This window comes from Arvicanthis niloticus, chromosome 1 (assembly GCF_011762505.2).
Source record: "Arvicanthis niloticus isolate mArvNil1 chromosome 1, mArvNil1.pat.X, whole genome shotgun sequence".
NCBI lineage: Eukaryota > Metazoa > Chordata > Mammalia > Rodentia > Muridae > Arvicanthis > Arvicanthis niloticus.
In genome coordinates, this window is record NC_047658.1 from 9453768 (window position 1) to 9522834 (window position 69067).

At 50.9% G+C, this 69067-nt stretch overlaps 3 protein-coding genes across 12 annotated transcripts in view; all 3 read right to left on the reverse strand.

Moving 5' to 3' along the window:
• Window positions 1–26039: 26039 nt before the first annotated feature.
• Window positions 26040–41581, reverse strand: Hpn (hepsin). 6 transcript variants are annotated; one of them, XM_076932065.1, is made up of 14 exons: window positions 41419–41581; window positions 40957–41023; window positions 37020–37079; window positions 35368–35469; window positions 35227–35268; window positions 30818–30947; window positions 30619–30741; window positions 30472–30512; window positions 30020–30185; window positions 29737–29927; window positions 27172–27267; window positions 26872–27014; window positions 26581–26745; window positions 26040–26404 (listed from the first exon to the last, which is right to left on the reverse strand). In XM_076932065.1, the coding sequence occupies exons 2-14, from the start codon at window positions 40967–40969 to the stop codon at window positions 26267–26269; spliced, it is 1410 nt and encodes a 469-aa protein (XP_076788180.1). In that variant the 5' UTR covers window positions 40970–41023; window positions 41419–41581; the 3' UTR covers window positions 26040–26266. The 6 variants fall into 6 exon arrangements, with proteins under 6 accessions (XP_076788180.1, XP_034369057.1, XP_076788179.1 ...); XM_034513166.2 differs by having other exon boundaries at window positions 26040–26385; window positions 41419–41580; XM_076932064.1 differs by having other exon boundaries at window positions 35368–35545; window positions 41419–41578.
• Window positions 41582–42779: 1198 nt separating this feature from the next.
• Scn1b (sodium voltage-gated channel beta subunit 1) lies at window positions 42780–52461 on the reverse strand. Of its 2 annotated transcripts, none has more exons than XM_034485958.2 (6): window positions 52130–52461; window positions 50584–50750; window positions 48886–49126; window positions 43959–44100; window positions 43481–43552; window positions 42780–43392 (listed from the first exon to the last, which is right to left on the reverse strand). In XM_034485958.2, exons 1-5 carry the CDS (start codon window positions 52167–52169, stop codon window positions 43486–43488), a joined length of 657 nt encoding a protein of 218 aa, XP_034341849.1. In that variant the 5' UTR covers window positions 52170–52461; the 3' UTR covers window positions 42780–43392; window positions 43481–43485. The 2 variants fall into 2 exon arrangements, with proteins under 2 accessions (XP_034341849.1, XP_076788184.1); XM_076932069.1 differs by lacking the exon at window positions 52130–52461 and adding an exon at window positions 51751–51803.
• A 3285-nt stretch (window positions 52462–55746) lies between these two features.
• Window positions 55747–69067, reverse strand: part of Gramd1a (GRAM domain containing 1A) — a 23699-nt gene continuing 10378 nt past the window's right edge. For all 4 annotated transcript variants that reach the window (XM_076932071.1, XM_034507485.2, XM_076932074.1 and 1 more), the window contains exons 2-19: window positions 68673–68889; window positions 68562–68582; window positions 67802–67886; window positions 67563–67666; window positions 67378–67473; window positions 66038–66118; window positions 64697–64809; window positions 64340–64490; window positions 63690–63891; window positions 62995–63138; window positions 61634–61752; window positions 61405–61547; window positions 60186–60289; window positions 59930–60103; window positions 59764–59851; window positions 58517–58624; window positions 58308–58428; window positions 55747–56209 (exon numbers count right to left, since the gene is read on the reverse strand). In XM_076932071.1, the coding sequence (XP_076788186.1) occupies window positions 56117–56209; window positions 58308–58428; window positions 58517–58624; window positions 59764–59851; window positions 59930–60103; window positions 60186–60289; window positions 61405–61547; window positions 61634–61752; window positions 62995–63138; window positions 63690–63891; window positions 64340–64490; window positions 64697–64809; window positions 66038–66118; window positions 67378–67473; window positions 67563–67666; window positions 67802–67886; window positions 68562–68582; window positions 68673–68889 (2164 nt within the window). In that variant the 3' untranslated portion in view covers window positions 55747–56116. The remainder of the gene's footprint in view (window positions 56210–58307; window positions 58429–58516; window positions 58625–59763; window positions 59852–59929; window positions 60104–60185; window positions 60290–61404; window positions 61548–61633; window positions 61753–62994; window positions 63139–63689; window positions 63892–64339; window positions 64491–64696; window positions 64810–66037; window positions 66119–67377; window positions 67474–67562; window positions 67667–67801; window positions 67887–68561; window positions 68583–68672; window positions 68890–69067) is intronic.

A 69067-nucleotide genomic window follows, 5' to 3' on the forward strand; every position in this document is an offset into this window, starting at 1 on the left:
AGGAAGGGCTCCTAGCTACTAAGTCATCTGCCCGGCAGCCTCCTGTTGCCTTTTTGAGGTCATTTGGCCCAGAGCAACCTGTGTAACCTGGAACAGGCTCTGATTTTTCAATATTGTAGGAAGTCTAACTTAACGGGGAAAAAAATCAACTACCCATGTGGCCTTAGCATTGCAACTTTTAGGAATGCAATGAAAGTAGAGTCAAAGCCACAGGTATCAATGAGCTGACCTCAGAGGTCACGAAGGATAGATCACAGGCTCTTTCCAAGCCTATCAAGGAACAGCTGTGTCCTCCTGGTCAAAAAAATGGAATCTATCTCTGGCCTTGTGTGAAGACATGACATTCTGATCTGCTCCAAAGATTAGAACATTACATACCATTATCTCCTTCTACCCTGGCTTCCATTTCTCTCTCTCTCTCTCTCTCTCTCTCTCTCTCTCTCTCTCTCTCTCTCTCTCTCCCCCAACCCCCTACCCAACCCCTACAACCCTCCCACCTCCCACCCACCCCATAGCTCTGGTTGTCCTGGAACTCACTCTGTAGACCAGGCTGGCCTCGAACTCAGAGATCCTCTTGCCTCTGCTTCCCAAGTGCTGGGATTAAAGGCGTGTGCCACCACTGCCTGACTCTAGCTTGTTTTTGCTGCTGTTACTCCGTTACTCTGACCAAAAGCTACTTAGGGGAGGAAACAGGTTATTTCAGCTTACAGTCCAGCATTGAGGGATATCAAAGCAGGAGCTTGAAGCAGAAACCATGGCGGAATGCTGCTTGCTTGGCTCGCCCACAGTCTCAGGCTTTGCTAGCTATCCTATACAACCAAGAATCACCTGCCTAGAGAATGGTGTCCCCCACAGAGGCCCTAGTCCTCCTCCATTAATAAACAAACATGCCCCCACAGACATGCCCATAAGCCAGTCTGATCTAGGCAATTCCTCAATTGGTCAATTCCTCAATTGGGACTCTACTTTCCAGTGACTTTAGGTTGCAGTTGAGTTGACAGTTAAAATTAACTAGGGCACCTCCCTTAAGAGTTAATCCAGCTGGGTCTGTCAATCACCTGGTGGATCATCCCTCAAAAGCCGATTCACTAAAGCTCTGCTAAGGAGATGGGAGGAATACTTATCCCCTTAATGCGATATATAATACTTATCCTTTTCAGAAGCCCCTCCTCAGTGGGGATCCTTGAGAGGCTTCATTGTATAATACTGGGGCCTGACAGTTTACAACCAACAAACAGACAAACAAAGCATGCCTTTTTCTTTACTTACACTCTTTCTTTCATGTACCTGCCAAAAATCCTAAGCCTGCTTTCTTTCCCTGGCACTTTGGTTTCTTTACCTTTCTCTGAAGCACCCCTACCTTTCTGCCATGCAGCTGTCTGCAGACCCTCATTGAGGAGTGGCTTTCTCTCCTGTCCCTCTTCTTCCTCCTCTTCCTCTTCATCCTCTTCTTCCTCCTCCTCCTCTTCCTCCTCTTCCTTCTCTTCATCATCTTCCTCTTCCTCTTCTTCCTCTTCCTCTTCCTCCTCTTCCTCCTTCTCCCCATCTCCTTCCTCAGACAGCTGCTGAGATTAGCAGCTTCCCTGTCCTGATGTTTGTTGCTTAACCCCTAATAACATTGCCCTCAAACTTTTTTGTGTGTGTCCCTGTAGGAAGCCGTGGTTAGCAGTGATATATTCGCCATTCCAAGATGGCGCGGACATCGTGTCCTCTCCACTAGTAAACAATTAACTGCGCAGCTGCAAAGGCAGAAAGCCCTCCAAAGTCACTGGCCAATCCCGAGATGTAATATTGGGTGATGAGTGAACAGCCAATCAGAAGTGAACACGTCACTCTAGGGTGTATTTAAGCTGTGCCTCTTCCTGTGTTTGGCCCTTCCGCGTTTTCCACTTCTGCTGTTACAAGTAAAGCCTCGCTGTGGTGATACCCGAATTCTGCCTCTCGTGTTTCTCTTCCACGGGCGAGGGGGGACACGGGAGGTGCGCGGAACAACTGGTGCCGAAACCCGGGAGTTTCAAGGCAACGTGGAGGCCCCCAAGTTTTGGGGCGGGTTAAAAGACTACAGGATTCGAGGTACACCTTTGGAAGATATGCCTGGGGTGGAAGCGTTTGTGGCAAGCGGATTTAAACTCACCGCTGCCGCTCCACTAGCTAGCCTCTTGCTTGCATTGCATTTGTTTTTAACTTATTTGTGTTGTGAGAAAGAGAGCCACTCTAGCATACCAGAACCAGGGCGTGTTAGGCATCAGGCCAGAGAGCCTGGGGGTCAGGCCAAAGAGCCTGGGGAGAAAGAGTACTCAAAAGGAACAAGGGCTACTGCAGAGCTCATTAAGCTTATGGAACCTTCACTGGTGGGTGGAGAGAGAGCGGAGGACAAAAGGATCCTCCTTTATGACAGAATCTTTGGGGAACCAGAGCAAGCAATGCCAGTGATAGAACAGATGATCTTTGAAAAGGCCACAGCTGAATGCGGTTTGGGAAACACCCTTACTAACACAGGACTAGCGGCAGCTAATTTACAGAGGGCTGTTGTCCTTCTTGAAGGTCAGGGACTAGATAGGCCAGAACCATGGCCAGGAAGGGGGGCTGTTTGTGCTTATTCCACAGGTGAAAACAATTCAATTTGGGTCCCTACGAGGCTGGTACAGATTGTGAAGAAGGAAGCCAGATTGCAAGATTACGACCCTGATTCTCCTGACACTGATGTTCGATTTGGCGATAAGTATACCACTGTGGGCCATAGTCAGATCTTGGCCTGTTCCCTTGCCAGTACATTCAAATGCTGAAACACCTCCATTGTTTACAGCTATTGAGTGTTACTTGGTTGCCCCAGCCTCAGGCACACCCTCCAGCAGCCTGAGTTATACAATGCTACAAGTTTTCCATTAAATTTTACACTTTGTTTTGTGGCAGCAAAACTTTACAGCATAAAGGTAATCTACTTGGTGTTGATTTTAGATAGAGAAAAGATACAACACGTGTCTTTTAAGGTTTACAGTTTAAATTTAAGGTTTAAAGTTAAGCTCAAAATCACACAGCTCAGGACTAGCCAAGCCTCAGAGAACAGGCCTGAGGGAGGTTACATTTACATTTGAATTAAGACAATACAGACTGAGCTACAGAAGCCCAGGTGCTAAGCATTCCCTTTTGTCCTGGGTCTTTACAACCTGGTCCTAGAAATGTGCTTACCGGAATTCGTCTTTTGTCCTCATTGTTTCTTGTGAGAGGAGAGATAAATCTAAAAACCAAAACTTTACAACAGTCTGTGGGCTAAAAGTTATGATTATGCTAGAGAAATTAAAATTATGTCTACTTCCCTCCATGAGTATAGCTGTGCCTGCTGATAGAGTATGGTTCAAATTGTTCTAATTCCTTTATATTTAAAGTTGTTAAAAATGAGATGCCTTGGATTCCTCTAATATATGTAACAATTATTAGAGAATAAGGTTGGCTTTTATCTGATATATTCATTGGACTAAAAAAGATTGGTTATTAAATTAATCCAAAATAAAGTTCAAATTTAAGATTTATACAGCCTAACTTGCCTACTCCAGCTGCCATTTCAGTAAATGCTTATATAAAAGATGTTTTATACCTTCCCTTTACGTTTCTGGTAAAGGTGAGAGATTTACAGTTAGTAAATTTATTCATAATTTTTAAGAGCCCATGAAGCGATATTTGTTAAAAATAATTGCTTCAGAAAATGGTTAATTGTTTTACATTTTATATATATAAATATTGTTGTTGCTTTAATACAAAAAATTAAGAGGTTAAATCTTTTGGTGTGTATTATTCATTGTGTGATACTTTATTAGTGGATTTCTCTAAAGAAGTTTTTTTCTACAAGCCATTGCTCCAATATAACGAGCTTTAAAAATTTTTAGAGTACTTGTTACTCCAAAAAAGTATTCAAAGACAGTGTCTTTCAATATTTGAGACCTCAGTTATATCCTAATCAGATGGGGCTAGAGAGATGGCTCAGCCATTAAAGGCTGGACTTAATTTAAATTATAAAGGCTGAACTCCCAGCAACCACATGGTGGCTCACAACCATTTGTAGTGGGAATCTAACACCATCTTCTGGCTTGAGTGTACATACAAAAAGAAAATGGTTTACTTTTAATCTTGATTTGCTCTTAGTGATTTTTAAAAGTTGTTAAGAGATATTATTTGGCTAAAACCTCATCTTAAGCTTACCATAGGAGGATTTAAACCTCTGTTTGATATTTTCAAAGGGATGCAAGTCCTAAAGTAAATCATATGTGTATTTTCTTGAGTTTATCCTGCTTCAACACAATTAGATTGTATGTTGTAGCCACTGTTTAGAATGTTTAAAAAGGGTGTATCTGCCTTGTCTTGTTGAATGGTATATTTCATGAAGTACAAAATGTTTCAGCTAGAGATCTAATATCTCTAGCCATTTGAATAACATTAAAATTAATAAGGTGTTTAAGAATGCATCTACACAACCGGTGTTGGTGTGTGTGGACCCTCCATTTTTTTTTTATGTTATCCAACTTTCAGAATAATTCTGATATCTTGGATTGTAAGAATGTTACATGCCTTTTGGCACAATGCTGGAATGGATCACTAGACCTAGCCTTGGTTAATAAAGTTACAGCAGCTACTGTTGTTAATCAAGTTTCAGAAAAGACCTCTAAGGCTTTGACCATTTTACAGAAAGTGGATGCATATCAGGCACCCTGTTGGTCAATCAGAGAGTTAATTTGCTCCAAGCCCATGTGGAGCAGCTCACGGATGTGGTTCAAATAAGCTGCGTGTCAGCAACCCCACATCTAGGTATTACACCTCTGAGATTTGTGAATGATACATTTATTCAAAGCCATAATCTTTCTGCTTATTTAAAAGAGAATTGGACTGGGGAACTGGACCAGATGCAGCAACAATTGCAGATCTGGATTTCGAGCCTTGATGGAGCACAGATGGACCCTGTTTCCCTTGGCGATTTTACTTCTTGAATTTCTTCTGCCTTTTCCTTCTTTCTTAAATGGTGGGGATAGGCCTGTTTGGTACAGCTCTATGTTGTGGATTGGTGTTCATGATGGTTGGTCTGTAAGCTCAGAGCCCAGCAAAAAAGTGACAAGGCCGCTATTGCCCAAGCACTCGCAGCCTTGGAGCAAGGATCTCCCCCCTGAAATTTGACTATCTAGGCTGAGAAAGTAGCCGATGACTGAGACCCTCAGTCGATGCACCCCAAGGGTTCAGCCCATTACACTGGGTCGATGAGAGGTCTAAGTCCAGCCAGCCCTTGCCTAAATAGCTGTGGTACCTAAATAGTAGGTTGACAGCCCTTGCACTCCTGGGAGCTATACTCCATTGCACAGGGACAGGTGTCAATTCCTCTTTACATCCCCTTAGCCCTTGCACCCAGAGGACTTGTTTCCATTGCACCTGGTAGGGTAAGGGAGAATCTTCGGGCTGTAAGCTCTTGATTGCTTATTCCCCCAAGATGGAGTTTACTTGATCGGGCTTGAGTTCGAATCTTGATTGGTGCTGCACTTAATAGGCAAAAGGCTGTTCCATATTAATAATTTAAACAGGGAGAGATGTAGGAAGCCGTAGTTAGCGGTGATATATTCGCCATTCCAAGATGGCGCGGACATCGTGTCCTCTCCACTAGTAAACAATTAACTGCGCAGCTGCAAAGGCAGAAGGCCCGCCAAAGTCACTGGCCAATCCTGAGGCATAATATTGGGTGATGAGTGAACAGCCAATCAGAAGTGAACACGTCACTCTAGGGTGTATTTAAGCTGTGCCTCTTCCTGTGTTTGGCCCTTCCGCGTTTTCCACTTCTGCTGTTACAAGTAAAGCCTCGCTGTGGTGATACCCGAATTCTGCCTCTCATGTTTCTCTTCCACGGGCGAGGGGGGACACGGGAGGTGCGCGGAACAAGTCCGTCTTAAAATTCCTTTATTAATGAGTCTAAGAACACAAGGAAAGGAGACTTCAGGTCCTCATGTTTCTGTGAGCGCCCTTCCCATCTGAGCCACTTTGCCAGCTTCTAAAAGTATATCTTTTATGATGACCTCTCCAGATTTCCCAAGAAGCTGTTACAAAAACAAACAAACAAACAAACAAACAAATAAATAAATAACTAGCAGTTGCTGCTGTGGCTGGTCATGTTTGCCTGTTGGAAATTTGCTTGCCAGTGTAAGATGTTGAGGGGCAGGCAGGGCCTCAGAGCCTGAGGGATGAGTTACTGTGTGGCTGTGGGCTACAGTTCTCTCTATCTCACAGGTCTGACAAATAGGCTGGCTCTTGTTTTTGTTTGTTTTATTTTTGTGTTTTTTTGAGACAGGGTTTCATTGTGTAGCCTTGGCTGTCCTGGAACTCTGTAAACCAGATGGGTCTTGAATTCAGAGATCTGCCTCTGCTTCCTGGGTGCATCTCTTAATGCCCTTCCATCTTCTGCCATGGGGCAATGAGACTAGAAAGGTCTCATCAGAGGCTGACACACGTTCTTGAACTCCCCAGCATTTAGTTTCAGGTAGTCTGTTAGGACAGCAGAAAATGGAGAAAGACATTTGGTAATGTTCTAGGCTATTTCAACACATCAAGCTGTTTTTCCTGCTTCTCCTGGAAAGCCTGGGCTAGACCCAAGCTTGGCCTGGAAGCAACGGTTGGAATGAGGTTTGTCTCCCCAGGGTGGCCAGGTCCCATCTGTCCTTGGTTTTCATTGTTCTAGCTCCAGGCTGGCTCCTGACCCCAAGTGTTTCTTCAGGGATGTCTGTGCAGCCAATACCCCCACAGGATGTCACTGGAGCCCTGGAAAACAGGACATGTCTTCCCACAGTGCAAAGAAAGAAGGAAATAATACAGGTTTCCTCCCTGCCCCCAGAGGCTTTGGGAAGTTAACTGACAAAAATGCCTGACATCGGACATGGTCTGCACAAGCTATTGTCTCAGCCCTGGGGAGGTTGACACAGAAAGATGTAGAGTTCAAGACCAGCCTGTGCTACATAGTGAGACTATGCCCAGCCCCACCTCTCAAAATCAAATAGGTCAGGCAAGATGGTTCTGTGAGTAGAGGTGCTTGCTGCCAAGCCTGATGACCTGAGCTTGAATCCCAGTCCTCACATGGGAAAGATGAGAACAGATTTCAAGGTATCAAGGTGCACTGTAGCACACCCACACAAATATATAAACACACACATACATAAACACACACACACACAATCAAATCTTCCTGTAAAGGCAACAAACAGGATAGACCAAGGGAGGAGAGATGACTACAGCAGACTTTACAGAAGCACATGGGGGGGGGGGGCGGGAATCTCTGGTATAAAAAACAAAGCCTGCCACCTACTTATAGGCTAGGGATAATTAGAGAGCCAGGAGGGGAAGGGAACCAGAAATTTCTCTCTGTAGCCTTCAGTTGGCCATTTTTAGATGTCAGCAGAGAAAAGCGGTCTGTGGTGAATTATAGAATTCCAGGTGTCTGATGAACACCTCTCACGCCAGCCATTACCCAAAACCACAGTTCAGAAAGGCAAACACTTAGGAAACCTGAGGATACCATGCCAGCACTTGGGAGGCAGAGGCCTGTGAATCTCTGTGAGTTTGAGATTAGCCTGGTCTACACAGCAAACTCCAGGGTAACCTGTCTTCCAAGGGAGTGGGGGTATAAACACAAGTTTCTTTAGTTTGGGAGGGGATTATCACTGTTTAAGCAACAAGGGGGGCCTTTTAAAGTGGTGTGGCCTGGATGTCTTAACTCCTTCCTATTAGGTAGGCACAGGGTCATGCAGCTGCTGCCCCAACAGGCAGTGTCCTCATTAGGAGAGTCTTTGAGAAGAGGAGGAAGAAGAGGAGGAGGAGGAGAAAGAAAAAGAGGAGGAGGAAGAAGAGGGGAAAGAGGAGGAGGAGGGAGAGGAGAAAGAAGAGGCCCATCCTTAACACAAAACAATCACAATACTATGTGGAATTATAACACACTATGTGGAAACATAGGACATTTAGGCTGGAGTAACCTGGGCTAGTGAGATGGTTCCCTGGGGAAAAGGTGATTGCTGCCAAGCCTGGAGATCAGAGTTCAATCCCCACATGGTGAAAAGAAAGAAGTAACTACTACAAGTTGCCCTCTGATTTCCACAGGACACACACACACACACACACACACACACACACACAGAGAGAGAGAGAGAGATGCTAAATAATGTAAATACATTTTAAAAGAAGACTAGAATAACCTAAAAGTTAAACAGAGTTTAATTGAGAATAAGAAATCATATTTATGTGTGATCTATATATTAAGTATATGTCTCTATATTAAATATCTTATGTATTGATTTCCCCCTAGGTAAAAGCCTTTGTTCTCTCCTGCTCTCCTGCTGAGTCTCATACTCTGCTCAGGGATCAGTTTCCAGCCAGTGACCCATGGCTATAAACTCTCCCTGTCCTGACTTAACCTCTTACATATGTGGCCAGGGAGCTTGCAGCTCATGGGGCTTGGCTGGTGCTGCCTCTTGGCAGCCTGGGCTCCCCCTCAGCACCTTCAGTCACTAAGCCTCCTGTACTGACCTCAGAGGCTAATCCTGAGCTCTGATCGAGGCAGAGTGAGGCACACCCTGTTGTTGCTGACTATCTTGGCATTTTCAAAGGATTGTCCCAGTGACTATGTCTCTGGGGCTAGCTGTGACTGGCTTAGTGACTTGTCAGTTAAGGCCAGGAAGGGTAAGAAGGAAGGGTAAGACCCAGGTCTTCCGTATAAGCAGTGAGATGACAGAGGTCAACAGGGTACCATTTAGCCCTGAGCGACATCCCTCAGACAGCTAAGTCAGAGAAGGGGCCATGCCCAGGAGAGTGCTCTAGAAGCAGTCTCCTGCCTTCAGCACCAAAAATGGGATGTCACCCAGATCCAGCGTCTTACCTCACCCCTAACCCCAGTGGTACAACAGCCTTTGCCTGGTACCCAGCTCCTGTCTGTAGCCCAAGTGCTCTTCTCAACTACAGCCAGAACTGTACTGCTGAGCCAGGTCCCATGGGCCTGCCCCAAACGCACCTTCTTCCTGCTAAAAGCCGAGACTTTAGTGTGACCACGTACAAGTCCTGCATTAAACCCTTTGTCACCTCTGGATCCATGATTTCTACTAACCAACTCAACTCAGGTACATCGGGCTGTTCTGGTGTTCTGCGCTGTTCCTTATGTATGTATGGCCAGCCACCCAGCCAGGTCCCCTGGCCTTTGCACGTGGGTCAGGGAAGCGTGTTTCCCAACAATCCACTCATTCTATCCCTCCTTCATTTTCATCTCCTGGACTCCACTCTGGTGCCACCTTCCCAGCGAGGCCACTCAGTCACAGTGTGTGGGTGTGTGGGAGGAGGGGGAAGGGGGCGGGCCAGATGTCAGCACTGGCTGTCTTCATCAGAAACTTAACTTTGTATCTTAAGCTCACAGATTCGGCTAGACTGGCTGGCCAGTGACCTCCAAGGGGTGTTCTTGTCTCTTCTTCCCCGGCTCAGATCGCAGGTGCTCACTGAGACTCCCTGGGAGGCAGATAAGGAGAGGGGCCAGGTAAGGAAGATGATGAACTTCCAAGAGATTTCCTCGACTTCCTTCAGACCCGAGACAAAAGCTGGCCGCTAAAACAAAGGTCTGGCAGGGGCTTTTTCCTTTCAGTAGGTTGGACTGGCTCAACAAGTTCAAGGCCAGATCAGGACAATTTACACACAGCTGAGCCAAATCAGCCAGCCTGGCTTTCTTCAAACCCATTAGCCTTAAGGGAGGAAGATTCTTCAGACATAAAAAGCCCCAGGCCTCAAAGAGAGGCTTTGCAGAGGACCCTTTTCTCTGTGTTCCTGCTGCGTTGGTGTTTCCTCACGCACAATAAACGCCTTTCTTCAACTGCTGATTCTGCTACCCTGCAGCTGTAAAGCCCAAACGGAGGGGACCTCACGACTCCGTGGAGAACTGCAGACGCACCCCAAATCACTCACGAGAAACACGGCTTGATGCAACAGCAAGAGGTTTACTCAAAAACTAGCCTGCTAGGGCGTCTTTCCTACCCAACACAGGTGTTGAGGAAATCAGCCCCCAGCAACAAATTCTTACAGCTTATAAGAGAAGAGTCCACAACCCAGGTAGAGTTAGGGAATGGGGGTATTGGTGTGTTTGATCTCCAACTCCTAAGATGGATGGCGAGTCACTTTATAATTGGTGATTTCTATATCTATCATGAGCTCCGGTTCAAAGCAGGTCAGGCGTATCTCAAGCTTATAGCATCATAGCACCATTGCCTCAGGGTTGTTAGTTAGGGCCATCTGTTCGAGTGGTCAGTTAATTTTTTGGAACTGAGGCGCCACAGTGTTTGACTTACTGATTTTTTTATGTCTCTGCTTTAAGGGTAGGGTGTAGGGGATCAACTTAAATTTTTCTATCTTTCACAGCACTCGAGATCTCTCCACCGCTGACTCTGGAGCATGAGATTTTTCGTGTATTTTAACTCTTTAACTGGCAGAGAAAACAAAGATGCCTAGACTGTAACACCTTGTCTAGCTTTTTTTTTTTTTTTTTTTTTTTTTTTTTTTTTTTTTTTTTTTAGATCCATTTTATTTTGTTGCTAGTGTTGTTTGAAGTTTTCCTTGAAATTTTTTCTTCGTGTATGTGTGTGTATATTTTGCTTGCATATATGCATGTGCACCATGTGTGTATACACTGCCCATGGAGACCATAAGAAGGCATGAGATTCTCTAGAGCTAGAGTCAGAGATGACTGTGAGCCACCGTGTGGGTGCTGAGAATTGAACCTGGGTCCTCTGGAAGAGAAGTCAGTGCTTTTAATCATTGAGCGATTTCTCCAGCCCCTTTTATTGTTTTTCTTTTTCTTTTCTCTTCTTTCTTCCTTCTTTCTTTCCTTCCTTCCTTCCTTCCTTTTTTTTTTTTTTTTTTTTTTTTTTTTTTTTTTTTTTTGACAGAGTCTCACTATGCCGACCTTGCTGGCCTGGATTCACAGACACCCTCCTGCCTCTGCCTCCAAGTGCTAAAGACATGTGCCATCATGTTGGATTCTATTGTTTTAATTATGGGCACGTGTGTGTGTGTGTGTGTGTGTGTGTGTGTGTGTGTGTGTGAATGCAAGTGCCCATGGGGGCAGGGGGGTTCAGATCATCAGGCCCTGGAATTACAGCTATTTTGAGTCACTTGACACAGGCACCAGGTCCTCTGGAAGAGCAGTATGTGTTCGTAACCACTAAGCCATCTCTCCAGCTCCATGCCTTCGTTTTGTTTTGTTATTGTTAGTTTTTAAATTAATTAATTTATTTTATGTATATGAGTACACGGTCACTCTCTTCAGACACACCAAAAGAGGGCATCAGATCCCATCACAGATGGTTGTGAGCCACCATGTGGTTGCTGGGAATTGAACTCGGGACCTTTGGAAGAGCAGTCAGTGCTCTTAACCACTGAGCCATCTCTCCAGTCCTTGTTAGTTTGTTTATCTAAATATGAGTGCTGAAGACAGAACTCGGTCCCCCATAATGGAGCCATATTCTCCAGCCCTTTAAAACCACGTTTCTGCCTAAGACATCACTTCCTGGCACACAGTTTAGTACCTGGCTCTTAATTGTGTCTCTCTCCCTTCTGGAAGAGGCTGAGGAAGGGTTTGGCTATCTCATGAGCTGCCACCTGCCCCATAGGAGCATAGGTGCTTGACAAAGCTCAGAAATTATTTCTTGGGCAGCTGAGAACCTGGCTTGTGAATTACTGTGCCCCAGACCCCACAGCACATAACTCAAATCTCCATCTTCCTGAAGCCAGGCACCTCGGAGAGAACACAGGAAGTCTGGTTAAGTAAGGTGGAGAGGGAAGGAACTCACAGCCAGGCAGCTTTGACACTTTCTCATCTTGTAGGTACAGCTGCTCACTCTGGTCCTCAGTTTCCCCTTCTGTGCATCTGGGATAATAATAGCCAGCTCCCTGCAGGGCTGCCCTTTGGCTTCAATGGGGTTGTTGTGTGGGATACAGACAGCGTGACTAATTCTGGAAGCTGGTTCCCTTCCTGGAAGGGGGTGGAGTGGGAGGGGTGGGGCTGTAGGGGTTTTCAACAGTCAACAAAGAAACCCTTGTGGGCAGGGCCCTGCGGGGAGGAAAGCAGCCAGCGCTGTGGGTCCTGGACAAAAGTCCCAGGTCTCAACGAGGATTACTGGGGTGTTTACATTCTTTGAAGATTGTAACAAGAAATTCTGGTTTGGGGGAGAGGAAGACACGGTCTCCCAACCTGAGAGCAAATCTAACATTACAGAAGGCCGCAGACCAAGAGAAAAGCTGAGAAACCAAGTTAGTACCTTGATCAAACCATACCTGGTTCCTGATATGGAATTTTCAGCTACATAATCTAAAAGTTTGACTCATTTGACTTTGTTTCAATGGTGTTTACAGTTACTTGTACCCCTGAACATGGTTCTGTGGACCTGCAATCTTTGCACTTCCCTAGAAGGCTTCTTACTCGGAGGTATTATGTATGGTTTTTCAGGAGTCTGAACCATTGCATGATTTGGGCTTAAGTCAGCAGGTGAGTCTCTGGGCACCCTGAGTGCTTGCTTCAGTGAGGCCAGGGTTCCTTCTCGCTACAGACAGAAGGAGTTCCACCAACACTGGACACCGTGGAGCATCTGGCCTGCTCTTCCCTAAAGCGCAGCAAGCAAGAGGAGCCAAAGACAAAGACAGCTCTGCAGGGGCCTGAGATTCAAGTGTCCTCCCACCAATGTGGTGAGGTGGGAGCGCCTGGTTGTATGACAGGTTGCAGGAGAGGGTGCGTGGCACTGGGAGGGGCCCCTTGGGAGCTCCACACCTCAGCCCAGGTCTGCTAGAGGACGGAGCCATGGTAAATACAGAGGTACAGAAGGCCCACAGCAGCAGAGTGGCTCACACTCTGCCAGAAAGTGTCCGTGGGCATGTGGACTTCTTCTCATACGGCAGCCATGCTGGACCAATCCTCTTAGACAAAACACAAGTCACGCTGATGGCATTCCTGATATGGTGCCAGGCACCTATCAAAAGATGTGTTCACAGAAACTGGAACATGAGTCCAAGAGCTCACGATGGCTGTGGTAAGAACAGGTTGGCTCTAAAGGCAGACAGCTGTGACTCTGAGCAGGCTCTGCTGGAGGCAGCTCCGACCACAAGGGGACCACAGGAGCAGAGAGGGCTTGAAAGGGCTGAGGGCAGCAGAGGGACGGACTGGTGTAAAGATGTGGTGGCCATGGAGACGGTGATAATGATAGTGGAGGCATTGGAGGAGGTGATGGCAGAGGTGATGGTGATGGTGATGATAGTGGTGGCAGTGATGGCAGTGATAGGAATGAGGGCTGTTTTTGGTGGTGGTGATGGTTGTAATCGTGATAATAGGTACAGTGGTGCTGACGGCCCCAGGGTTCTTGTGCCAGGGGCTCTGACAAAGGGTCCAAAGCTATTTTCTAGAACTCTTCAGGGCTGCAGGCACGGCTCAGCAGTAGCTCTCCCACCTAACATGCACGAGTTCAGGAGTCAGTCCTCAGAACTACAAAAGTAAATGAGCAAAGCTGCACCTATTAAAGGAATTAATAGGTCACAATTAAAGGAAACAGACAGACAGACAGACAGACAGAGACAGGAACTCTGTGGGGCTGCATCATGTGGGGTCTGTCCCTGGAAGACTCCACGAGTCCTGCCAGCAGCTGGGCGATCACAAGGTCTCCTCAGCAGGGCCACCTCCCGGCCTGCTTGCCTGCCTCTGTTCTGGCCAGCTGTCACTGCAAGACTCTGTGCCCTGTTGGAAACAGTTAAGAATGGTAGGCCAAAGTCCCAAACAGCGTGAGTACCCATCCGTTAGACTGGAGGTTCTGCAGTCTGCCTGTTTGGCTTCAAGTCTCAGCTCAGCCACCTGGACAGGTCTCCCAGGGTGTGGCATGAGACACTTGTGGCCACTGGACCCCAGTAGCCAGGGCAGCCCAATGGCCGCAGGGGCCTAGAAACCACATGCTTCCTGCAACCATTTCACACTCAAGTTTTGCTTGTTCCCTCGAGGGTGTGTAGCCAAGACTTGACTCAACACGTCTCCACCTTCCAAAAGCTAGGCTGATGGACCTTCCCCCACTCCCCCCAAACCCCGGGCTTCCACTTCAGTTTAAAGAGTGCCACACTGGGGCAAGATCCAGTTGTGGGCAGTGGTATATTTCCTGTGCCCCTTCCCATGGTGACAGAGGGGAACATTTCAGACAGGCTTCCAGGGGTCCTTTGTTTTAGCATCTTCTTGTCATCTGAGAGTGTCATTCACACCAACAATGAGCCCTTGTCCCACACCCACTATGGTGCCTGGAGCCTTCACAACTTCACAGGTGGGAGTGACATCCTCTTCCTCCTTGTCTTTCTCTTTAAAGGGAAACCAGGGCCTGGAGGTATTAAGCAACCTTCCCAAGTGCACACAGAAAGTGGCTGGGTTCTCTCCAAGTTTTTCTCAGTGTTTATATGGTCAAATAGAGGCAGTCTTTACATGAGAGAGAATAGAACGAACTACAGTCCCAGGATTCGGGATACACTGAGGCAGGAGGATATAAGTTCAAGGTAAGCTTGGGCTGCATAGTTTGGGACCTAAGAGACAATAACAGCAAAGCCAGTCCTGGCAGTGCAGACCTGCAGTCTCAGCTACACCAGAGGCTGAGGAAAGAACGTAAGAAGTTCACACCCAGCAGGAACAAATCAGTGAAACTGGTCTCAAAATAGAGAACACAAAAAGTGTTAGAGAAGTAGCTTAGTAGAAAGCCTAGAATCCCCCAGTGAGGGGCTGGGGGCATGGCTCAGTGGTAGAGCCCCTGCCTAGAATTCCCCAGTGAGGGGCTGGGGGCGTGGCTCAGTGTTAGAGCCCCTGCCTAGAATCCCCCAGTGAGGGGCTGGGGGCATGGCTCAGTGGTAGAGCCCCTGCCTAGAATCCCCCAGTGAGGGGCTGGGGGTGTGGCTCACTGGTAGAGCCTCTGCCTAGAATCCCCCAGTGAGGGGCTGGGGGCGTGGCTCAGTGGTAGAGCCCCTGCCTAGAATCCCCTAGGGAGGGGCTGGGAGTGTGGCTCAGTGGTAGAGCCCCTGCCTAGAATCCCCCAGGAAGGGGCTGGGGTATAGCTCAGTTGTAGAGGTCTTGTCTTTCATACACAAAGCCCTGGCTTTAATCCTTGGAACTGGAAATCATGGTCACAATGACTGCTGAGACTGCTAATGCTCTTACAAAGATGGCCTGGCAGCAAGACAAGAACACGGGAAGTAGACATTTGTCCTTTGGGTACTGGCCAGTACCTATTGCCACCACTAACCTCATCCCAAACTTCGCCAGGCCATCTCCCCAGAGGACAAGCCTGGTGCAGGCAGATACCAATTGGAGACTCCTGCTCCCAGGCTACAGGGCAGATTCAAGAAGGGACCAATCAGAACAGCCAGGCACTGTGAACTGACATTTGGGCCTCTTCAGGACTTTTTCTCTTGCTAGGCAGAACTGAGGGCCTGCCAAGCACATTCTGGAAGATTTTGTTCGAAGGAGGAGCCAACAGCTGATGCCACAGGCTGCCAGGGGTCTCCTAGGCTGCACACAGAGGCCGTGTCCCTGACCCTATTGGGCCACACCCAGAATCTCTACCAGCAAAGCTCCCCCAACAGAGAGATGGACACAGATACAGGTTGCTATGTGGATCGATGCACCAGGCAGCTCAATGGCAAGCCTGGGTAGGCAGGCAATGATACACATACTCCCCATATTGGAGCTCAGAGGATTAGACTGTGAGAGCAACTGACTTATGAAGCTGGGGTGTTGGAGCCTATGTGAGACAGCCAGTATGGGAGCAGAGGGCCTCTCCCATGTCCCTACCCAGGAAAAACTGGACATGAACATAGGTGTCATATAGCATGGCAGATATGGAGTGACAATAGTCACAGAAGACTAGAAAGCCACGTCAGTCTGCAACACTCTCCTCAAGGCACTGAGGTGGACACGCCAAGGCCACTGTCTTAGTTACAGTTTTATTGCTGTGAAGACACCAGGACCAAGACACATTTTATAAAGGAAAACATTTAATTGGGGCTGGCTTATGACGGAAATGGAGGTTTAGTCCATTATCGTCATGGCGGGAAGCATGACAACACGCGGAAGACTTGGTGCTGAGAGTTCTACCTCATGATCTGTAGGCAGCAGAAGACTGTGTTCCACACTGAGATCAACTTGAGCATAGGAGACTTCTAAACTGGCCCCCACAGTGACACACTTCCTCCAATAGGTCACACCTCCTCCAACAAGGCCACACCCCCAATAGTACCACTCCCTGTGGTCAAGCATTCAAATACATGAATCTATGGGGGGCCAAACCTATTCATCCTACCACAGCCACCAATCAAATGTAGAGGCTAGGGTTGTACCCTAATCAGACTGCTGGGCCTGGGCTCAGACTCCCCATCTTAGTTACCCTTCTAAGCTGTGACGAAGCATGATGCCCGAGGCAATTTATATAAGACAGGGTTAATTTGGGCCTCAGGTTAGGGCCCATAAGGTTGGGGACAGCATGACAGCAGGGGTCAGAATGTCGGCTAGAGCAATAGCTGGGGTCTCATGCCTCATACTGCAAGTGGGAAACAGAGGCCAAATACAGGAAATTGGGCATGGGTTTTGAAACCTCAAAGCCTGCCCCACAGTGACATACTTCCTCCGGCAAGGCACACCTCCTAAACCTACCCAAACTGTCAACTGGGGACCAAGCATCCCATGCCCAAGAATTGGGGATTTTTCATTCAAACCACCACTCTCCCTAGAACCTTTGGGATGTGACCCTGCCTTCTTCAGATGGATGCCGTACCCCAGACTGGCTTTACTTATGTGTATCAGGCAGGAGGAGCATAGAAATGGGAACCTTGTCCAGAAAGCTTTTGTTGGGGAGCGTAGATCAGTGGTAAAGCACTTGCTTGCCTAATTATACACGAGAGCTCAGATCCCATCCCTAGTAACCTGATCCCCCCAAATTGTGATGGCACACCCCAGGCTGTCACACAGTGAGCCTCAAAGGAAAAGCAAGGGGCTGGAAAGATGACTCAGCGGTTAAAAGCATGAATTGCTTTTGCAAAGATCCAGAGCTGGTTCCCTACACTCACATTGGGCGGCAAATGACTGCCTGCAACTTCAACTGCAACGCCCTCTTCTGGCCTCTTCAGGCACTGCATCCATATGCACAAACATACACATACAAAAAAATAAAAAAAACCTCTCAAACAAGAAAAGAAAAACACACCATGCTTTCCCCAGTTAGTGCTCTCTGCCTCCTACTTTTGGATCAGGATGTAAGCTCTCATCTTCCTCTCCAGTGCCATGCCTGCCTGTCTGCTGCCATGTGTAGGAAGCCGTGGTCAGCGGTTGCCATTCCAAGATGGCGCTGGCCTCGTGTTTTCCCACTAGTAAACAAGTAACTGCGCAGCTGCAAAGGCAGAAAGCCCGCCAAGTCACTGGCCAATCCCAAGGCGTAATATTGGGTGATGAGTGAACAGCCAATCAGAAGTGAATACGTCACTCTAGGGTGTTTTTAAGCTAGGCCCCTTCCGAATCTCAGCCCTTCCGCGTCCTTCCGCGTTTTCCACGTTTGCTGATTCAGAGTAAAGCCTCGTTTTGCAGTAACTACCCGAATTGCGTCTCTCGTGTTTCTCTCCCACGGGTGAGGGAGGACACGGGAGGTGCGCAGAACAGCCATGCTCCCCGCCATGATGTTCAAGAACTCTAACTTTTTGGAACTGTGGGCCATGAGTTAAAAGTTTTCTTTTATAAATTGCTTTGGTTCTGATGTTTTACCACAAGATAGACAAATAACTAAGTTCTGTGGCTGTCAGGCTTTCTAGGGCTGGCTAACGGTGACCCAGAAGGACAGCAGGGCAGCCCCACAGCTGTGCATTTCCATCTCTTCTCTTACATCATCATCAGCAGGGCAGAAGGGGGTGGTGACTGACAGCTTAGGGGAGGGTCTTGAGAGCTCAATGACCCTCCCCAACTGTTGCTACATATCCACTATGATGCTTAATCTTTTAAAATTATTTTAAATTTTATTACATTGTGTGTGTGTGTGTGTGTGTGTGTGTGTGTTGTGGTGCACATGTGGAGGTCAGAGACCATCTTGCAGAAGGGAGTTGGCTCTCTCCTTCCATCATGTGAGTCCTGGGATAAAACCCAGGTCATCGGGCTTGGCAGCAAGCCCCACTACCTGCTGAGCCATCTCATGGGTCCTTGTTTTGTTTTGTTCCAGTACTGGGAATTGAATCCAGAGCCTTGCATTTGACAGTGGTAGTTCACCTGCACTGTCAATGTGAATGGATTGAGACAACCATGGAAACACTCCTCTGGATCTGCTGAGTGTGCTTGAACCTGAGGGCAGGATCCCCATGACCTCAGTTTTTCCATCTGTAACAATAGCTGGACTCCTGAACTGTCCAGTGTGTAGGGGCCAGACCTTCTTTCTGGGTCCTGGGTGTCTGTGATAGTGCTGCCTATTGAGCAAGTCCCAGACATACTGTCTCCTTCCTTGCTTCTTCCATCTTTCCTGTACACATCTAGTCGAGCAGCAGTCAGACTGGGTGGGAATAGCAGTTCACGAGAGCTTCCCAGGTCTCTGTGTACACGGGTCCACCTCTGTCCCATTGTGACCCTCCCAGGGCCCACCTCTCAGGTTGTAAGGTAGAGTGGTCACCCAGCACCTGAGACCCCTGTGAAGATCTTTCAGCTACAACTCGGGAGAGCCGAAAGTCCAGCACTCCAGCGTGTCCAAGTTGTCAGTCCTTCAGCTGGCTGTTGTTTGAGCTCCTTTGAGTTGACTCAGATCAGAGCTGTCTGGGATACCTTGTTCCCTCTAAATTCCCCAATAACAGCCTTCTGGCTTCCCCATCAGTCTGGGGTGCTTAGGTGCCTCCAGAGGTACCTGAGATCCAAATCATCCAGGACCCCGAAACAGGTCTGACGCCTATGCATAGGACAGTGCAGGGGCAGGCACTGAGCACCTGCAGAGGATGATGGGAACAGGACGCTGTAACAGAGACTTGCACTCCAGCATTTCCAGTGGTTACAGGGGGACCAAGAGGCACAGGAGAGATTCACCTGGAGGTACAGGTGAGATGGCTCAGCAGGTAAAGGCTTCTGCCACCAAACCCGACAGCCCAGTTCAGTCCCAAGGACCCACGTGACTGAAGGAGAGAGCTGATACTGAAAGCTGTCCTCTGATCTCCATGTACATACTTTGGGCACAGGCACCTCCTTCCACACAACATTTACAATTAAGTAGATGTAAATTAGAAGTTACTATGGCCACAATTTACAACTTTAAGAGCCAGATCTTCACATTAGCATGTGTGCACTTGCACACGCACAGTCACACACACACACACACACACACACACACACACACAGAGAGAGAGAGAGAGAGAGAGACAGAGACAGAGACAGAGACAGAGACAGAGACAGAGACTAAGGGTTGGCATCATATGTCTTCCTGTGTCAAATTCCACCATACTTTTTGAGACAGGATCTCTTGCTGAACCAGGAACACATTGATTGGGTTAGACTGTCTGGCAGTGATCCCCAAAGATTCTCCTCTTGGCTTCCTCGGCACTGAGGTTATAGCTGTACACTGCTGTGGCCAGCTTGCCAGATGTGTTCTGGGGCTCAAACTAAGGACCTCACACTTGTGTGACAACCATTTCTCCTGCCACAGTAGGCAGTTCTCTCAGACTGGACCTTTAAAGAGACTATCTCTCGGCTCTGTCGGATCCAACGGCTGTTCTAAAACAATGGTCCCCAACTTTTTGATGTCTTTCCCTCTGAAAGGCGGGATCTTTGTCCCTACCCTTAGAGTTCAGGTAGATTGGCAAGTGCACTGGCTGACAGAAAAGCAAAAGCAGGGCTGGAAAGTCAAAGGCAGATTACTCGGGAGCACTGGGCTATCTTTTAAGAAGTGCAAGTGTCCTAAGGCAGCCATGATGGGAGAGAGCGCAAGCTACCCAGACAGAAGAAGAGTCAGTCCTCCTAGTGGAACCAGCCTTCCAGCCTAGACACAGATCATGGGTCAAGAAGCTTCTACAATCCCTACTTATCAAGTCCCTTTTGTTGCTGACTGAGGGCAGAGCATCGTTGAGCAGACACAACTCTCCCTGTCCAGCCTTCTGTGTCACACATCCAGTGAGCCTGACAGGAGGGTTATTATCCCCTGCTCGGTTTGGGCGGTTTGTTTGGCAGCCATTGGGCAGCACAGCAGTTCCTTGACTAACTCACATTATTGTAATAACATCGCGTTTTATGCAGAAACCAAAAACCCGTCTCCCTACCTACGCACACCACTGTTTGAACCTTCCCAGCAATTACTTCTGAATGTAAAATTAATGGCCGTCACAGCCCTCCCTAATCATGGCAGCCTTTGCACTTAAGAAAGAGCTAGTGTGAGAAGGAAACCCCACATTACTCTCTGCTTGACTGTGTAGATGCTAACAATCTCAGTGCTCCAAGCCTGCTGTTCCAGCTGTGTGTGGAGGCACAGGTCTGTAATCCCAGGAACCCAGGCAGGAGGATAGTAAATTCTAGGCTAGCCTGGGTTATAGTCACAGTTTGAATCTCAACTATCCCCCGAAATCTCCTGTATCTGGATATGTGGTTGGTGGCACTGTTCCCAGAGACTGTAAGACATTGGATTTGGGGGGGGGGGGGCGCTGGAGAGATGGCTCAGTGGTTAAGACCTCTTCCAGAGGTCCTGAGTTCAATTCCCAGCAACCACATGGTGGCTCATAACTATCTGTAATGGGATCTGATGCACTATTCTGGTGTGTCTGAAGACAGCAATAGTGTACTAACATACATTAAATAAATAAATCTTTTTTTATTATTATTTTAAAAAGGCCTTGGGTTGGGCAGCACAGCTGGATGAGAGTTCATTGGGTTGGGATGAGTTGGGAAGGGTTGGTGATGGTCGTTGCCGGGTTCTGTTTCTGGTTTGTTTGTCTGTGCTCATCCTGATCCTGCGAGATATGAAGAGCTTTGAGGTCAGGTTCCCAGCACTGTGACTGGCTGTCGCGGCCAACTCTGCCGTCCCCTCAGCAATGGTCTGTATTCTCCACGGCCAAACCATAAGCCAGAATAAACCTTCCCATGAATTATAGCAGGAATTTTGTCACAGTAGTGACATGAAACTCACAAAAGCAGAGGGATTGTCTCTAATGGAAAGGGCAGGGGTGGGTTTATGTCTGTCACCCCAGCCCTCAGGAGACTGAGAAGGGCAGAAAAAGAGCTAAGGCCAGCCTCAGCTACATAGAAAGTTTAAATAGCCTCTGCTACATGGAACCTTGGATTGTCTGTTTTCTGAATAATGGGAACAAAGGAGTAAAGAGGAAAAATAAGTTTTCTGGAGACCTAGAGGCTAAGACAGGGAACCCCTGTCCTGTCAGTTGAGCTCATTAGGCTCTTTTGTGGCAATGGAGAATAAAAGTGCTGGGGGGACCCAGAGTGGAGACCCTGGCTTACAGTCTCCTGCCACACAGTGCTGGACTGGTGTTCCTCTGTCATTTACACCTGGTGTGCCCCTTTATGGCCCCTTGGAAATTTGGTCACCAGGGATTAAGAGGTAGAATCTTTAAGATGCCAGGCCACCTTCATCGTCAACTTCTTCAGCCTTTTCACCTGGCTGTGTGTAGCCCTGACTGTCATTGGCATGATGCAGCTTCACTTTAAGAAGTCTGAGCTGAAAGGCCGGTCAAGGTGAGTGTTGGATGGTGTCCCTGCTCAGTCCCTAGGTGTCATTCTCAGAGGCAGGGGCTACATCTAAGAAGCCTCTGGTCTTGCCCTGTCAGCTACCCTCTATCTTTCCCTGCAAAGCAGGGAGCCTGCCTGCTTCTTTGTGAGTACCAGATGAAAGGTACATTGAAGGCTGAGCTGTTGGGGACACAGCAAGTGTCATAGCTGTGGCAGGACAGCTGACTTATGGTGACTGGTGGCCAGCAGCTTCTTACCCAGCTGGTGGCATATGCTTTTAATCCTAGCATTCAGGGCTGGCGAGATGGCTCAATGGCTAAGAGCAACGACTGCTCTTCCAGTGGTTCTGAAATTGATGCCTACCAACCACATGGTAGCTCACAACATCTGTAATGGGATCTGATGCCGTCTTCTGGTGTGTCTGAAGACAGTGACAGTGTACTCACATATATAAAATAAATATATCTTAAAAAAAAAAAATTAATCCCAGCCCTTGGGAGGCAGAGGCAGGTGGAGCTCTGTGAGTTTGAGGCCAGCCTGATCTAAAGAGTGAGTTCCGGGAGAGCAAAGCCTACACAGTGAGATCCTGTCTCAAAGAAACAAAAACAAACAGAAAGGCAGGGCCTAGAGCAAGGGTTTGGGGACTCTGGTGCTTAGAAGAAAGGTGTATTAGTCAGGGTTCCTATTGCTGTGGCAGAGCACCGTGACCAAAAGCAGCTTGGGGAGGAAAGGGTTTATTTCAGCTTACAAGGCTCGGCTTATACTCCATCCTTGAGGGAGGCAGGGCAGGAACCTGGAGGCAGGGACTGAAGCAGAGCCACTGGAGCAGAGCAGTGTTGCTTACTGGCTTGCTCTTTGTGGCTTGCCCAGCCTTTGTTCTCACACCATCCAGGACGACCGACCTGTAGCAATGGTAGGGCCCACAGTGGGTCAGGTCTTCCCACATCAATTATCAGTCGAGAAGACTGCCCACAGGTCAGCCTGATAAAGGCATTTTCTGAGTTGAGGTTCCACATTCCAAATGACCCTTACTTGTGTGAAGTTGATACAGCACTAGCCAGCAGAAGGGGGATCAATACATTCTGATGGGGCCCAAGAGAGTGCTTATTTCAGGAAGGGCAAGGCTAGCCCCTGCCTGCTGTCCACTGAGTGCAGTCTACTCCCATGATCTTTTTCCCTTCCGCAGCGTTACTGGTCACCATGGATGTTCATGGGCTTTATTACTTCTGACTTCCAGCCTCTCAAACCATGTGCTGCAGAAAGACAGTTCTCTCTTCCCCTCTGTTTTGGGATTGGTTTTATGTATCCCAGGCTGGCCTCAAACTCATGATTCTACTTCAATACCCAGAGTGCTTGGAGTATAGGTGTGCACCACCCTATCCAGTTTACACCTCTTAAAATTTGTTTTCTGCAGGCAAGTGTATACATGAGTGTACGTGTTCTTGGAACCAGAAGGAGGCACTGCATCCCCTGGAGCTGGAGTTTCGGATGTGTTGCGGCCGGAGCTCCCCGACAGTGGGGGCCAAAATGTCGGGGACCGCTCTATCAATGTTGGAACCCGCACTGCCAAAAGCCTTGGGGGCTAAACTGTTAGAGCCGGCACTGCCCCAGGCTGCTCCAGTCCGAGGGCCAGGGTTCAGCAAGAGAGAGAAAGTGAAGAATGGAGACCAGAGTGTGATTCAATCCTGTTTATTCTTCAGTCTCTCTTCCTAGTCCAAGTCCCAAGTCTTGAGTTCCTAGTCCCTAGTTCCTAGTCCCTAGTGCCAAGTTACTTCTTCCAAGTGCTAAGTGCCTAATGTCTAATGCCTAATTCTCTGTTCTTCCTCCAAGTGCCAAGTGCCTAATAACTAATAATTCTTCTTCTGAGTTCTCTAGTCCAAGTGTCTTCTTCCTCAATGCCTAATTCCTACTGATTTCTTCTGTCTGCCTCTCACCTTTTATTTGTCTCACTTCTAAGCCATGCCTTTAACTAACGCCTTTAAGTCATGCCCTTAGGTCTTGTCTCTAAATCTGGTCTCTAAGTCACGCCCTTAAGTTACACACCTTTAAGTCTCACACACCCAAGGGAAGATCCTGAGTATCTAAAGCAAGATGTTATCAGAGTGTGCTCAGCTGTTGTAGGCTAATGTAATCAAGTCTCTTGTCAGGGTATATGGCTCAAGATGGCTGCAAGGATGATAGCCGCCTTCTGTCGGCTCCCCACACGGGTGTTCCTGAGCAGTCTGGATACTGGGAACTGAACTCCTCTGGAAGAGCACCAAGGACTCTTGCCACTGAGCCATCTCTCTGAGCCCTTAAACCTTACTTTAGAAGTATTCACCCTTGAGTGTCTCCCTATAGCAATGAAAAAGAAACAAATACATGCCTAAATCTCTACCACATCCCTTCTGCTGCAATCCCTTCCTACTTCTTAGGGCGAGGCCATGTCCTCTCCACTTGTCCTCTTGGCAAAAACATTCCCCTTCCTCCAAAACACATCTGTTCAAACCCTTCACTGGGCATCATGCTCCTGGAGAGACCTCACACTTCTAAAACACAGGAACGGGGCCTTTTTTCAGCAGACAATTACAAAGGGCACATCCATGATCACCTCCCTCCAACTCTGCATACAGTGTGTGTCGTTGCTGGGATTCAAGCCCAGGGCTTTTAGAGCATGCTAGGCAAGCCTTGTGCATTTCTGGCAAGCTAACATTTGACTGACCCACCAAAATCCCACAGACAAGACAATTTATGGAAAACCCTGAGGGACAGTGGTGAATCGGTATTCTGTAAGTGACATGTGGGTCTGGGAGGCTCTTTGCAGGCAGCACAGCCCTGGAGATTGACCTAACTAAGGCTGTGTGGAATCAGGTACTGATGGCTACAGCATTTGCCAGACAAATAGACTGTGAGTCCCTCCAGGGTGTTTTTGAAGAAATTTCAAAGCTTGAGGCTAACAAGCTGTGTGGTGTTGTAATGTTGATCAGTTAAGATCTTAAGCTGGCAGTGGCAAAGCTGAGGCCAGATTGTCACACACTGAAGGCCAGCCCGGGTGATACAGAACTCTGGATCAGTTATGGTTCCTACCCACCAAATTCCCACAAAAGGCTGGATGGAGTGGCAAAGTCCTTAATCCCAGCACTTGGGAGACAGAGTCAAATGGAAGTCTGTGAGTTCAAAGGAAGCTTGATCTTCACAGAGAGTCCCAGGAAAGCCAGGGCTACATAGTGAGACTGGGTCTCAGAAAAAGAAAAACACACCCCCATCACCCAAGCAAGAAAAAAAAGCCAGCAAAAATAAATTCAGAAGTTTTTAAAATCTTGAGAAGCAGCATAGGTTGAGCATTTTCTCCTCCTGCTGGGGTGTGGGGGTGGGGGAGTGCTGGCTTTCAGCCTGTGGGGGAAGAGCCTTAAGGTCTCAAGCGCCAGGGCTGCAGCTCCCCCTGGTGGCCATCTAGGCTTCCACAGAGATCTGCAAATGCAAGCAGGGGGAGAGGTGGACCCAGTCCCAAAGCAGAAAGGGGTGGATCTCTGAGCGGCCACCCTTCAAGCTGCACTTACAAGGCTTGTCACTCACCCCTCTCTGCCCCACAAAGTTTTGTTTTCTGTCGCCCATAAGCAGACATATTTATTGTTCCTCGGACATTGACGTCCACTTTCTCTGGAAGCAGCTCCTCATTTTCTTATGAAGAGTCTCCCTCACAAAGCACATGTGATTCCTGAAGACCCAGCCCCCAGCCCTCAGCCCCAGGCACCACTTCGGGTACAGAGAAATCCAACAAGTTCACATGACCCAATTCTGACCCAGAACTGGGCGTTTCTTTCTGGTGTTCTCATTAAAGGAGTGCGCGCGCTCTCGTCCGCGCCCCACCCCCACTGGCCTTATGAATTTGGTCCACTGTACATAGCCTCGCTTATGGAGAAAAGGCGTGCGTTTCTTCTGGTCGTGGGAAGGCCCGCAGAAAGCAGGCAGAGTGAAGGAGATTTGAGTTGTTGGATTGAGCAATTCCTTAAATCAGACTGTCTCCGGCGTTTTAGCCCCGCCCCCTACCTCTCTCCTTTTTATTTTTGAGATAGGGTCTCACTCTGTAGCCAAGGCTGGCCTGAAACTCACTATGTAGCCCAGGATAGCTTGTAACCCGTGAAGATCCTCCCGAGTCTTGGAATTACAGGAGTCAGCCACCGGGATCGGCTTAAATGGTTCTTCAAATGGTTAGGAATTCGGCCGATCACAATCCCTTCTTGTTTTGTGCTAGACCCTCAGTTCTCTCTGCTACTCTCAAAATGTCCACACTGCCGCTTAAGTTTGTAAACGCAGAGACCTATTAATCAAAACCATCTTTATTATTTAAAGAGCATCCGCACAAGGGGTGCCTAGAAAGCAGCCCCCAGAGGACAGAGTAATATTTACATGGGGTGGGAGGGTGAGACCAATGGCCCTGGAATTGAGTGGGCCGGCCACTGTGGAAGAGAAGTCCTTGGACTTAGCCTTCTTGGACCAGTGGACTGGATCCGAGCAGAAAACCGTTCCATCTGAGGCCCAGGGTGGAGCCTACCACGTGGGGCTGGAGCTACCAGACCAACTCTGACTCTGGATGCGTGTGCAGCGCGGAGCAGCGAGATGAGGCAGGGTCAGGGCTGAGTCACCATGCCACTGGCTTCGGAGTGAGTCTAGGGAAAGAGCCATGGGCTTCCAAGGTTTCAGACATTTCTCCCAACACTCTGTACCTAGTGTCTCATCCCCAGAAGCCTATGGGAATCCACCTGTTCTCCAGAGTGCCCTCTGGTAGTTCCAAACACAGGTTTCCCCCAAACTTCTACTTTCCTTATTAGGGTCCCAGACAGTCCCCCACTATAGCACCTCACCTTTATGGCCTTGAAGATCCACTCCCGGAAGTCAATGACTTTGGTGTACACTCCCGGCTTCCGGGCCAAAGCACAGCCCGTACCCCAGCTTACAATGCCGCATAGCCGCCATCTTGATGTCCCAGAGATGTTGTCCTCACACACAAAGGGGCCGCCGCTGTCACCCTGGTGGTGGGGGGATGGGACACCTGACTAGAAACCACCATGACTCCAGTGGGGAGCCCCAGTTAACATTACCCTGGCTCCTCCTCTGTCGCTTTAGGCCTGGGGGCTGTCCACTGTGTCCCTCACCTGGCATGCATCAATGCCACCCTCAGGATAGCCAGCACAGAACATCTTGGGTTTGATCTGATTCCCGTAGAAGTCGGGGCTGTTGCAAACTTCGTTGCTTATGATGGGAACCCGGGCCTCTTGGAGCACCATAGCCTGTTGGCCTAAGGGAAGATTGGTAAGGTGACCAGAATTAGGAAACAAGCCCTCTCTCAACATTCCCACTCCATGGCCTGGGGGTCTCTTTGAGGTTCACTGAGCCTCCCCCAGAGCAGATTCAGCCCCTCCTAGTGGTGTTGGCTGGTATTGCGTGGAACTCACCATAGAACTGTGTGTTACCCCAGCCGGTCACAGTACAGACCTTGCCATCCACCAGGGCCTGTCCCGCAGCAGGGAGACACACCGGCTGGATGTATTCTGTGTGAGAGAGCATACGGTTCGGCCCCCACTAGCCAGTCTATTCTTCATGGGACACAGCTATCCAGCCACCTCACCCTCCACACAACGCCAGCATGCCCTATCACTACAGGACGGAACCTTCATCTTCCTGTGTATATACACTACTTTCTCAAATCTTTTTCTTTCATCCCCAGTCATCCCAGAGAGCTGGGATTGACCTTGTTGCATCAAGAGGGACAAGAGGCCAAGTCACCTGTCCAAAGTTTCATAGACGCAATGGCACAATCAGAACTGGAACTTAAGTTAGCTTATTTCCCCATGTTTGGGCTCTTAACCATGGCCATTGGGCTATCTCTAGCCCAGAGGCAGGAAACAGGAAAGCACAACCTGCTCTTGAGACCTTGGGTTTCCACCTGTCAGAAATCTGCAATGATAAACACACAGGGGGCTAGAGAGATGGCTCAGCCCATTAAGAGCACTGGCTGTTCTTCCAGAGGACGCAGGTTCAATTCCCAGCACCCACATGACAGCTCATAGTTATCTGTAACTCCAGGATCAGACTCATCCCCCCGCCCCCACACACATACATGCAACCAAAACACCAATGCAATAAACTAAATTAATTATATTAAATATAAAATAATTATATTATATTAATAATAATCACACAGGCCTCCACTGAGACAGAGTGTCCTTGAGCAGTGCATAGCTCATGCAAACAGTCCTGAAAGCCCCTCACTGCTGCCTTTCTGAGCCTCAGCACTGCAATGCAAAATGTCACCTCACCCTCCATTCGGCCCCAGTACAAAACAATAATCATGCCGCAAGCTGAGGATGGAGTGCTTGTCCAAGTACACAAGGTCCCAGAGATGGTCCCCAGCATCGAAAGGAAACAAAGTACACACACAAAGAGACTGTGGTAAGAAACGGATGTGGTGTTGAAAGCAGGAAGCACTTGAGGGAGTAATAAGAATGATCATTGAGGGAGAGGCCGCCCTGAAGACTGTGGGAGAACGAGCTGAGTGCAGACACGGGACACACCAAGGCTGACTAAAGCGCACGGTCACTTGGCTATAAGCAGACGCTCTGAGAAATGTGTCCTCGATGAATCACCGCTGCATGCAGATCCTAAGAGTGTCCTTCATGCAAACTAAGACTCTGACGTCACCAGGCCACCGTGTCTCATTGGGACCACGGTCATACGGATTCTCTTTGACCAAAATGGTTTCATGAAACACATACGCAAGCGTAGTATGCCACTATTCTTGTGTATTTACCATTGTTTATGTGGTTATTTATTTCGGGTGTTTTGAGAAAGGGTCTCTCAGCACAGCCCAGGCTGGCCTCATAGTCTTCCTGCCTCAACTTCCCTCAGCGCTTAGATGACAGGCATGTGCCACACCTGGCTCTCCATACCTTTTTAAAAATGATTTAATTATTTTTATTTCATGCACATTAATTGATGTTTTACCTACATGCATGTCTGTGTGAGGGAGTTGGATCCCCTGGAACTGAGTTACAGACAGTTGTGAACTGCCACATGTGTGCCAGGAATTGAACCTGGGTCTTCTGGAAGAGCAGCTAATACTCTTACCCACTGAGTCATCTCTCCAGCCCCTCCATATTTAACATTTATTTTTATTCACATATGTGTGTGTGTGTGTACGTGTGCCTGTCTGTGAAATCCAGAAGGGAGGCTTGGATTCCCTGGAGCTGGAAGTAGAGACAGTTGTGAGTGGCATGATGCAGGTGCTAGGAACTGCACGAGGGTCCTCTGTAAGGATAGCAAGCACTGTTAACCACTGAGACACCTCTCCAGCATCTCTTCTGCATGGGTTTGGAGGGGTACAGCCTTACTGAGGTATATGACTGCAGCTTTACACAACTGTAACTCACATGTCTTACAATTCTCCATGTTAAAGCAAATGCATGAATTCACGGCTTTGTCATGTTCCCAGATTGGCACAACCATCTCCACTCCTAATTCCTCTCATAAGTGAGGAGGCTATTTATTTATTTATTTATCTATTTATTTATTTATTTAGAGTGTCTTATGTTGCCTAGGTTAGCCTCAAACTCACTATGTGGTCAAGGCTAGCCTTGAACGAGCTCCTTCTGCCTCTTCCTCTCCTTTGCTGGGATTCCAGGCTTCATGCCCAGGTTATAATGACTAAATGTTCTATTAAGAGCATCTGAGAGCTGGTTTTCCATGTCACCATCTGTATCCCTTCGCTCGTCTATAGGAAAGGAATCACCGGATCACATAGTGACTGACTCCTTTAGAAAGAAAGCTCAGATGGTTGTGTGTAACTGTCAGCCATGCTATCTAACACTCATGGGTAATATACAGTTTGTGTTCCCTAACGGTGGGTCTGTTAATGCTATTGCTATGAAAACCAGAAGATGGATCTACTTTGCTTCACAGGCCCCTTCTTTGATCCCTAAGTCTCTGGAGTCCTTAAGGTGAGGCTAGACCTCCAGACTTACCTGTGAGAGGCAGGGAGCTAGAGAGGTGGACCAGGGCAATGTCATTGCTGTTTTCGTCGATATTAGGGTCTCGAAAGGGAAGGTAGCCCCCATGATAGATCACAGCCTGAACCCCCAGTTGCACAGCATGGGGTGAGGTCCGGGCTACAGCACCAGCAAATACTCGCCACCGAGACAGGACCCGGTTCCGCCTGCCGGGGACAGAAGGGACAAGTCCCTGGGCCCGGCCTCTGCAGACCTCTTTCCTGCCCTACCCCAGGTGTCACTGTGAGGAAACACTCACTCTGGAAAGCAATGTGCAGCGGTCAGCACCCAGTCCCCGGACAGCACAGACCCCCCACAGAGGTGGGTCCCATCATAACGCAGGCTGACCTGCCATGGCCACCTTCCCAGGCTGCTGTCCTGGCCTCCCACAATGCGATCCACCGGTAGCTTTCTGCGGCCACAGTCTGTGGAAAGGTGACAAGGAAGGTTTAGAATGGGAGGGATCTGAGTTCTAGGACATAGTCTAGCTCCAGGGATGGGAGGAGACATAGCCCTGCTCCAGCAGTTTGTGGGAACAAGGCTCTCCCCCAACCTTGGGGTTGTTCAAGGGGACATGACATATGGAGATCCTGGGCAGTTTGTGGGGACACACTCCACCCTAGGGTTCCAGGACTCCAGTCTTGGACTTCATGTAAAGAAGGGTCTGAGCCCTCCCCAGCGTCCCTGGCACCCATCCCCCATCGGTCTCACCTTGGCAGGTGGCAGTCAGGAATCGGCCTCTAGGACAGTCGCTATGAGAAGACACAGAACAGGGGTGGGGACAGAGAGACAAACCAGGGGACCAGTTAGGACGATATTTAGAGACCTGCCAGTGCCACCCTCCGCTGCCCTGCTCACCATACAGAGATGACATCCAGCAACCTCTGAGCCAGAGGCAGACTGCCCTCGTCCACGCAAAAGAAGCCCGATGTGCCGTTGGCGCCCGCAGTTCGCACATCCAGCTCCGAGTGCGCCAGAGCCCTGCGCGGGGCTCGGGTCAGAGCCACCTCTGGCCCGATTCCATCCTCTTCCCTACTCCCAAGGGCCACCCAGGTACCTGAGAAAGCCCATCTCCTCACAGCCGAGCCCTGCCACCCTGGCGTTGGAGCGTGAGGAGCACAGCAGCCTCCACGTTCCCTCCGTCTTGTCGAACACCGCAAGCCGCGAGTCCCCGGGACTGAGCTGCACTGCAGGGCGACAAAGCCGGGCCTGGGTCCCACAGCGGCCAGCCACCAGCTTACCTGGCTGCCTGAGGCCCCGAGGACTCTAGGCTTGCACCCTTCATGGCCTAGAAGTGGCATCTGCACCCACTACTAGCTTGGGTTATACTAGTGGGTATCTCTCCCCTACTGGGATAGCCAAGGTGCAAGAACTTGACTCAGACACCAAGAGCCAGGCAAATGACTTGGGAGAGTGCGCCTGCACAGGGTATTCATTGTGGATGATCAAATACAGAGATACTATCTGGGTGCAATCGGGCTTGGGGTCAGAGACCCTTAGCTAATTCGCCAGGTCACTAAAACATTTAAATAAGTACGGTATGGAGAAAAGAAAGACTAGAAGGGGAGCAGCAGGAAAGACGACAGACTCATGAGTTCAAGGACAGTTTAAGCTCCCTATCAAAAAGGGGAGGAGGGTGGGTTGTCAAGGCATGTGTGCCTAGAATTTGCCAAAGGAGGCATTGGCAGGAGAATCATGAGTTCGTGATTCTCCTGGGCTATACATTTTAGCCTGGTGATGGTGGTGCACGCCTTTAATTCCATCCCTTGGGAGGCAGAGGCAAGCAGATCTCTGTGAGTTCAAGGCCAGCCTTGTCTACAGAATGAGTTCCAGAACTGCCAGAGCTACAAAGAGAAACCCTGTCTCAATTAATGATGATGATGACGACGACGACATTGGAGAGGAGGAAAAGGAGGAGAACCCAGGCTCTTCTATCATCAAAGCAAAACCTGGGAGCTGGAGTCAGACAGTGATTCCAGATTCCAAAGTCACCTTAGGTAGGTGGGGTGGCTTCTACCATCCCAGCACTCTGGAGGCCAAGGCAGAAAAGGTGCTGCAGGTTTGAGGCCAGTGTGGGCTTCATATCTAATTCCAAGCCAGCCAAGACTACGGAAAGAGACTCTGTTTCAAAAATCAAAAGAAAAGTCACCCAGCCAGTACACCATTAAGAAACTGACAAGAGTCAGGTGTGAAAACATCCCAGCCCTCGGGAGACTGAGGCAGGAGGCTCATGAGAATAAGGCCAATCAAGGCTGCATCATGTCTCAGGACAGAAGGATGGAAAGGAGGGAGAGAGAAAAAGAGAGGGAGAGAAGAGGAGAATAGGGAGGGAGGGAGGGAGGGAAGGGCACAATACAGGACTGGGCTGTATCAGAAGGCTAGCTCGAAGCAGTGGTTCTGTCTGATGATGGCTTGGGCAGTCTGTGTGGTTGGCCAATGCTCCCCGGTCTTCCATCTGTCCCCATAAGGTCAGAGAAGCCTCATTCACACCTGAGTCAGGGCAAAGCCCTTAGGGGCATTTCTTTCTATTTACCAACTAACTTTGAACGTGCTGGCTCCTATTTTAGGCTGTGGAGTGCAAAGCCCAGGAGGGGAGACAGATAATGAGCAGGACAAATAACAGAAGCGTGTCCTGTGCCGCAGAGACGCGGAGGCCGACAGAAGGGAGGGGGAGCTGGTATGTGGGGGCTGCGTTGCACTTTGCAGTAAGTGGGCAGGGCAAGCAAGGACAGCTTCACTGGGAAGGTGCCACGTGAGCATCCAGGAGAAAGATGAAGGAGGTGAGAAGGATGCTGAGATCTGAGAGGGGACCGAGAAGTAGGCCAAGGGAACTAAGGGACAAGAAATGGAGATCTGAAGGCTGAAGCAGGAAGTTGGCTGAGGAACAGCCAGGAGGCAGAGAGAGGTTGGCAGAGTTGGCTTGCAGCTGGACCAATGTGCAGCCATGCTGCTGGGCCAGGACTCAGCTCCGGGAAAGGGGAGTCACACACTGACTTGACTTGTGGGTGGATGAGTTCCTTCTGGCTGCTGGTAGGGGCAGACTCTAGGGCAAAAACTATATAGTTCAGACTATGACCTCGATGTGACAAAGACAGAGGCTGGGCCAGCAGGGGGCAGCACAAGGAAGAAAGCTAGATTCTGGGAATATATTGTAGGCAGAAAACTAGGCCCAGTGGCACTGGACTATCTTCTCACCTACTTAGGAAGCCGAGGCTAGCGGACCAAAAGTCCAAGCCTACCTGGGCTTTGGAGTAAGTTCAATGCCAGCCTAAGTTACTTAGAGAAAAGGGTCTCACAGTGAAATGTAAAATAAAAGGGGCAGGGGGAGCATCTTTGCAGAGCAGTAGCTCACCTGCCTAGAATTTTCTTGGTGAGGTGTTGGGGGAGGGAGGCTCAGTGGTAGAGCCCCTACCTGGAATCCCCCAGTGAGGGGCTGGGGGCGTGGCTCAGTGGTAGAGCTCATGCCTAGAATTCCCAGTGAGGGGCTGGGGGCGTGGCTCAGTGGTAGAGCCCCTGCCTAGAATCCCCCAGTGAGGGGCTGGGGGCGTGGCTCAGTGGTAGAGCCCCTGCCTAGAATCCCCCAGTGAGGGGCTGGGGGCGTGGCTCAGTGGTAGAGCCCCTGCCTAGGATCCCCCAGTGAGGGGCTGGGGGCGTGGCTCAGTGGTAGAGCCCCTGCTTAGAATCCCCCAGTGAGGGCTGGGGGCGTGGCTCAGCTGTAGGACACCTGCTATGCAGCTAAGCATGTGTAGGACCCTGAGTTCTATCACCAATACTACAAAGGTGAAGATGAAGGTGAAGGTGCTAAAGACACTGGAGGGACAGGGTATTAGGAAGTAGGCAGAAGCCCTGAGACTAGAGTCTGGGGAGACGTATCTGCAAGCCAAGGTGAACTGCCAGACAGACAGGATCCTATCCTAAGAGTCTTTAGGGTTGGGATTCCATTCTGGCACCATGTGGAGTGATACAGCCTACTGATCTCCTTGCTCTGTCATTTACTGACCTGTGGTTCTAGGCAAGTCAGTCTACTTCACAGAACCTCAGTTTCCCCTGTTGCACACACTGAGATAATAACAGCCTTAGCCTGAGATGCTAGCTTTCACTACATCAATGATTTCAGCAGTTTCCTGACAAAGAACTGAGCAGGTGATACACCCTCCCGAATGACCCGGATAAGAGTCAGAGTCTCACTGTAGCCCAGGCTATCTTCAAACTCAGGATCTTCCCGCCTCAGTCTCTTGAGAATGAAGACGTGTATGCTACCACACTGACCATTGCCTCATCCGAGGCTTCACGCTACATGAAAATGGGCTGTTGCAGGACTTAATGTACCAATACCATCCAGTCTCGAGGTTGGTCCCTGGTCAGAGGTCAGTGTTTCTAAGTTCAGTCTGGATGACCGAGTCCAATGCCAACTGTTTCAAATCTGTAATCCCATTTCTTCGAAAAAGCACACTCCACCCCTCCATCACCGCCCCCTTCTGCTGCCCTGGGTCATAGAGCAGCAGCTTAGAGCAGCACTGGGGAAGACTCAGTCGTTCTTTTCACATGTGATTTCCGCCTCTGTGTTCCTATAACTGCTTCTTCCATGTGCAGCAAAGGTGCCCATGTCTCTCAGAGCTGTTCCTGGCTCCATCACTACCTGCCACAGATTCTCTGGTCTTCATGTCCCACATCAGTATAAAGGGCAGATAGATGCCACTTGGTCCTCAGAGCTGGGAGTCTACTGAATTCATCCTGTCCCTCTGGTCTGTGTTTGACCACATCCCATGATAGTGTGTGTGTATACATGTATATACATGTATATTATATATGTATGTGTACATACATATGTGTATATATGCATATGTATGTGTATATCTGTGTATGTATATTCACATGTGTATACATGTATATATATGTATGTGTATATATGTATATACAGTTTTTTAAAAAATGGAGTTTTCAGCTAGGTGTGGTGTTGCACTAATCCCAGGACTTGGAAGGTGGAGGTAGGAAAATCAGGAGGTCCAGGGTCCCTTCATAGTAAGTTTGAGGCCAGCCTGGGTTTCATGAGACCTTATCTCAAAAATAAAACTGAAAAAAAAAATATAGTATACTCGTGGGTGACTTGTCCAGGACTTGGTTAACAACCATACCCTTGGGAGGTAGACCTCAAAATCTAGGCCGGGTTGGGTCTATACTTCTTGGACGGGAGTCTCCTGAGTCACTTAGACTACAGCCTCTCACCTGGGCACGGTGCTTCATGCCTTCAATCCTATCACTGGAAAGCTGAGGCAAGAGGATTGCCGCAAATCTGAGGCCAGCCTGGGTGAGTTCCAAGGTAGCCTGAGCTACAGACAAAATTCTGGTTCAAACAGCATTAGGGATACTGAGTAGAAACACAGTTATCAGTCCCAAGAATGTTTTGAGTTCCTCATCCTGCTTTTCCTCCAGGACACCCTAGGGATCCAAGCCCGCTCTACTCACCTTGGTACAGTGGCTCCTGGTCACTCCGTAGTAGGATGGTCACTGTGGAGAGGGGAGAGGGGAGAGGGGAGAGCAGGCAGGTTGTAACCCTTGGGGTAAGGGAGGCCTCGGGAGCTTGGGGAGGAAGACAGGTTCTCTCACCAATGGCCCAGGACGCAGCCCCAATGCCTGTCAGGAACAGCAGGGTACCCACAGTGACAGCTGCCACCTTGGGTCTGGAACAGCATGATGCAGTCCGGCCACCTGCAACAGACACCAAGCTGGGGCCACTGCCAGGTCTGTCCTCAGCACAGCAAGGGTTGGGCACTGGGCCAGTCCCCTGCCAGGGAATGCAGGGTGCCTTATCAGACCTGGGCCTGTGGTACCTCAAGCCCCATTTCCCAAGGCTGGGCAGCTGGCAGGGCTGTCTGTCTCCTGTCGTGTGGACAGCCAGGTGTCTGGCTCCCCAAGGGTTCCAGCTGGGAGGGAGCATAGCTTGGCCTCTCTGCTCCCCCCTCCTGGTGCTGGCCGCTACTCCTTTCCAATGACAAGGCACTTCTGGATTTCTCTTGTTGCTTCCTGCCAGCCTGTCCCCACATCCTCTCTCCCACTAACTTTTCCAGAAGTCCTTACAACTTTGAGGTGCCTGTGACCTCTGACATTTACCCTCTTGGTAACTCCAAAACCAGACCTCTTTCTCACAAGACCCAGTCCCAAGATCAAATTTGTCCCTGGGAGTTTGAGAACCCAAGTTTTGAAACTCAGCTGAACTCATTTTGGCTTTTTTTTTGGGGGGGGGGGAGGGCAGGGGGGTTGGTTTGTATTTTGAGACGAGGTCTTGCTGTATAGCAATGCTGGCATCAAACATACCATATAGTCCAATCTAGCCTCAAACTAGGGGGAGTTTGCTTGCCTGCCTCTCTTACTGCTAGGATGGCAGCCCTGTGTCACCATATCTGCCCATATTTTTGTTTTGTTTTGTTTTTTAAAACAGGGTTTCTCTGTGAAGCTCTGGCATCCTGGGACTTGTTCTGTAGACCAGGCTGGCCTCCAACTCAGAAATCTAACTGCCCCTGCCTCCGGAGTACTGGGATTAAAGACACACACATCACCACTAGCTGTGTTTTGTTTTGTTTTTTAGACAAGCTCTCCCCACAATACTCAGGCTAGCCTCTGCTTCCTAAGTGCTAAGATGCCAGGCATGGCACTATGCCTGGTAACCCCACTCTGAAACAGTGGCCTTGGAGAGATGGCTCCATGGGTAAGAATACTTGCTGGGCAAGTGTGGGATCCAGAGCTAGGTTCCTGGCACCCCTGTAAAAGACCAGGTGTGGTGGAACACATCTGTAAGCCCGGCACTGTTGGGGCGGGCAGACAAAAGGGTCGCTGTGGCTCGCTGGCCATCAGCCCAGCTGCAGGCTCAGTGAGAAACCCTGGCTCATGGGAATTACACAGAAAGTGATAGGACAAGACACACGAGGTTCTCCTCTGTGCTGTCCCCAATGTGTGCACAGGTACCCCCCCACAAGCACATACTCATACACACACACACACACACACACACACACACACACACGTGCATGCACATACACCCACATCCACACACATCCACACATGTGCACATGCATGTCCACATGTATACACACATATACATACTCATATACACATGTGCATGCCCACACATATATACACATACTCATACACACATGTGCACATGCACACACACATATTCATACACATATGTTCACATACACACACACATAGAAAATAAAAATATATAAAAGAAAAGATAAAACATAAAATAGCGGCCTTACCCTTTCCAGGCTGGGGTCTTGGACAAGCGGAACCTCCTCTGTGAGCCCCAGGTTCCTCATCTGTTAAATGAGCATGCACCTAGCACCCACTTTTTAAATGACTTTAAAGTTCTTTAAATACAACCTCATCCCCAAGCCCCGGATGCCACCTGTCATGTCCCCAGCATTCAGTCTCTATCTCCAACCCACATCACAATTCCCTTTTCTCTGAGAGATCGAGTCATGAATCTCCAGTGACTCTGCCTGTGGCCACATCCTAAACCCTGGGCACACTGAGATCCAGGTTCCAAAGTAATTTCCCAAGAAACCAAACCGCCTCTTGCTGTGCCATTGTGCCTGGCACACAGCAGGTCCCCAATAAACATTGTTAAGCCATTCTTGCTGTGTGATTATGGGCAACTGTTACTGTCTCTCTGGGCCTCAGTGTATCAATATGATAAAACTCTATGCCATCTGTCTGTCAAGCAACGTAGGGTTGGGCATCAAGAGGGGCTTCTGAAGGAAAGGGGAAAATTCCCCCGGAGAGATTATCTAAGACCTACAAACAGAGATGCAAGGGGCAGAGCCACAGAACTTCACAGGCTAAGACTAGCAGGCAAGACTGAGCATGTTAGAGGGCTATAGGACCAAACAGTGGGAGTGCTGTGACCTGGGGGAGGCCACGGGAGGCATGGCAGGAGTAGCTTAGAGAGTAGGGGACGTCCACTTCGGTGTACCAGAGATCCTAGCATCTGAATACAACCTCTAAGGAAGCCTTCAACTGACTCCAACCTTCTGCAAAGTACCCCTGAGGCTGCAAGAGCCCCAGCCCTCTCACCCATGACCCTGGTAGCATGGCTAATGGTCACAGTACCAAACAAGCTTTAGGAATAGAGCGGGGAGTGATTCAGGATCCTGCTGGGGCAGTTCTTGTTAGTGGTTTAAGACAAGGTGTCACTTACAGAGGGAAATAGCTCAGTAGCATGAGAACTGGCCACTCCTAATACCTTAGCACCAAGCACCAGGCACCACACTGGGCCCTGGAGCTCCTGAAGCCTCTACACACTTCCTCCTTTCCATTTACCTCATCTCTTGCTGTTCCAAGCCTGTTCTTCCTCCTCCACCCCACAGCAGTCCTGTGTCAACCCCTCATCCCCAGTCCCTCCTCCCCTCCCCACAGCAGTCTTACCTCATCCCCCTCATCCCCAGGCCCTCGTTTTCTCCCCACAGTAGTCCTACCTCATCCCCCTTCTTCTCAGGCCCTCCTCTCTGCCCCACAGCAGTCCTGTGTCAACCCATCATCCCCAGGCCCTCCTCCCCTCCCCATAGCAGTCTTACCTCATCCCCCTCATCCCCAGGCCCTCCTCCCCTCCCCACAGCAGTCTTACCTCATCCCCCTCATCCCCAGGCCCTCCTCCCCTCCCCACAGCAGTCTTACCTCATCCCCCTCATCCTCCTCATCCCCAGGCCCTCCTCCTCTCCCATAGCAGTCTTGCTTCATCTCCCTCCTTCCTAGGTTTTCTTGCCCTGCCCTCAGAAGCCTTCATCCTCGGACTTCTACTCCTCCACACAGAGGCAGCTGTCTCAGAAGCCTTCAACCCAGGACCTCCCTTTAACTGATAATCACTTCCTGCTCCAGCTCCAAGCCCTGCCATGCATTATGTGTACTTAATACCAGCTTGGCTCATCTCCCTGGTGGCCCCTCTGCACCGAAACCTGGGAAATGAAAATGTGAGCCCAAACTGTCCCTTCTCTATACAGAACATTCCCCTAGGCCTCCTTGGTACCCGGACCCAGCATTTCCAGCCCCCATCAGAATAAGCATGACTTTTAGAGACCAGATAGGTGTCTTCAAATTCTCAGATATACGTTGGTCATTGTCAAACACCTAAAACAACTTTCACAGAGTGTCCCAAAGCATGAAACTCACAGAGTGTGGATTAGAAGCCTGCCATTACAGTTTTTCAGGCGGAGGCAGAAGGATTATTAAATTTGAGGCCATCCTGGGCTTCATAGTGAGACTAAGTATCAAAAAGAAGAAAAGAAGGCTGGGGGCGTGGCTCAGTGGTAGAGCCCCTGCCTAGAATCTCCCAGTGAGGGGCTGGGGGCGTGGCTCAGTGGTAGAGCCCCTGCCTAGAATCTCCCAGTGAGGGGCTGGGGGCGTGGCTCAGTGGTAGAGCTCTTGTCTAGCATGTATAAGGGCCTGGCTTTGATCCTCATTATTTCAAGAGTAAAATAAAAAGAACAAGGTTTAGAGCAACTTCTTTCTAGTACTACCTTGTGGGGAGACCCCACTCTGCCAAGGACACTTCTGAGGTTGGTCAGCCACGGGCACCATACCCATCAAACACCTATCCTGAGCACCCTGCCCCATCTTTCCCTGCCTGGCATGGCCTCCTGCTTCCCTCCTCGCTCCCTGATCACTCCTGCTAATTCCAGGGAGCCCAGTGCTTCACACACTTCCACGGCCATCACGGCCTCACAAACACCAGCAGCTGCTGCTGCAGAGGCTCTTGGGATCGCACACCACCCACTCCACTGTCCTTTGAATCCCTTCAGTCCGTGCCACAGTTGATGAGGATGGAGCTGTCATCTTCAACCTGTCACCTTTCCCAGGGCTGCCCTCACACAGTACAGGCTGGGGATGCAGGGGACATGCTCTGTGTCTTCTCCATCACTCTCCATCCAGGCATTCCCTCCCTCCCCTGCCTCATAGACCCCAGCCCTGATCCTTCTCTTCAATCATCTCCAGGAGAGAGAGAGAGAGAGAGAGAGAGAGAGAGAGAGAGAGAGAGAGAGAGAGAGAGAGAGAAAAGCAGTCCCAAAGGGGGGCCAGGCTTTGCCCATCATCTGATCACTCAGCACAAGGTGAGTAGAGCCTGGCTCACAGCAGCTCACAGCTCATCTCTGGAGTCTGAGTTGTTACATGAGCAGAGACCGACACTCCAGGAGCCCAGACACCGGTGCTTATCATCAGGCCCATGCCTTTTCTGCTTCCCACCGAGTCCCCCTCATAGCATGCAGTTGAGCACTTCCATGTAACAAAGGAAACAGATGACCAGAGAGGACAAGGCATGTCCAGAGCCACACAGCTAGAGAGTGCCTAGGACCAAACTCAGCTAGCCTGACTCTTAGAGGACAGTCAAGGATGGGGGCATAAGGGGGTGCTGTGGGGACTGCCCCCGATTAGCCATTTGGTCCCCAAGTACTGACAATGTAAGGAAGGAGGCTGGCCTCCAGTGTGAGCGGCTGTCTCAGTCACCCCTGGGACGGCTTTTCTGTCTTTCTCCTCTATCCGTCCAGGTCAAGTCCAAAGTCCCCCCTCTGCTCTTTTGCCCACAAAGTCAAGAGATAGAAGAAATATGCTTGGAACTGGGGAGGGGGGGGTGTCTTGGGTCCTTGGTTCTTGGGCTCCCACAGTGACTGACCTCCATCAGAACACCTCTAGGTTACAACATGTATTTCATACCCCAAGGCCCAAGTTGTTGCTTGAGTGTTCCATGATACCAACCGCCTCATGGAGGGAATATTAGTATCCATCCATAACTAACTGCAGGGAAAGGTGGACTGAAGCCCAGAGACGTGAAGTTAACTGCCCAGGATCACACAGTAAAAGATGGCAGAAGCAACCCGACTACCTCTACATCCTTAACAGAGATAGCAGCAGCAGCAGCCCCCACCTCAACCTCCAGAAGATGACATGTTGTTTGTTAGCTGAGAAATCCCTGAGACGTAAGGGGAAACTGAGGCAAGGCACTAGGAAGGTCATATGGGGTAGCGGGGAGGCACAGCCACACAGAAGGACCAGTTAATAGTTAATCAGATAGCCAAGGATTTTAGGCGGGTGGTCTTGAGTCTAACAGGACACTAAGACAGGGGTCTGAGTACAGGCTGGGAGACAAACCAAAGAGGGGTGCCGGGTAGGGCTGAAGCTGGGGTTCAGGGACGGGGGACTCACCCTCCTTCGCCATGTCAGGGACTCTTGTTAATGATTCCCAGGTTGACCTGTTGGGCTGGGGCGGAACCTAGGGACAGGAACAAGGAGGCATGGCCTGGGGGAGCCTGGCCTGGCTCTGTCCTGGCGCCCCCAGTCCCAGGCTCTCATCCAGGGAGCAGCTGGCCCTGGGCTGGGGCCAGAGCATGCAAAGACAGAGGTTGGGCCGGGGGTCAATGGTGGCAATGTGTGACCAGCCACCAGGGGGACACCTGGAGTGGCAAGGCAGAGACCGGCGGGCCGGCCGAAGTTGAACTTCCAGGGGACTTGAGGATTTTGAGGGAGGAGAACTTGGGGGAGTCCTCGGGCTTCTGAGTTAGCAGGGAAATCAGGCTGGGGTAGTCTGGGGGTTTGGGCGATCTCTTCTACGGGCTGCTGGACATCAGATTGGTGGGGGAATGAGGGGTTTCGCATTCTGTGCCTTACCCTGGGGTTCGCCGGAGATGGTGCAGATTTGGGGTTAGTCTCCGGGCCTGGGTAGGGGCATGGTGTCCCCACAGCAGCGGGCAGCCCGGAAGGCAAGGGTGGCAGCAGCAGCCAGCAGCGTGGGGCCTGCCGAGCCTGCGGCCTCACCTGAGGAGGAGGGGGCTGGGTGGGAGGCGGGGACGGGGCGGGGAAGGGCGGACCCCAGGACAGGCTGCCACAGAGGCCACCTGGCTGATGGGGCGGGGCCCGCAGGGGTTGGAGCAGGCAGGCTCAGCTACTAACCAGGCCTCCCACCTCCACTGGGACTCAGGTGTATCTGTGACAAACTTGGGAGTGCTCAGGAGCCCTAAGGCTGGCATTCCAAACTGGAGGAATGAGGTGGAAATTTCTGGCTGCCCCCGGTCCGCCATGCTTGTAGCCATGTGGTCCTCCATTCGAATTTTCTTCCATGCCAGTCCCCTACCCTCCTCTGATCCTGTTCATACCGCCATGGGCCTCTAGCCCTTCCTGTCCCTAGCGGGGCCCAGCCCCTCCCCCAGCCACTTTCCTACAAGTCACGGGGGTGGTTTGTTTTGGCAGCCGCTGTGCTGCCTGCCCAGTGACCTCTGGAGCCCGGAAAGTCCTGATAGGGGGATGGGGGCTCTGCCCTGAAAATGCAACACTGGTTGTCCAGGCCCAAGCTCAGGCCAAGTGGCCGGAAGCGACTAGACGCAAGTGTATCCGGCCCCACCAGAAGCCAAGGGCCACTAGCATGAGACCCCAGAACCGAGCCAGATAAACAGCTCAGAAGGTCTACATCTGCCTGTGGCCCTGCTGGCATCTGAGTCACAACAGCTGTCCCCACACAGCAGGCCACCTGCTTGCCCTCTCTGCCTGTCCCTGTACACCCTCCAGCCACAGACCTGAAGCCTCTCTCAGGCAGGGGCCACACTGGTTCTGCGTGGCTAGTGAACCTGGCTCTTCTCTTCCTCTTTGGTTTCCTTCACACTTGTGTCTCTGCTCCGTCCATCCTTCTTGCTCTGCCTCAGTGTATTGCCCTTTCCATCTTCCCCCACAACACTTTTACTCGCAGTTCTCAGAGTATAGCAAGACCCATAAAACCCTAACATCCAGTTGTCTGTCCCGCGGATCACAAAGCCACCTTCCAGCCTCCTATCCTGAGTCTTACTCCATGAAATAATGACTCACAGCATTAACCAAGCTCGAAGCCACTTCAATAGCTCCAGGTGGCACCCTTAAATGTGGCAGTCACTGCTGCTTGCTGGGAATGAAGATTCCCAAGACACACCATCATGAGGCCCAGTGTTGGGGTTGAGGGGTGGGGGTGGGAGGGCTGAGGGTGTTAATGAGAGAATAGAGACTCGAGTCCAAGAATCTTTATTTCATGAACAAAAACTACTTCTGTAAAGAGAGGAGGCCGAAGAGGCCCTTCCCAAGAGACCACAATTGAAGGCTGGTGAGAGAGGGCGGGTGGGCCAGGGCTAGGAGTTGTCACAGGGAGGGAACCCCAGGTCCAGCCGGAGGAAGCGGAGGGGAGATGAGACCCAGAACCCCCTGCCCACTACTGTCCTTGTCCCGACCCCTCTTGACCCCATCAAGCAGGGGTGGGGCCGGCTGGCCCGGCAGTGCGTGTGGGAAGTGGCCTTGTGCAAATCAGCAAAAAGAAGGGGCGGGGCCTGCCCCCTCGCCTCACCGCCCCCTCCCCCAAACAGGCAGCAAAAGCAGGGTGGGGCGGCCATATTGCTTCACCCATCATGCATGGCGGTGGGAGGGTAGGTGGGAGGCGGTGGGTGAGGTGGGATCAGTCCCTGCCCGCTCCCACCCTGGTGGCTCCACTGCAGAACTGTGAGGCTGGGGAGACCGATGGGCTGATTCCCCACTGCCGGGGGAGGGTACCCACCAGGGGCTGATCCCCACTGCAGGGCGGGAGGGTACCCGTAGGGGTTGGCTCTTCCTTGAGGCGGAGCCCAGAGCCTGCAGGATAAGAAGTGGAGACTTAGGAGTGTGTCTCTGATCCCTCCTGGCTGGCGATGCGCAGACCCCGTCGGCCCATCAACCTTACCAGAGCTATTCAGCCACCTGAACGCCTGTACAGTTCTCTTTGCTCTCGGAGGTAATGGCCAGGTATTCCGAGCTGTGCAAGAAAAGGCAAGGCAGACAGTGACCCTCCGGGCCCAACCCTGAATAGAACACGGTAAACTTGTGTCCCTGTCTTAGAAACGCAAGGCTCCCGAGACTAGAGAGGGCTGTGGACTGTGCCCCCAATCCTCCGAGTATGAATGAGAGTCCTCTAACGACAGGGCATCTCTGGGACATTCAGGAAGCTGTGGAGACACAGGACCTACAAGCTGTAACTCTGCCAACCAGAAGGCTTGGGTTCGAGTTCCGGCTTCGCTGCCTGACAGCGGTACCACCCTCCCGTTCTCTGGGTTTCTGTTTTCCTCATCCGCAAGCAACTACCCTAGTCGCCTCTGACACAGATACTCTGAGCGACAGATGGCACCTAGGTGGCCCCGGCCCTCCCTCCCAGACCCACTCACGCGTTCTCTTGCGCAGCAGCTTCCGTGGCAGCAGCAATCTTCTTGTAGCAGTACACCATCTCTGCTACCAGCCATATGGTCAACACCACGATGAGCACGTACATCATGATCTCTGACACGATGGATGCCATATCTCTGTTGGCTACAGGGCCGGACATGGTTAAGGAGGTGGCAGAGGCCCTAGCTCAGGGAGAAAGAACCGCCCCCACTGTGGAAGTACGCTTGCTGTGTGAGCTCAGGCAAGTGGTTCAACTTCTCTGAGCTTGGGCCACAAAAAAAGGTAACCATGTTGGTTTCTAGAGGTATTACAGTTACTCTGATAGTGACAAGGTGCTTGGATAGGCCTAGGGTCAGTGTGCCTCTATGTGGCATCTGCAACATTCAGGAAGGGCGAGGGGAAATGGAAGGAGGGAGCGAGAGAGGGAAGAAGGGAGGGAGGGAGGGAGGGAGGGAGGGAGGGAGGGAGGGAGGGAGAAACGGAGAGCCCCTAAAGACTGTAATTCTGCAAATCAAAAGCCTTGGGCTCAAAGCTCAACTCTGCCAACTGTGTGACTTTGAGAAAATGACTAAGGTTCTCTGGGCCTCTGTTGCCTCCAACAGCAAAAATAGAAAAACCACCACTACCACCAAAACCAAAAGACAAGCAAACAAGCAAACAAACAGACAAATAAAAAAAATAACAATAAGCAAAAGACCAGTTTCCTATGACAGTGTTCAGCCTGTCAATGACTCTCAGTGGGGGTTCGTTCTTATTACTGTGGTAGTTGGGGGCCATAGGGAGAATGACTGTAGGCTGGAACTTGGGGCCTATGGTTGGGCTTTGGACTGGCTTTGCTTTTTATTAGCTGTGCAATCTCAGGCAAATGACCTCTCCATCCCTGAGTCCCTCTGTCAGAGAATACTCCCAGTTGCTGGGCAGAGGCTCTAGAGAAACATGGAGCTTGGCGGCAGCACTGCTCTGCATTGGCTGTTTGCAGAAAGCCTCTGTGCTTCCGCAGTGCTGGCCTGCCTCCTCAGCTTCTTTTCATGGGGCCTAAATTTAAACTGTAAAGGGAGCACGTCCAGCCAGGGGACTGGAAGGGAAGGGCACTTTGGCACAGGTCCTTAGCCGGATTTGGCTGGTGTCCACCCTGTGTCCCTGGCCCCCATGGGAGCCTGGATCTCACTCCCCCAACCCTCTGCTGGGTCCCTGAGGTCTTCCTTATGTGAGCCTTGTGCTTGCCACCCTGCCTGGATGGTGCTGCTGTTTTTGAGTCAGAGAGAGGGATGGCAAAGTGCAGGGCTGGATGCTCCCCAATTTATTCATTCATTCACTCACTCATTCATTCATTCACTCACCCATTCAACAGGCATTACTCACTCCATGAGTGACCCCTCCTCAGGCTCTGTGTTAAATTATAGTCTTTGTTTGAGAAGGGACTCTCTACTTAGCCCAAGCTGGCCTTGAACTCACAACCCTCCTGCCTCTGCATTCCAAAGGCCAAAAGTTAAGGCATGCTACAGCCATATTCAGTTTGGTTGTCTTTTATATCTACAGCCCATTTTTCCAGACAAAGACTCCAAAGCCCAAAGACAGCTTGGTGCTGAGCCAAAGATGGACAACCAAGATGGGCTCTGGCCTAGGGCTCAACCCCAAGCAGAACTGTTCAGAGTGCATGGCCACAGTCCTGTGGCCAAGGCAAGCCCCAGTAACAGCTGACAAATACCCAAGCTGTGTTTAGCAAGCAATGGGGCATCTCAGGAGGAGGGTCTGTGGGACTCCCCACTTGACAGAGGAGGAGTTGAAGCCAAGGGAAATCCCACTGGATCACATGGGGGGCGGGCAATGACTCCCTTTGGGTGGCTTTTTGAACCCCCGCCCCTTTTCTGAGGACTGAACCCAGACCTTAGACATTGTCTTAACCAGGTTATTGTTCATGTGATGATGGAGTTTTGCCATGGTCCCCAGGTTACCCTTGAACTCTCTGCAGTCCAGGTTTCTGCTTCAGCCTCAGCTGGTATTGCAGACCAGAGACTCCATCTTTGCCTTCTTAAAACACCAGGAATCTCTAAGACTGTCTCTGGTCCCATACAGCAGCCCTCTGTGAGCCAGATTCCTTAGCATCCTCTGAGGCTGTGAGGTTCAGGTCCTCTGGCCTGCTTGTGTGGCACTACTGTTCCCTGTGGTGCTGGGCTGCCTACCCTATCTGTGCTGGGTGATCCAATTGCATCCTGCCACCTTCCACACCTGCCCCATCCCAGGAGGAGCCTTCTCCACCCTTCATCCATCACCATGCTTTGGGATGAATCTCCATTGCGTTTTGGGGTTATTGGCTGATGGATGATGCCAGAAACACAGCAAGACAAAGAGTGGGAATAACAGAGGACCTAGTAGGAGCCAAGCAAGATGGCACGCACCTCCCAGAGAGAGAACCTACATCAAAAAGCCAAAAATAGGGGCTCAGTTTACAGAGTGCTTGCCTAGCATGCAAGAAGCCTTGGTTTGCATCCCAATACTTAACAAAATGGGCAAAGTGGCACAGAGCTGTAATCCTAGCATGTGGGAAGACAGGAAGGAGAATCGGGAGTTCAAGGTCATCCTTGGCTATATAGCAAGTTGGACATTAGCCCAAATACCATTACAGCACCCTGTCTTTCAAAGCCCCCCAAAATCACACATACAAAAATAAAACATTAAAAAAACAAAAAACAAAAAACCATGGTCAGTTGGGTATGGTGTCACACGCCTTTAATCCCAGCACTAGGGAGGCAGAGGCAGGTGGAACTCTGAGATGGAGGCTAGCCTGGTCAACAGAGAGAGAGTTCCAGGACAGCCAGGGCTACACAGAGAAACCCTGTCTCCAAGAAAACAAAACAATACACATTAGCCTTTGAAATGTGGTAACTCACACCTATAATTCCAGCACTCAGGAGGCTGAGGCAGGAGAACTTGTTTGATCCAGAAGGTGAATTTGAGGTTAGTATGAGCTCTGTAAGTAGAGGGCATGCCTCAAAATAAACATATACGTAAGGAAGCAAATATCAGAATATAATATGATATGATATGATATGATATGATATAATATAACCACCGAGGTGGCTTGGCAGGTTAAGACTGGCTGCCCAGCCTGACAACCTGAGTTTGATCCCCAGGGTTCACATGGGTTAACCGACTCTTCCGAGTGACTCCACCTGTGCACCATGCCATGTGCGTGCCACATAGTCCTGCTCCCCCCAACACACAAAATAAATGAAGACATAATTTAAAATGTAAAGAAGCAGAATTATGATCCAGCAGTAGAAGATGCTAGATTCTTCTGGAAACATGAAGTCAACGGAAAAGGCTCTCTGTGTTCTGAACACAGACTCCGTGCAGGCTCTGAGAGTTATAATAGAGCAGAGAATGTGGATAAAAGGCAGGCTTTACAGTCTCGGAGGCCTGAGCTGGCACCTCTGCTCTGCACATGCCCTGAGTAAGGGCCCCCATGAGACAGAGACTGACTGTGTTCTCCAGCTTCCCCCTCATAAGCTGGGGTGTGTGAGGCATGGTATCAGGGCAGCCTCAGCTCTGGGGAACCCTGTCCACACAGGCAAAACTCCACTTTTTGTGGCCACTGCCTACCACACACGCAGCATGGTGACATCCCTGTGACTCCCTTGAATGTGCCTCTCACTTGCCCTTCTGTACCATTTTGATGAGAAACATAAAAAGAGCTAATTATAAAAAGGATCCCGCAGGCTCTGGCTGACGGACGGAACACATACGTGCTTGAGAAGCAGACTGGGGAGGGAGTGCTAACCCAGGCAGGGCTGGGTTCAAATCCAGGACCCAGTCAGGTGACTTGGTCACAGGAGTTAAACTTCCTGAGCCTTTGCCTTTGGGTCCATAAAATGGGGATGGTGAAGCTCCTTCCTCAGATGCTGGTGGGAGGGCCCAAAAGCCAGAGGTCAAGGTACCAGATCTGGGAAAATGCTCACTGCTACAGGCCCCCCAGTGACCCACTTCCCAGAGTTCTTCACTACCTTCAGGCTTGGAATAGCTCCCTGACTTTCTACAATAGGACATAGGACTCTGGAAAATTCCTTCCAGTACATGTTGATCAGAAGATGGTCTATTCTGTGATAGTGAGACATGCCTGTAGTCTTAGCAATTGGGAGGCTGAGGCAGGAGGATCAAGAGTTGGAGGCTAGGGGCTGGAGAGATGGCTCAGCAGTTAAGCACACTGGCTGCTCTTCCAGAGGTCCAGAGCTCTAGTCCAGCAAACACATGGTGGCTCACAATCTCTGTAATGTGATCTGATGCCCATTTCTGTAATGTGAGTGCAGATAGAGCACTCATATACATAAAATAAATAAATCTTTTTTTAAATGAGAATTTTAGGATATATCTATTTTTTAAAAAGTTTAGGATATACCTATTTAAAAAAAAAAAAAAGAGTTGGAGGTTAGCCTGGGCTACAGAGCAAAACCCTGCCTCAAAACTAAAAAATAAAATGGTTTGGTGAAAAGGTTCAAGGCAGCTTAAAACAAGATGCTGGTTCTGCTCAGGAGCACCACAAGCCTCTGCTATTCCCATTGTGGTCCCAGATAAGGCCTCCATCCTCTTCTCACCCTCTCCTCTCCTCTCTGTAGGGCCCCAGCTGAGGGATATATCAAGCCCTATAGAATATTCTCTCTGGTCCCTGGGAACAAGCTTGGGGCTCAGAGATAGGAATATACCTGTTAGAGTTCACACAGCATGACTAGTCTGATGCACAGATCATTTGTCAGGGGAGAGGCCTAATCTGATCTCCTGCGGGCTGAAGAGCTGAAGATTCCAGAGCCAGAAAAGGGGTGTCCTTCCCCTATGGCTGCGGGGTGTTAGCTGGCCTCCGTGTGGCACCAGCCTGTTCCCTTCTTTCCATCTGTCCCTCCATCTGGCTTGCCAGAGTGACAAGGCTCAACTCACCCTTGTCCACCACCTCCAGGTGGATCTTCTTGATGACGCTGGTGTTGTACTCATAATTATCGAAGAAGAGGAGACGGTAGACGTGACATTCGTAGTCGCCAGAGTGGTTGTAGGTGACGTTGGTGATGAAGATGGACAGGTCCTGCAGGTCCTTGGTGCCCCGACTACCGTTCCATACCACACGGCCCTCAAAGCGCTCGTCTTCCTCCAGCTGCAGTACCTCATTCTCATAGCGTAGGATCTTGGGATGGTTAGTGATGAGTGTGGTATATGAGTCACCCTCTAGGCCTGTCTTCCATATGTCATTCCCATCCTGTTCCCCATCCTGACCCCCCCCCCCCCCAAGGACAAATGATGCATATATGGAATCAGCATCTTTGGGGTTTATTTGGTTTTTTTTTGTTTTGCTTTGTTTTTTAGTTAGTTTGTTTGTTTATTTATTGTTCTGAAATTGTAATCTTTGTACATGCCAGGCAGGGCCCTGCCATTGAGCCACGCCCCCAGCTCCTCACTGTGGGATTCTAGGCAGGGGCTCTACCACTGAGCCATGACCTCAGGCCCTCATGGATTTTAGATGAGCTGAGCTGTAGAACCTACTCAGAGTAGAATAGGCTCTACTCTGACTCACACTCAGAGCTCCTTATTGTTGACTTTTTGGCAAGGGCTCTATTGCTAAGTCCTGCCTCCAGTTTCTTACTGGGGGATTTCAGGCAAGCGCTCTCTCCTTGAGTCATGTCCCCAGTCCAAACTCAGGCTTCTTGACTTTGGACAGTGAGAGATCAAGGAAGTTGAGAGCCTGCCTGGGACCATGGCAGACCCTGACTGCTCTAACCCTGTGACACATATATCCACACAGTTTCACAGCTGAAGCCTGCCTGGCTTCCGAAGCCCCTTCTCTCTACACTTCTTTCCCAGGCTCCAGTCACCTCTCCCAGTCTCTTTCTCCTGCCATGTGCACATTTCAAAATACACACGCAGTGCCAAAGCTTCTATCCTCCACTCTGCTCTGTGACTGCCCAAGACATTTTTGCTGCTGCCAAATAATTCCAGTGACAATTTTTGACATTTTCCCCCCTACCAGCCATATGCCAGCTGCATCAACTCATTCAGCCCTCACACAGACCTAGGGGGTTGAAGCCAGCAAGATGGCTTAGCAAGTAAACGTGCTTGCCACCATGCTGGCAGCCTGGGTTCGATCCTTCTGACCCATGTGGTGGAATGAGAGAATGGACTCCTAAAAGTTGTCCTCTGATCTCCACACACATGCCATGGCATGTACACACACACACACACACACACACACACACACTCTAACAATAAATGCAATTTTTCCTAAAATACGGAGTGGCGACCACAGCCCCTCATTGTTACAGCACTGGGGACATGTACTCAGTGATTTGCCTAAAGTGATCAGCAGTCTGTGGTGATCTAAATCCAGGTCATTCACCATATCACTACATCCTACATCCTCATCACTAGCAAAGCACTCAAACAAGCCAATCGCATGCCTGCAATCCGGGCACTCAAGAAGCCGAGACAAGAGGATTGCCAGGAGTTAGAGCCCAGACCAAGCTACTTAGCAACACCCTTTCTCAACAGCACTAAAAGCAATACCCAAGCAAACAAACAGCCTTGAGATCCAGCACTTCGGGCTCCACCCCGCACCCGGGTGCTAGCCCAGCCCAGGCACCCACACACCTTGACAAATTCCTCTGTCCCTTTCTGGCGGAAGGTCCACTCCGTGAAGGTCTCCGCGGTAGTCTCACTTCGCCGCTTACAGGAGATACACAGGATTTTGAAGGTCATCCCATACACTGCCTCAGTCTCAGAATCCACCTCCACGCAGCCCCCCCAGGCTGAGGAGACTGTGGACACAATGGGCTCCGGTCAGCGAGGCACCTGCCACCCGAGGCAACACCGGGCTCGCTGCCCCACAGAAACCATCTGTTTCCTTTCTACCCATATTACAGTGGATGCCAAACCTGTCCCTGCTTCTCACTCACTGTATGACCTTGAGTCACCCATCTCCTGAGAGCCTCAGTTTCCCACCTGCCTTTCTCCTGCCTGTTAGGTGGAAGAATCTGTTATCTTTATTCCCAGTAGTTGCTAGGTAGAATAAGCACACTGGAGGCCCCAGGAAGCAGGATGTCACCGTGGTGAGTAACTCCACTGAAGTGCCCGAGTCCTCAAAAAACCAACTGCTTTCTAAGTGGTTAGCATTCCTTATCACTACCACCGTGAAAGAGGTCTGTAGAGCCAGCCATGGGTTGAGAGCTAAGAAGACTGAGTTAGGGGGTTCACTCCAGCCCCGCTTTCTTCTCCCCATCTTCACCATCTTGCCCTGTCTCCTCTTCCGCAGACTCCCTTGCTTCAAGACCTTCACCCCAAGTTAAAAGCTCTTTGCTGCTTCACTCCTGGGTTAGAAGCCTCTGGTTCCTCCTTCACCCTCTTACCTGCCACCTCTTGTGTCCCAGAACGCACTAGCTGATTAAGTCATACCGCCAAGTCTAGCTCTGGGTCTTTTCCTTGACCCCCCAACCTCCTGATCTCCTAGTCTTCAGGGCTTCTGGTTTATCTTCCCTGTTGCCCATGTCTCCCCTATATTTATTCCCCCTAAGGGTCTCTGAAGGTCCCGGCAAGGCTGTATTCCTCCGTCTTCCCATCACTGTGTGTCTCGCCATTACTATTACTGCTGTTGTTTTAAACTCCATCCGGCAGGCATTCTGTCCCTGGGACGGCCTCTCTATTTCCATCCCTTCTTGGTCTCTCCAGATTTTTCTGCTGCTCTCAAGTTTCTCTGTTCCTGGCTCCGGCTCTTAACTCTCTCCCTCCAATGTCCCTATCTGCCTCAGTCTCTCAGTTTACCTCTCTGTCTAGGGCATACCCGGAGTCCTCACTCGGTATCCATGCCTCCAGGTTTGTCTCGGGCCCCAGTCCCCAGGCGCTGCCTTCCCCCACCCCTCACGCGGCTGTGGGTGTCACATTGCAGCCTGCGGGGCTCTGCGAGCAGCTGACTCCGCGTCTCCTCGCCCCCGGCCCGGAGCCCGCGGCGGCACCTCTGTGCCATGTGTTCCCCCTGAGAATCCTCTGCATCTCCACGATGCTTCCATGTGGTCCGGGGTCCCGCGACCCCAACGACCTCGCACCGCGCACAACTTCCTAGGTCGAGACTTGGCGGAGCCCGGGGCAATTGGGCGGGGGGCGTCCCGAGCGCCGATGGCGCGTGTCCCCCAGCAACACTCACCCAGCGCCGCGCCCACCACGAGAGCCAGCAGCGTCCCCATGGCCGCGCAAGGCGGTGGGTGCGCAGAGCGCGGCGACAGGCGATGGGCCCCGGCGGTGACTGGCCCGGGCGCGGGCGCGGCAGCTGCTGCTGGGGGGGCGCGCCCCCCCGCTCCGGTTACCGCCGGGGGCCCAGCCCCGGGGCCCGGAGAGCAGGCATCCCCGCCGCGCGGCGGGAGTCTCGGGATGCTGCGTGCGCGCGCGCCACAGGGCGCATCAAGGCTGCGGCGACCCCTGCCTGGCTCCGGACGCTGTTCGCGCTCGGGCTCCCGGCGTTGGGGTGCGGACCGCGGGCTCCTGCGCACTGCAGCGGCGGCCCGGGAGGGAGGAGGGAGCCGGAGGAGGGAGGAGGGAGCGGGAGGGGGCGGGATGAATCACCGCGGGGGGAGGGCGCGGCCGCCCAGCCTTTGCCGCAGCGGCCCGGGAGGCGCCCGGGCACCGGCCTCTCCGATGGCTTCGTGGCTTCTGAGCACCCATTGCGTGGTCTGGGTCACTCTGACTTCGCCAGACTCTCTGGGGGTGGAGGGACCCTTTCCTCTTCCTCTCCTGAGAAAGGTCATCTCCAGACACCCAAGAGGACTTGGAGGACAGTTAGAGGGAGCAATTTCCGATTTCCTAATTATGGAGGTCAACCTTATCCAGTTCTTGGGGAGATAAGGCTGAGATATCCCAGAGACCTACTTCTGACACCTGAGATCTCTCGGACTGGAGGACTCTGAGCCAGGACCTAAGAGGGCATGGCGGAGTGAAGGGGTCAAGCTAGGTATATATAGAAAACTCCAGACCTCATCCAAGCCAGAAGGGTACCTTGGCATCCCACAGCTCTGGGGGGTCAGAGATGTGGGGTTTCAAAAGGGCCATTCCCGCGATCCCCCGCTGCGACTCTGACGTCATCTTCCCAGCTCTCCTCCCACTCCATCGTCCACCGTTCCTCCACCCCCAGCATACCAGCTCATCACTGCTTCAGGGCTTTTGCCCTACTTCCATTCTGCCTGGACACCCCCACCCCAACCCCCCTACTATCCCCAGGTGATGGAAGGGCTGATTGTGCCGAAGCCCAGGGCTCCAATGTCACCTTCACAGTATTTTCTGTGCCCATTTTGAGTCATCTGCTTCCCTTCTTACTGACAAGATCATCTCGGTTCTTATTTACTTTGTCAGAACAGTGGTCAGTACCTAACATTATGGGGGGTTGTGTTGATTTTTATTATATTTTATTTACTCTGTATGTGTGAGACCACACACCAATTCCAAGGCATATGCGTGAATGAAGGTCAGAGAACAACTCGGGGGAGTCAGTCCTCTTCTTCACTATGTGTGTCCTGTATGTTGACCTTTGGTGGTCATGCCTGGAGGCCAGCACCTTAACCACTAAGCCATCTCACCAGCTTCTCTTGGTTTCTTTTTTAGAGACATAGTCTCACAGGCTGACTTCTAACTGGTGGTCTCCTGCTTCAGTATGTACCACCACCCCACATTTTTATTCTTTTATATAATTTGTCTGTTTGTTGCCTGTGCCTCCTCCTGGGTGAGGACACTGTCCTGTGTCCCAAACAGGTTCCCAGCACCTTAACTTCTGCTAGGCTTATTATAGGGCTCCGGGCCACCAGGACCAAGGTGGGAGAGAGACTCTTGGCAGGGATTGGCTGGCCCTGTCCTAGCTTCCAGTTCTGCATGAAATAAAGTCCCAGAGAAGCCACAGTGTGGGGCAGGTCCAGGACCTAGCGGCAAGGAGCCAGGGACACCAGACACCTTTGCGGTCTGGGCTTTTGCGCCAGCACCTCCTGAGCTGCGAAATTCCTTGTGCAGAAAATAACCCTTTCGCAGTTCCAGTGACCCTGGGTGGGGGCTGGGAGGAGGAGGAGATGGTGCAGGGAGGACAGACCTTAGCAGTGGACACAGGGGCGCCTTCTCACAGCCCTAAGAGACCATTGTCTGAGGAGCCCTGCTGTGGTAGAGGCAGAGCAGCCTTTTACTCTAATGCACTGAATTGTTCTTGCTCCCAGGTGCTGTCCTTCTGCCCCTTTTCGTTTCAGGTATGAGGAGCCAGCTGGAACATGGTGACAGCCTAATCACAGAGCTGCAGTGGAGGCAGGGCAGGCTTTGCCCTTTGCTTGCTCCAGCTCCCACCCAATCCTTGTACCCCACAACATGGCATGTACCCTTCCAGAGGTCCTTCTAGCCTGACAGACTTCTTTCTCAACCCAGGGTTTGGAGGACATGGCTGGCCTCTACCAGTACCTCAGATGGTTGATGGGGAGGCACCTGGTTCTGGGAGGGATAGCATCCTGCGTGTATAAATCTCAAGATCTGGGGCTAGGAAGATGGTTCAGTGGTTAGGAGCATTTGCTGCTCTTGCTGAGGACCCAGGTTCAGTTCCCACCAGTACCCACGTGGTGGTTCCCGACCACCCAGAAACTTCAGTTCTAGGGGACCCAGTTCTGAGAACATGGTACACACACACTCACACAGGCAAAACACTTACTCATGCAAAGAATAAATAATAAATCTAAAACAAAAACGTAAATCTGGAAATGTCAGGGGGAGGGGGGAAATGCCCAGAATATGCCTCAACGGTGGCCTTAGGGGGTTAAGATTTTGTCACAGAGCCTGGCTTGGTGGTGAACACCTTTAGGAGGCACAGGCAGAGGCAGACATTCTTTGATTTTAAGGCCAGTTTGGGAAGTGAGTTCTAGGACAGCCAGGACTACACAGAGAACCTGTCTTGAATCCCCCTTGAACACTCTCCCCCACCTTGCTTCAAAAAAAAAAAAAAAAAAAAAAGATTTTGTCCCACCATGAAATACACAGCTTGGTCCCCACTGGTTCTCCCTACACGAGTTTCATCCTTCTAATTCTTCTGTGGTGAATAGTTTGACTTACTCTGTGCCAAGACTTGTTAGGAGTCACATAAATGCTGATGAGCCTGGGGTGCAGGCCTGACATCCCGGCTCCTGCAGAGCTACGGTAGGAGCAGGGCAAGGTCAAGGCCCTACTGGGGCTTTACTGGGTGAGTTTAAGGCCAGCAGGCAATTTAGTGAGACCCTATCTTACGACAGAAAGGAAATTAGGGATCTAATCATTAAATCTGACTAAAAGCGGCCCACACCCTGGGGAAGTAGAAGCAGGCGATCCCTGTGAGTGCAAGGCCTGCCTGGTCCACATAGTGAGCTCCGGGACAGCCCGGACATTCACAGTAGAACCTCATTCAAAACAAACAAACACAAAATGTTAAATTAAGAAATAAAACAAGATGTGAAAAGCCTGGGTGTGAGTGGTACACAGTGGTACAGTGGGTGCCTAACAAACGTGAGGGCCTTAGATTCAATCCCCAATACCCAAAGGCCACATGTATCAACTCTTCAAGTCTCTTTGACGGCGGTTCTCAGTGTGACTCCCCCATGTTCATGGGCTCCCACTACGGCTGCTAGGTATTCAGGCCACTGGGGCAGCTGCTTTGGGCTTGGATAAGGCAGAGCTGGGCTTGATGACAGGAACAGGACTCCAGGACCTGGATCATGACGGCAGGGTGCGTGGGAAGCCCCCATCTGCTCCCAGGACCCCACAGGCACAGCCATAGCCACTTCCAACCCTTTATTGGGGTTGTTATTCCCAAATAAATATAATACATTAAACCCAGAGGGTCTCGTGCACCCCAAAAGGTGTCCCCCACAACCCCAGCTGGGCAAAATAAGTTAGTTGGAGGGGGAGCCTGCCAAAGACCAGGCCAGCTCCCTGGCTGAGCAGGCAGTGGCAGCTGGACTCGCACACACAGATCTAAAGTGCATCTTGATTCTATGGTCCCCAGGTCTGTGTGGCTCTTGGCAGGGCCACTGTGAGGGGCAGGCAGGAACCTCCTGGCGGCGTTCACACCGTGCCAGCAGTGGCTGCCAGGGTTCCGTGTGTCCTTCTGTCCGTTTATGGGGTATATCTTTTCGATCAGGAGTCCTCAGGGAAAACTGTCATCAGGCTGTGGCTGAGTGTCCAGGGGAGGATCCGGGACAGTAATTCCTTGATGTAGCTTTTCCAAGGAGAACTTCATCTGCCGGAAGAGGCGGGAGAGGTAGGATGAGCACACGCTCTATGCTATTCTGCACGGTCATGCTGCCTCACCACCTGGTAACTTCTCAAGGTGGGACTCAGGTGGTCCAGTTCAAATCCGGACTTTGCTATTGCTAACAGTGTAAGGGTAAATCCCTTCATTGCTATGGGCCTATTGCCTTGCCTAAAGTACAGGTGATTAATATAATCACTCGATTAATATCCCAGCTTCAGAGAATTATGTCGGAGATTTGAGGGAGGCTAGAGCCTGAGCCACGGCGAGCACACCAGGGGACCTTGACTAAGTACCCAGCCTTGAACCAAAGGATGATGCCAGCATACCTCCTGCCTAAACACAGAAAGGGGACAAGATGTTACTACTTAAATCTGAACCATCTGCCACAGGCTGGTGTATTGATTGGTCCCCACTAGATGGCACTATAGCGGAAGGCGGCTACCACTTCAGGAAGCAGGGCCTCTCTGACTGCTAGGGGAGGGAGGTCTGTGAGAATCAGAGAATCAGAGCCAACCCCTAGCTCTACTTCCTGGTCTGGTGTTGTCATGCTCCCAGGACACCCTCCAGGATGGTCAGCACCTCAGGAGCTTAATAAATATTTCCTCTTCTCCTGGTCTGACTGTGAAACATCCCCACTCTGCTCTTACCTCCTTGAACACTTACTCTGGTCTGGGGAGGCTGTAGGGCTTACAGGATGAGTTTAGCCGGGAGACCCTGGCTACTAAAAATGGGTCTTGTTGATTATAGCCCGGCCTTTCTTCCAGTCTCCCTGTCATCTCTACTTTTGGACAGAGCCTTACCAGTGACCCTGATGGACTACATCAATAAGCCATGAGCCAAAATAAACCTTCCTTCAGCTGCTACTAAGTGTTGCCACAGGAGGAAGAAGATCAACCAGTTCACCTCCTTTGTGTCTGCCACATACATTGGTCACAGAGAAAGTAATTAATCCACAGGGCTTCCTGCTTCAAGGCTGGCTGGAGGACTGGTCACTTCTGGCTAGTGGCAAGACAGCCCTGTTATGCTAAGGGCTCTTGCTCTCATTAATGTGCCATGCTCCAGCCTCTCACTGGGGATTCTAGGCAGGGGCTCTACCACTGAGCCACGCCCCCAGCCCCTCACTGGGGGATTCTGGGCAGGGCTCTACCACTGAGCCATGCCCCCAGGCCCTCACTGGGGGATTCTAGGCAGGGGCTCTACCACTGAGCCACGCCCCCAGGCCCACTAAACAATATCCATAAATTCCTTCAGTTAGTCCTGAAGCCCTCAGGGATGAAAGCTGGAATTTTTCCCTTATTCTCTGCCATATCATAAGCACCCATCCCAGTGCCACACACTTTCCTCGGTCTTCCTCAGCTGCTGGCTGCAGTCCTCTGGGGTCTAAGAGGAGCACTATATAGTGACAATATATTCAGCACCTACTATAAGCCTGGGCAAGGCTCACCAACAGCAAGAACATTAAGTGTTTACAATGTGCTTGGCCTTACTCCAAATGTCTGTGCACTCTTAAGATTATGAAGGATGGCATTACTCTCTACTGTTCAGAAGATGCAGCCAAGGCCCAAATGACAGTTACTTACATAAGGTTGTGCAGCAGGCTGACCTTGAGTGTCCCCTGAACTATACAGGGTGACTTCATCAACCCCTTTTGGGGGATGAGAACCAAATACTCTTAGGAGACTCACTCTCCTATCAGCCAACCTAAGCCCAAGTTGGCAGGCCGCGAACCAAGTCTAGTACAGCCTGGCTCTGCTTGGGGAAGGATGGGCATGTGACCCCAGCAGCTAATGACAGAGAGAACTATCCTCTGCATGTCTCCCTAAACCAACGGGCTACTAGCAGAAAAGAAAGAGAAGATTCTTACTACAGCCAAGTGGCTGGATCCAGCCATGCCTGAAGGATGTTTTTCCAGGACATGAGTCTTGTCCCTTTGGTTCCATGGACTTCCTAGCAAGGGTGATGAATATCCCTCCTAGCCAGCTAACAGGACAAGCTTCCTCATTTTATGATGGAGGAAACTGAGCCCCTTGGTAGGGAGGCTTCTTGACTCAAGGCCCCACAGCTCTGCGTGGCTGCCTCGTACCTCATCCAGGAGCTCCACGGATGCACGAAGAATCTGCCTCCACTTGTGCACCTCAACGCTGTGGAAGTGCTTCTGCAGAGCCAAGATCTCCGCCCACTCCGTGGCTGTCTGGGGGAATTTGCTGTGGAGATGAAGAATCTGAATGAATGGTCCTGATCATCTCAACGTTCTCCAGCCCCGCCCCCAAACCCTGCCCTCTCTCCACTTACCCCTTGGCCAGTGCCAAGCTATGCCAGGACTCGAAGGTATGTGCTGTTCTCTCCAGAGACCAGAGACGGTAGAAGAGGAGGGCGTTGAGGGCAATGAGAACGATGAGGCTGGGGACAGAGTCTGAAATCAGGACCCCTGGGATCACAATGGATGCCCTCCCCAGTAAGGCTTGGAGCTCTGCACCTGCCCGCAGCATACTAGCATAACCATACCTTAAAGGACGCCATCATTACCCATCCTTTCCAGAGGAAAGGAGCTCAGAGAGGGTGATGAATATGCCTAGGGTCACACAGCCCATAAGCAGAAAAGACAGGGTTCGCACTCTGACCTATGTCATGCCTACATGCTTGCTGGCCATACTAAGCCATCTTCCCTGGAAAAGCCAGGGACATTGAACAGGGAGAAAATGCTTTAGGGGGATGAGCTACAATACAGGGGAATGGCAGAGAGAGGACGCCCTACCTCACACAGATCCTGCGGAGGCAGTGAGGGGAAGACAGAGATGTGAGAACTGCCCAGGGCAGGGCTGGTACCCAGGCCCCCTCCACCCAGGGCTCTGAGCCCAAAGACCACAGGGTTCCCAGGTGATTTTGAGAAACTGAGGCCTCAAGAGGCTGAGCATGTGGCCTGGGTCAGCTCTAAGCTGGAGTAAGGGGTCTGACTTGCTTTTCTTTAGTGTCCTCCCCTTCCCATGCATGCTGGCCTCCAGATGCCTGGTGTCCCTGCCCACGCCCTATGGAGGTCTTAGCTCAGCCATCCTTTGGCTTTCCCGAATCTGTGATGTCTTCTCATCTTTGGCTGCCATGATCTCCCATACCAGCTCAGCCCCCTCCCTCTATTCTGGCGACAACTCTCCAACTTCTCCACCATTCCCATGGGACTCTTGGGTCACTGCTGTGTCTACAGCTTCATTCAGCTCAGGACTGGGTGCAGAAAAAAACAATGTATCTACAATCTGACTTCTTTTGAGTGACTAACTTCACATACTTTGTCTCTTCTTCCAGAAATTTCTTCCCTCTGTTCTCCCTTGGGCCCCAGGGTAGCTGCTGTCCCAGCAAGAAAGACTTCTCTAAGACAAATTGAGCGGCATGTGGGAACTCCACTGGACACATCCCAAACACCATCTCATGCAATCCTTGCTCTGGCTTGAACCCATATCCCGACCAAAGCAGAGGCCCAGAGAGGCCAAGCATGTGTTCCGCATCACACAGCCAGGCTGCTAACCCATGCCAGTCTCCTTACTCACACAATGCTGATGAGAACCAGAGCGCTGGGGATGCCTGCCCCGGGGCCCTGATCCACGGATGGTTCCGAGAAGCGAGAGCTGAGGGAACCTGTAAACAACAACTTGGGGTGAGCCAGGAGCACCCCAGGGACCATCTCCTCCAGGTGCCTATCTCGAGGTAACGCACCTGAGGTGTGCATGCTGGTCTGGGTGCAGGGGTCTGGGTCTGGGTGCTGAGGCCCATCTCTGTGCCCCCTCCAGCTCAGGGGCCGCTTCCTTCTCCGCAGGCCTGACAGTATTCCACGAGTGTCTTTCCCTCCTTCCTCCAGGGACAGCTTCTCTGCCTTGGCGAGTTCTCGATCTGAGGGACAAGGGATGGCTCAGTATGTCTGTACCCTGCTGCGCCACAGACGTCCTTGCACCACCACCCTTCAGTCCCCTACCCAGGTGGTGGAAATAATCTTCTATGCCACTCCATGAGTTCTTCTCAATGAGAGACTTCACGAGGCTCCACGGTTGCTTTCGGTAGCGGATCTCTGAGGATACACTAGGAGGGGACAAGAGAGTACCTAGGTCAGGTTTGTAGGGGGAATCTACAAACCCCAGACTTCTAATTCAGAAAAGGGTCTTTGTCACCTCAAACCTAAGCCTTGGCCTCTTTGGCTTCCTCCATCCACACTTATATTTAAATCACACTTTAGGGATCGACCTGTAAAAGTCTTTGGTTTGGGGCTATACTAGGGATTGAAACTCCTACCTGCTGAGCAAGAGTTCTATGGTTGAGCCCTACACTTGGCCCCTTCCTGGTGGATTCTATACTAGTCCTTTTTTTAATCCTGTAACAGGGTCTTACAAATTTGAACTCACTGCAGCCTTGAACCTGGGATCCCCTGGTCCCAGACTCCTCAGTGTTGAGATTATAGGCCCTGCTCTCTATCTACAAAACCTATCCAGAATCACCTATTGTCCCTTTTGCCATTCCCAACTGGTTCTAGCCCCTACCTCTACACCTAGACAGCAGAGTGGGAGGGCTTCTCTTGGTCTCCCACTCCGCCCCCATTTGTAGCCAGAAGAAGCCCATCTATGGAGTTCAATCAGTCTGGGCTCAGACTGATTCCCTGGATGCATCTCACTCCTACTTCTCGACTCCAGCTACTCCCATGCTCCTGCTTTTCCACTCCGGCTACTCTCATGGCCCTGCTTCTTTACTCCAGCTGCTCCCATGCTTCTGCTTCTCTACTCCAGCTACTCCCATGCTCCCACTTCAGGGCCTCTGTACTGGCCATTCTGAATGGAAGCTCCTTCCTCTGGCTATTACGAAATATTCCACTCCCAGAAGGCCCACCCTTGATCATCACAGTGAAACCTCCTGCCCTCTCACTTCAGCCTCCTGTGAATTTCTCCAAAGCCAGGTGAGGCAGTGAACTGAAGCGCACATTCTGCAATCACTTCATTCACTGGAGTTTTCCCAGTGAAGTTTAAGGTCCCTTACAGGGGAAGTTTTGTCCCTGAGACCTAGAATATCTATGTTCAGCGCATGCTCAGCGTTCAGAGAACACCTGAGCACATCAACTATTCTATTCACAATGACCTCTTCCAATGCTGGGTGGAAGCAGCCCTGACCACTGAGGTGAGGAAGAGATAGGGCACACTCGGGATCACCGAAGCCGGGCCTTGTTCCGGGCCAGACCCAGGATACAGTATCGGTGGGCAGTGTAGAAGTAGTCCTGGTACGGGATGCCCTGGGTGAGCACCTCAGAGTCCACCACGCACCCGCCCGCCTGTGGGCCGCGCCGGAACAGCGTCTGAAGGGGACAGAAGAAGCAGTCAGAAGGTCAGGGCTGCTCCACGGGGCCAGCCCACCCGGCAGCCGCCGCCTCCCCAAGCCTACCTGTGTCTCCACGACAGAGGCGCTCTTGGGGCCTAACTGATTGCTAATGGGGATGGTGTAGGTCAGGACTCTGCGCTGGTGGCACTTGCTGTCACTGCTCCAAGGGCTCAAGGTCACATCTGGGAGGGAGGAGGAGAATGAAGAGCGTGCTCTCTTTCTTTGCTCCCAGGCTGTAGGAAACCTGTCTGGAGGTTTCAATTCTCGGGGGACTTGTCCCCAACTGCACGGCCCTACACTGTGTCTCCACCATGCCGCCCGCCCCACTTTTAGTTTAAAAGCTAAAACAATTTAGACTACAGCGGTAATGACAGACTGGGAGCTTTTGAAATTTTCTGGGACCACCTCAGCCATCGCCACAGCCTCAGCTTCCTTTCTGTAACAGGTTTGGTTTCTCCCAAGCATCAAATGAAGGGACTCCCAACCTTTGTGACACCTTTTCCTGGAGGTCCCCTGAACCTTCACACATACCAGGCGCCACACTGAACCCAGGACCTCCCCAGACCCTCCCGTTGGGTCCCCACTGCACCATCCTTCAGGTCCCAAGTAGAGTCCTAGGCCCTGGCTTCCCTAATATGTTACATCCATTGTCTCGGGGAAGGGTGGCGAGGCAGGTGCGTATGTATATGCATACATATACATATGTATATGTGTCATATATGTGTGTGCGTGTATGTGTGTGTGCACATGGGAGCATACATGTAGAAGTCAGAGAACAACCAGCAGTGAACCTCGTTCCTCTTCAGGTGCTCTGCACCTTGTTTCCCTGAGACAGAGTCTGTCAATGGCTTGACGCTCACCAACTGGGACAGGTAGTCTGGCCAGGCCTAGTTTGCAACTCACATGCTCAGAAGCATGTGCCACAGTGCCCAGCTTTTTAAAGAACTTTTAGATCTATTTTATTCTTAGTGTTTTTTTGTGCTTGTGTGTTTGGTATGTGTACGGCTGTGTGTTGCATCTGAATGTGTTGGGTCTCTCTGTGTTTATCATGTGTGTGTCTGTGTGTCTTTGTGTGTGTATATGTCTGTGTCCCGTGTGTCTCCATTTGTGTGTCTCTGTGTGTGTCTGTGTGTATCTCTATCTGTGTGTGTCTATGGCTGCCCAGTACTCTAGGAGTCTGAGAGATCAGACACTAGCATGTGTTGGTTAAGCACAGCTATTGCTGGAGGTCCTTTTCAGGTAGCAACTTGTTCACCTCTCACACTAACACAAGCACTACAAGGGGTGCACCCAATGTGCAGAAGAATCAGACATGGAGAGGCTGGAAACCCTCTCTAAGGCCACTGGTAGCCAGAGGCAGCATGAAGCCTGTTTGTTCCTGCCAGTGCCCGACGCACGGTCCCCTGCTTCCTTTGCCCCCTGACCTGTGAACTTGCGCTGCTGCAGGAAGCTTTGCAGGAACGGAGAGTCCGAGAAGAGCATCTGCTGCAGCCGCTCAGCACCCACGTGGAAGACGGAGTTGATGAGGAGGCGGCCAGAGAGGTCAGGCAGCAGTGCAGCCAGGTCACCTGGGAGACAAGAGTGTCCTCATTATGTGGGTAAGTCTCTGGGTTACTCTGGGCCAACTGCTCTCCCTCACTCCCAGGCCTCCAGGGTGGAAGGGCAAACTCATCTTCCCGAACAAGAGACACCAGAGAATCTGAAACTATATTCACTTTGGATTGGCCGGAGGTGGACACACGCTCCAGCCCAGCCAATAAAAGCCACCGCAGTGGTGCCCATTGGCACAGACCCTTACAGTCAACTGGAATCATCTGCCATGTAGACCAATCAGAGCTATCTCCGGGATTTTTGCAGCAGTCACTGTGCCTACATTGTTAGGAAGACCTAGGGCTTTGACTCTGGGCTCACAAGAGTAAAGTCTACCTGAGAACTAGTATAGGGAAACGAAACGTAGCCAATTTTACAGCCTGCCTTTTCTGGCCACGTAACCATTAATGCAGGGTTTGACTGAGGTCCTGGCCATCTGCATGATTTGCCTTGTATACCAATGCCTCTGCTCTCCCTAGTCCGGACTTGAGTATAACCAAAGTAAATAAATGGGGGCCAGCTGCCTCACCTTCCTCCCCGGTGGATGAGGAGGAGTTACTGGTATCTGTTAATAGTTCCTCTCTGGCCAGCAGATCCAAGGGACCCAAGGAGGAAGTGGGCCCATCTGGTGGTGCCGGCTCAGTACTCAGTGGTTCTGCTACTGGAGTCACTGTTTGGCTGGAGGAGGCATCCAGCTGACTGTCTGTCTGCTCTTCTTTGTCCTCCTCGGCCTGCAGAGAAAGGGCTCCATCTAGCCTTCTACACCTCAACCCCAGCCCAAGGGTTCTCACCAGTTAACTCTGGCTACAAGTGTTTGATAGACTAAAGTTTAGGTCCTGGTTAGAATGACCAACCCTGGAGACATGATGTCTGTAACTGGGGGCTCTTGGCTAGTCTGACAGAGGCCTCAGGACCACCCAGTAGTGAGGGCTTATGTGGATGTTTGGCCTACAAGCTTTGCTGCCCATCCATCTCCTATCCATCTGTCCTGCCCCCTCTGTCTCCACCTTTTCCTCCTATTCCGCTATATTTGCCTGATTTACCTCTATTTTCCTTGTCTGTCTTCCTCTCTCCACCCATCCGCAGCTCATCCCTGTCAAGCCCCTCCCCCTCTACTGATCTTCTGCGTTCCCTCCCCCATTCCCAGTCTTCTCATGTCTCCCATAAGCTTCCACTTACCCCATGGTCTGCATCACTGCTGGCTCGAGAGAGGTTTGGGGTGACCCGGCCACGCCTTGAACCCACAGGGCTTGGCTCCTGGCTGCGGTCAGCCGCCCCTGAGGGGCTGATGTCACTGAGTGCAATCACGTCTCCCACTTCTTTGGGACTCCTGCAAGAGAAAGGAGGAAGTGGGTGATGGCTGGACCCTCCAGCCTCCACATGCTACACTCACTGTGTCCTCCTCCCCCGCCTGCCACTGGGCTTTTTGCACAGTAACCTCATGTCTGTCAACAATTCGTCTCTGGACAGCAGATCCAAGGGACCAAGGAAGGTCCCTCGTACATCACTTCGAGCCATCTTCCACCTCCAACTCACCCAAGGCCATTCAGTTGCAACGGGCAGACATAGTCTTCATCTTCACTAGTGAGGCCCAGCTCTGAGCCATAGCACTGATGGACCAGGTGCCAAAGCTCTCGAGGACTCAATGTCTAGACATAAGGAATATGAGGTTGGCCTCTTGTTTCTACTGCCTGGTCCCAGCAGTTCCCCCAGCTTCCATGAGAGGGCAGCATGGCTAGCCACTCCAGACTCTACCCATCTCCACCTAGCTGGCATTCATCATTAGCTCACCTCTTTTTGCAGAGGCTGGGCCCTGGGCTCTACAAGCCACACCTTAGCGCTCTTAAGTCCACAGTGTTCTGGCTAGGGAAGATTCCCATATTTACTGAGAAAGATCTGGAAACTCCATAAGGACAAGTCATGTGTTCAAGGTCACACAAATGACCCAGTGAGATTCAAAGCCAGCCAGATTCCAGAGGAGTCCACGCTCTTGCCTCCTATGCTGTCAGGTCTCCATCCTCCTCTATGTACCCTCAGCAGCCGAGAGTCCCACTGCACATTGATTGGCTGGGTCCCAGAGACAATGAAATAATAACCGCTAATGATAACAGCCAGGGCAGTGGCTGCTGCTGGCATTCCTATAAGCTCTGCATAAGTGCTACCTCAAAGTGCAACATTATCAGGAGTTCAAGATGAGATGTGCCCAGCAACCCATCCAAGGCCACCCTGCTGGGAGGTGAGAGGGCTGAGAACAGAGCCCCAGCAATGCCTAGTCCACTCAGTTTGAGATAAGCAACATCACTGAGCCCAGCCCACACCCAGTCCTGGGAGCTCTGACGTAGAGATGGTCCCCTCTGCCACACACAACCGCTTGCTGATGGGAATAGACCTGAAGGGCCTTCCTCTGGCCTTGTCCTCCTTGGGGTTGGCGCCTCATTAGGCTCCTGAGAGGAGGGAGGTCTCTGGTAGTCTTACTTTTGCGGATGGCCAGATTGGAGCTGCCCTGGGGGATGAGCGCCCCAGAGAGGGTGAGGCACACAGCTGAGCAGGGATGGGAAAGGGTGTCTCAGAGGTGTCAGTAGTGTTGATGGATAGGTGTAATGACTGCTCACTATGCCCCTTCCACCTGGCTAAGTATTACCTCACATGGAGGCTTTTCTCGGCACTGGGGACCAGTCTGTACCAATCCCTTCCTCCTTCATCAGAGACTCTGATTCAATGCTAGGCATGGGAACCCTTGGCATATCCCTGGCAAGACCTTTGGAGAAGCCACAGATGCGGAAGGGCCTGGTGCCCACAGAGAAGAGCTGGGAGGTTCCCATGAGGTCCAGGCCCTCCCTAGTTAACCCCATCCTCCTGAGTACCATTCATTCCCACCTTTTCAAGCAGCGCATTCTGCCAGAGACGGAAGATGAGGAGGAAGCAGCGGTCTCGGGCCCCGAAGGAAGTGAAGAAGTGCTGCAAAGAGAGGGGCACGAGGATACAAGAGAGCCAGGATGGGGCAGGGACACCCAGTGGTCACCACCATGGGGAGGAGCCTCCTGGAGGTGGTAGGAACCTTCCCCATGCTTGAGGCAGAAGCAATGTTCAGTGCTTTTCCTAGCCCTCTTTGCTGTCAGGGATGGCTAAATTTTCCAGCTCTGGGCTAACAAAACACAAAGGGACGTCTGCTGCCCCATCATTCCCTAGTCTTTCCTGTTTCCTGTTAGGACCTCACAGTGACACAGCTATCTCTCAACTAAGCAGATATGAGGCAATAATTGAGGACAAATGACAGGTGTGGTTCTTGCTGACCCAGTACTAGGGCAGTGGAGTCAAGATTTAGAATTTGAGGTCAGCCTGAGCTACACAACCAGACCCCATCTCACTTTGAACTCACAAGAGATCTGCCTGCTCCTGCCTCCTGAGTGTTGGGATTAAAGGCTTGCTTGTTTGTTTTAAATATTTATTTCTTTTTATTTTACTTATTTTATTTATTTATTTATTTTATTTTACTTTTATTTTACTAGCTGTTTATCCTGTTATGTGTACCACATGCGTGAAGGCCAGGAGAGGGCATCAGCTCCCCTAGAACTGGATTTAGAGATGGTTGTGAGCTCCCTGAAGTGGGTGCTAGGAACCCAAGCTGGGTCCTCTGCAAGAACAGCAGGCACTCTTAACCACTAAGCGATCTTTCCAGCCCCTAGACCTTGTTTGTTTGTTTGTTTGTTTGTTTGTTTTTGAGACGGGGTCTGGCTGTGTAGCTCAGGCTGACCTCAAATTCCAAATCTTGACTCCACTGTCCTAGTACTGGATCAGCAAGAACCACACCTGGCAGAACATAAAGAGCTGAGTAAGACACCCTGTCCCCAAAACAAAGAACAAACAAACGAGATCTAGGGAGATGGCTCAATGGTGGTTTTTGTTTTGCCTTTTTTGTTTGTTTTTTTGTTTTTGTTTTTTTCTGGAAGACATATAGCCCTGGGTTTCTACGGCAGCTTTAGTGGGGGGTTGGGGGGAGATCTAAATTGCTGGGTTCGTGGGAAATTTTAGGATCACTGCATTACAGGACATCTATGTGAAAGGCCATTACATAGGAGAATACTGTAGGGGCCCCAAACAAAATGAGTGGGGCTGGACCACTGCGAGGGCCGAGACAATAAACAGGCCAAGTTGAGCACAAGTCAGGCTCTGCTGTGATCTTGGCACGTGGACCCCCACATCGGTCCACCACTTACCTTCTCACTCTCGGTACAGATTTGAATGGCATTGGGGATGAGCTTAGCCGTCTTCTCCTTCTTCAGACAGGTCACTTCCTTCAACTGGATGGAAATCTTAAAGACAGCACAGGGCAGTGAGAATGAGCCGGAAGCCCTGCTGGCCCTGAGGCCCCTCCGCATCCACCACCTGCTGCTTGACTCACTGTGGTCTCCCAGCGGAAGATGTTGCTGTAGAAACAGATCCAGTTCTCAGAGAGGTAGAGGCGGCCCTGGAGGAGGATCTCCCGCTGCAGGGCGCAGGAGTAATCTGAGAACGGTGGAGGGAGAGACAGGCAGATATGTGAGTCACGTGCTCTGGTCCCGCAGCCCACAAAGCAGCAGGGAGGCAGGCCAGAGGCTCCTGTCCAGGACAGAAACTGAGGCTGGGGGCATGGAGACTCACCCACTATGAGGCGCTCTGCTTCAGGAAGTTTGCTAAACAGTTTCCGGAAGTCCTCGTTGCGTTGTTTGTACGTGGGACACAGCATCTGTGCAGAGGTTTGGGGCATGGGAAGCTGAGTGCAGATTCCAAACCCCTATTTGTCCCCCCAGAACTTCCTATCCCTCTCAGTCTTCTTAGCCTTTGGGGCTTCTTTGCTCATAACACATATGCCCACTATAAGAATACCTGCCATTTACTGACTTTTAAAAATTATTTATGTGTTTGAGTGTTTTTCTTATATGTATATGGGTGCATGGTGAGGGTGCCCAGTGCAGGTAGAGGCCAGAACAGGGCATCTGGTCCCCTAGAACTGGAGTTACAGGCAGTTGTGAATGCCCACATGGGTACTGGGATTCAAACCTGAGTCCTTCGTGAAATCAGCCAGAACTCTTAACCACTGAGGCATCTCTCTGTTTACTGACTTCATATAAGAGCCAGGCCCTGTGCAAGGTTCCACCACCAGCATCACTAAATCTTACCCACTCTTCCCTCTGGCCGCACAAGATTAGGCTAATGTTTCTCAAGGGGGGGAGAAAGCCCACTCAAGGCCACAGAGACCATAAATAGCAGCATCCCACCCTGTGTGTTGAATGGAAGTGTCTGATGTGTGGTTCTTTATGTATCACCCACTCCTTAACTGCTCTTTCTGGCCTGGAGCTCCCAGCAGGCTTACAGCCCCTACCATACCTTTATCTAGCCCCACGTGCAGATAAATACTCACACTGTACCAGCTCTGCATCTTCTGCAAGAGAAAGAAATGAGTCAGGAGGAGCCCTGTGTTCTCTGCCCTTGCCACCCTCTCCTGGCTGGCCCCACCCGAGCTCACACCCACCTTACTGTTGCGGATGAAGTTCCGGCTGCCCAGGCTCTGGGTGCTGAGTGTCCCGGACACTCCGCTCTTCTCAGAGGAGCTGTCAGACCCCTTCTCCACCATGGTTCCTGGTTCTGGCTCAGGAGCCGAAGGGGGCCGGATTGGGGGCAAGAGCTGAAGTCGCTTTCGAAGAGATGGGGAGCTGCTTGGTGAGCTCCGGCCAGAGTGGGGCGTGGTGCTAGGAGGGAAGGAAGAGGAGAGGGTGGGGGGAGCGGGTTAGGGGGCGGGGACAAACCTGATTTTTGAAGGTGTGCCCATCTTCTAGTGGCTCCATCTGCCCATCCATCCATCCATCCATCCATCCATCCATCCATTTGTCCGCCCACTCATGCATCCAGCAACCTAGCCATCCGCCT

What these genes read in the sequence shown, in the direction of transcription:
- Hpn (XM_076932064.1), bottom strand. Translation starts at nt 37,079, where the DNA reads ATGAGGAACCTGGGGCTCACAGAGGAGGTTCCGCTTGTCCAAGACCCC. An exon ending in GGCTGCGTCCTGGGCCATTG is followed by an intron (nt 35,269 to 35,367) that starts GTGAGAGAACCT and finishes CCCTCTCCACAG; the next exon opens with TGACCATCCTACTACGGAGT. An exon ending in GTGGCATTGATGCATGCCAG is followed by an intron (nt 26,746 to 26,871) that starts GTGAGGGACACA and finishes CCCCACCACCAG; the next exon opens with GGTGACAGCGGCGGCCCCTT.
- Scn1b (XM_034485958.2), bottom strand. Translation starts at nt 52,169, where the DNA reads ATGGGGACGCTGCTGGCTCTCGTGGTGGGCGCGGCGCTGG. An exon ending in CGTGGTGGGCGCGGCGCTGG is followed by an intron (nt 50,751 to 52,129) that starts GTGAGTGTTGCT and finishes TTGTGTCCACAG; the next exon opens with TCTCCTCAGCCTGGGGGGGC. An exon ending in CCTGGAGGTGGTGGACAAGG is followed by an intron (nt 44,101 to 48,885) that starts GTGAGTTGAGCC and finishes CCGGCCCTGTAG; the next exon opens with CCAACAGAGATATGGCATCC.